This window comes from Coenobita brevimanus, chromosome 43 (assembly GCF_032717465.1).
Source record: "Coenobita brevimanus isolate Jiangsu-jjx chromosome 43, ASM3271746v2, whole genome shotgun sequence".
In the NCBI taxonomy this organism is placed as follows: Eukaryota; Metazoa; Arthropoda; class Malacostraca; order Decapoda; family Coenobitidae; genus Coenobita; species Coenobita brevimanus.
In genome coordinates, this window is record NC_136996.1 from 13,139,150 (window position 1) to 13,211,238 (window position 72,089).

Below are 72,089 nucleotides of genomic sequence, written 5' to 3' on the forward strand. Positions count from 1 at the left end.
TTCGGTGTACTGTCTCTTTTTATGCCCTGTTCCTTTGTTAGTGCATTACATCCGGACTAGCCAAAGGACCCCGTCCCAGTGCTCGTGTTTTTACGACGAGAAGTCGCCTTAAAAACACAGCATTACACTGGTGGCAAGCGGTGGTCCTAGATCCGAGTAACGCACGGAGGAACGCGAAAGGGAACTTACAATGGCAGCTAAACCGCACATCCAATTGCCGAGGTTCAACCCGGACCAGTGTGACATAGACGTGTATTTGGACATGGTCAAACCCCTCCTAGACATAGGGTTTGACTCTGACAGAGAAAAGATCGCTGTCACTCTACCTAACTTGGGAAAAATAATCACTAGTGTCGCACCAAAAGTCGTCCCAGAACTGTCATGGGACCAATTCTCACAAGTAGTGAGACAGGCTTTCACGCCATCCATAGGCTGAGTTGTCGCTCTTTCTCAACTCGACGCCCTCACCTACAACGGGAACCTGGATGACACATTCACCCAGGCTAGGCGCCTCGTCAGCGCTGCCTATCCCGAGGCACCACCCAATGCCCGGGATATCCATACATTCAACGCACTGTTGAGAATCCTCCCCAGCATAGTCAGGGAGCATTTCTCAATCTACGACCCCTCAGGGGACATGGAAAATGACCTACAACTCGTCCGACGTCTGCTCGCCGCCCGCCCCACACCACAGCCACTCCACGCGGTGACACGTTTTCCTACAAGGCAACAACCCCCTTCCAAACCTAAACTGCCGCCACATCAGCCAGCTACTGAGCCGCCCACAGTCCCTAGAGCTTACCCCCAAAAGAAGCGCTCAAACCCGAGGGAACAAGGAAACCTCATCACCATTAACCCCTGGGAATTCACGGCTTGCAGCCGCACCTGCCCTCTACACGACATTAGGGAACAGCTCAAAGCTAACAGGAGCAGAGGTTTTCAACAAGGGCGCAAGAAAGTATCCTCCTTAGACGACGATGCCCAGGAAGACGACACACCGACGCACACCCTCTTGGGAACAGACGACGACGACCAAGAGGACACCACTCCACAGCAAATGGATTTTTAGGCCCGCCCCCGCACCTCCCCACGGTGGCGGGGGCCACCTCACACAACTACAGACCCCATGTTTACGACAAAATCTGGCTAAACGGGGTCAAGGCACGTCTACTAGTGGATACGGGAGCAGCCAGATCGTGCCTCTACTCCCACTTCTACTCCCGCCACATGGGTGCATTCGGCCCCCTCTTCCCCACCTCAGCCAACCTTGTCGACGCAGGGGACGGCCCCCTGCCTATCCGTGGGGAAACTCGGGCCCTCCAAACCCACACTCATCAGCAAATATCCACTAGCCACCCATTTATCATATTCGACCAACATGCAGTCAATACGATGGATATTTAGGGCTGGACCTCCTACAGAAATTACATGCCACCATTGACTGCCACCAACGCCGCCTCCACTTCAATCCAGCCCACCACAACCAACCAGCAGTGAGGACTAAGGAAGAAAAAAAAAGAAAAAAACAACAACGAAAGCTCACCAAAAACTCACACCCCCACACACTACCATCAGACACTCACCTGTCCCATACCACAGACACACCTACACCCTACCCAGCCCCTCACACCACTAGACTCCCATCCCCACCACCAACCACTCATCATCTACATCCCTCCCCATCTTTTCCAGCCACTGTCGCCTCCTCTATCACCATTCCACCACATCATGAAGCTTGGGTAAAACTTAACAAACCTTCCCATACCTCCGTCCTCTTCTCACCATCCATCCCCACCGGACCACTCTCCTCCTGTCTAGTAAGCCCTACCTTCCTTCCCCCACATGCCCAAGAAATCCGTGTCGCCAACCTCGCTACCACACCACTAACCTTACCAAGAGGACTCATCATCGGCGACACTGAAGAAGCCGAACCATGCCAAACACCGCCCCCAGACCCACCCACCCTACCCACCCTACCATCACACCTATCCCCAGCCCAAACCAACAGCCTCCGACAACTCCTGGATTTCCAAGATCTATTCTCCTCAGGCCCGACCGACCTTGGCCATACCACCTATCTCAGCCATGAGATACACACAACAGGACCTCCAATTCGCCAACCATCACGACGGAAAAATCCTAAGCAACGAGAGGAAGAAGACCAGCAGGTCCAGGACATGCTAGATGCCGGTGTGATCTCCAACTCTGCTAGCCCATGGTCCTCTCCGGTGGTACTCGTTAGAAAAAAAGACAGGACAATGCGCTTTTGCGTTGATTACCGCCCAGTAAATGATGTCACAGTCAAAGACGCCACTCCCCTGCCATGTATCGACGACTCCCTAGACTCCTTACATGGCTCAACATGGTTCTCCACCTTGGATCTACAGTCGGGGTACTGGCAAGTCCCTGTGCATCCCGACGACAAACACAAAACCGCCTTCTCCACATCCAACGGCAAACATTACGAGTTCAATGTCCTCCCTTTCGGACTCTGCAATGCTCCTGCCACATTCTCCCGTTTAATGGAGTCAGTCCTTAGCGGTCTAACCTGGGAGACTTGCTTAGCATATCTCGACGACGTCATTGTTTTCAGTCGTACTTGGGCCGACCACCTTCACCGCCTCAAGCAAGTGTTTCACCGCATACGCCAAGCAGGACTTAAACTGAAACCTACGAAATGTGTGTTAGCAGAGAGATCAGTTTCCTTCTTAGGGCATCTAATTAATGCAGAGGGCATCTCACCAGACCCAGAGAAACTTCGAGCCATCGCAGACATCCCACTCCCCCGCGACGTGCACGAAGTCAGAGCATTTCTGGGGTTGACATCATATTACAGGCGATTCGTCAAAGGATTCGCTGACATCGCAAAACCCCTCCACGAACTAACAAAAAAGGGCGAACCCTTTTTATGGACGGAGACAAGACAAACAGCCTTCACCACCCTCAAAGCAAAACTAACCACCTCGCCAGTAGTCGCGTTCCCAGACTACAATCTTCCCTTCCGCCTCTACACCGATGTGTCCCTCACCGCCATAGGAGCTGTCCTTGCCCAGGTACAAAATGGCAAGGAACACATCATCGCCTGTGCCAGTCGCACCCTTAACACGGCAGAGCGGAACTACGCGGCCACAAAACGTGAGTGCCTAGGGATCATCTGGTCCCTCGAGTACTTCAAATCCTACATCTCGGGCACCCACGTAGTAGTCATCACCGATCATCAATCCCTACAATGGCTACAACAGTCAAATACAAATAACGCCCAACTGATACGCTGGCGGGAAACCCTCGAAGAATACGACTTCGAAATTGCATACCGACCAGGCAAGCTGCACACCAACGCTGATGCCCTATCCTGTCTCCCAATCAACACCATCAAAGAAGAACCCGACCTGGTTAAAATGTGGTTTGACAAACAACGCCCCACTTGGATTCCACAGACCACATTTAACAAACTCCACCCGCATGGCGAACATCTTTTTGACCCAAACGGACACATTGTCCTCAGCCCAGCCACGGCCCACGACACCATGCTCCACCTCCATGCCCACAACGGCATCCACCTAGGGACTAAAAAGCTACTACAAATATTTAATGACATGTACTGGACCCCCAACCCATCCACCATCACAAAGAAGATCATACAATCATGCCGAGCATGCGCACTTGGCAAAGATATCACCCGAACACCAGGCCCTACAGGAAAAGTCACAGCACAAAAACTGTGGCAACTTCTCTCCCTAGACGTCGTCGGCCCCCTCCCACCAAAATCCGGCTATAAGTACATAATTACCTTCGTGGATGTGTACTCTAAATTCATCATCGCCTGCCCAGCCAAGGACCACACTGCACCGTCAATCACCGACGCCCTCACCCGACATGTTTTCCCTTATTTCGGGATTCCCCAGGCCATCCATTCGAACAATGCCCCTGAATTTACGGGGAAAATATGGGAAGAACTTGCCAACATCTTTGGATACAGCATCTCCCACTCATCTCCCTACTGGCCCCAAGGCAACAGCGTATGCGAAAGAAGCCATCGCTCCCTGATGAACCAAGTCCGCACGCGCATTACGCAAACAGGAAATGAAGACTGGCCTGCACACGTTAAGATCGTGCAATGGGGGTTAAACACGTGCCCAAGGGAAGATGGAATAACCCCGCACGAGAGAGTGTTCGGGGAACCACCCCTACTCCTACCCCTCCACCACCACCTACAACCGCCCACTCCACCCTCCAGCACCGACCCTCTCCACCACCTCAAACGCCACCTCCACCACCTACACTCAAAGCAGGACCTAGCACCTGACACAACCCACTCCAACCCATACACACCTGGCCAATCTGTCGTGGTTGCAAATCTCCCTACCCCACCTAAGACCGCCCCCCGATTCAATGGACCTCACAAAATTGTGCGGGTGCCTAATCCTTATCAAGTCATCGTGGATCAACAAGGGCAACACCGCACATACAGAAACTGCCACGCGCGTCCCTTCAACCCACCCGACACCGCCCACCCCTGCACTAAGCCTACCTCCACCCAGGCCCGCACACCTGGCCACCCTGACCTTCTTCAACTTCACCCCCCAAACTCCTACTACTACTCCTTTTCCCCCCCCTCCTCACACTCTCCGCCTACCAGCTCTCCACCAAGCACACCATCACTGCAACCACCTCCCACCACCCCTACTTCGCAACCAGACACTCACCCACTAAACACCCATCCACCCACCACCCACCAATCCACCCGACCCAGGCCACCCTCGCCACCACAACCGCCCACCTCCCCCGAAAATCACGCCAACCCAACACCCACCACCGACCTCCCCCATGACCACTCCCATTATACACGTCACACCGCACCACCAACCATCCACCCACCTCACCACCGTACACCCTCACCGCCACCACGCAATCAACCAGCCTCACCACCCACACCCACCATAACCACGACCACCACCAGATCGGGACGACTCTCACGCCCACCCACGAGATACACCCCGACACCCCCACCCAACACCCACTTATCCCAAAATCCACCATCACCACCCACCCCCAATACCTCCCCCATAACCCTACCCCTCCAACAAGCATGTTGGAACTTTCCTAACTCCCAATTCCCCAAAGTACAACGCTCCTCCCACCACATTAGCCCAAGTAAAAGCACCAACCTCCCATCACTCTCCAGCATTCAAATCTCATCTCCCCACCAGGCACCATTCCCCGAGATGAAGATAACCAGGGTCCGATGGCAACCTCACAACCACCCACCAACCAGAATCAGAGGCACCCACCACCTGCTACGCCTCCTACGCCAGACCAACCAGCCGTCCTCCCTCCACTTCACGCTCTGCCCCCAACAGGAGCCAAATCAATTCACCACGCACTGGGTCAGCTTCACCCAACACCTGACCCCGGCCTACCAGACAGCCACCTCCACCACCTACCACCTCCAGTCACGGGGCCGTGACTTCAACGACGCAGAGGGTGGTAAAATGCCCGCCGAGACCGCCACAGGACCTCCCACTTCACCACCCCCCACACCACCGCCGAGCCGCCACCCCACCACCACCCCAGGAGGACACACAGGTGAGGTTAGTGACCTCGGGCAAGAGGGTCATCGGGGCATCCCGACCCTGAGCCCCTATTCCCCGCAAGTGCCCCAACCCCAGGCGTTCAGACAACCTGAACTACTGTGCGGGCGGGGTAGTGACCGTCAGACCAGGGGTGGGACTGAAAAGAGGTCAGTCCCAAGTAACACCGTCTTGACGGTCTTGCTACACCCTCTAGGGCAGGAAGAGGCCCAAGGGCAGGAAGAGGCCCAAGGCTACGGCCTTAAAAGAGAAATAGACACAGGCTACGGCCTGACAAAGTGTGTAAAGGGGAAGGTGACCCCAGGCTCCGGCCTTAACACGCTGAGGAGAGAGAGTTGCCTGTGTGCATCCCTCTCCAGTTGTACTTTGGCTACGGCCAGAATACGGTCCAGGGTAGAGAGACCCTGCTACCGTACGTGTAGCGCTACCCAATTACGGAAGCGACGACTCAGGGCCGGCCTCTCGCCGGAGCAGACGGGTGATCCCGTTTCTCCGTTAGTCGTTTCCCGTACAGGCAGACACTCAGCTATGGCTGGGGCATGTACCAGGGTGGAGAATACCCTGACGGTAGGATCTGTCCGTATTGGAGAGACTGCGGCCCTTGGGCCCCTCACTCCGGCTTGTCCCCTACTGCGGGAGGAACACCACGTTGACGGCCTCTTGCCTCGGCGAAAGGGCGACCCCGATCACCCTACTGGTGTCCCTCGCACGCCGGACAAGTTCACGGCACCAGCCAAAGTCCACACTAGGGGAAGTAGAGCCCTACCTCAGCCCAATGAACACACTCAGGGAACCACAAAGAGCGTGAGTCTCCCTCAAGCCTTTTTCCCTCCGGGGAGCCCTTCGTCGCCATCCAGGCTTCTTGGCCAAGCGGAGGTGTTAGAGTGGTGGCAAGGCCCGATTGCGGAGTTACCGCCCACACCCGGACGCTTCTTAGCACTGTTGGAGCCCTACAGGAGACGCTGCCAGCCCAGCCCTGACGGCGCCTCTCCCCCTGAGCACCTGCAGCCCCCAGACGCCCAGGCCTTCCACCACGTTCCCCGACAACAGCGACCTAGGCTCTCTCACGCCCCGGCAGCAGAGGAATCCTCCGCCTGTTCGGTCCTAGTCCCGAGGGCCCCCGATCAGGTCGAGGCCCCCAGACTACAGGGCCTCCCTGCACCCCACCAGCGTGGCCCTAGGAAGGAGCCGCCCCTCAGGTCGAGGCCCTAAACAAGGGAGCCTCCCTGACAGTAAGTACCAGTGACTCAACTACCCAAGAAACAAGGGTAGAACAGTGACAGTGACCCCTAATACAGTGACAGTGATCCAATGCACAGTGGCAGTGTCTGATAAAAGTTATATTAAACAGTGGTATCATAGTAAGTCGTGCGTAAACGTTAAACAGTTCAGTTCCCCCTCTCAGGAAGGAAGCGAGGAGTTTTCTGTGGAATTGAAGGTAGGTGCGTGAGTGAGCCGAAAGTCAAGTGAAGTGCTCCCCTGCGACTAGGTGACAGTGGCGGATGTCGCCATACGCACCCTACCTCTATTATAGTAACATCTCCCCCACAGACTCCCGATCACAGTGAATACAAGTGAAACTCCCCCGTTTATTATTATCCACCAGTGACACGACAATTGTTCTCAATTGACAATCGCAGTGAAGTGATACCTCTTCTAAGTAACAGTAACGCATATCCCTGACTGCCCTGTGCCCTGTGTAAAAGTATATTGGATCCAGTTATAAGTGTATTATTGTATCTCTGTTTTATTATGTGTCAAATATTGTGTATGTAGCGCTGTAAGGGGTAGAATTTAAGCAATAGATGTGATTCGGTGTACTGTCTCTTTTTATGCCCTGTTCCTTTGTTAGTGCATTACATCCGGTCTAGCCAAAGGACCCCGTTCCAGTGCTCGTGTTTTTACGACGAGAAGTCGCCTTAAAAACACAGCATTACACTCCCAATTGTATGTAAATTTTAGAAAACATTTCTGAGGGTGAAAAAATTCCACCTCTGAAAAAAAAAAAAAAAAAAAAAAGTATCAGGGCTAGATGATGTATCATGGAGTATGACATCGATTCATAGGTAAAGAAGATTGGAATTTGAGGAGTTTAAGCCCAAAGAGTTTCAGTGGATTAGAGATGTGTAAACAGCTTGAGTAAACATTATTTGGTCCTGATATATGCGGTTTTAGTGTTCATGAGGGGGCTAGAAAAAATCAGGTTGCATGAGCGTCGACCTGAACTGTTGTGTCTGTCGTGTTGAGATTAAATGGATTTTAAATTTCCGATGAGTTTATTGGCTTTTCTTTATTCGTCTTAAGGCGCGATTCCACCGAGGCAACATTTCGGGAACATGTGGCATGCTACATTGTCGCATAGGCCAAGTGTGTTCCAACCAGTTCAACACAAGGCAACATGTGGCATGCGACTGTGTGGCATGCAACAGGTGGCAACAAGTTGCCCGTAGAACGTGACGCATGTGACAAGATTTAGCCTGCCTATACCTCATACCAATTAATCTGGCCAGGCATGTATGGCAACACTTTCTGCCGAGATTCTGATTGGCTGGAGGTGTTTGTTCGATTTCGTTGTTGCTAAAACTGATACTCTTTTTATTATCAGATGTGATACTGAGTTTGTCGACAGTACAATCGTCAAAAGCAATAAGAAATCCGTTATATACTTATCAGCAATGAAATTCTCGTAGGAAGATAGAGATATGAGTCAACAAAGTATTATAACAGTCCAAGTCAAGGTCAGCATTCGACCAATTCCTTTAACTCTCTGACACTCCATAATATAACAGAAAATTAAGGAAACCTGCTTAGTCTAAGCGTTGGTATAACACATTTAAATTTTAAGATCAGTCCCCACCCTTAAATCGTGCCACAACTCTGAATAATTAAAAATTCTAATGAAAAAACGAGTTTGCGGGGAGGGAGGTTTGAAAAAATCGCGAAAAATCAAAGTAGGCTAAAGGAAAACTATTTCATTATATATCCTCTATCATCACAGTACGGACTGCTCTTAAAATTTAAATGTTATACCAACGCTTAGACTAAGCAATTTTCCTTAATTTTCTGTTATATTACGGGGTGTCGGAGATTTTAAGGAATTGTTCGAATGCTGACCTTGACTTGAACTGTTACAATACTTTATTGATTTTAGGATCCCTCAAGTATAACAGTTTTGAATTACACCTAAGCGGATGACGTTACCGTAACAGAACTTATATCATTTTCTTATCCTCAGGTTGGCACTATAAACGAAAAAAAGTCATAAATGACAATCTTTCAAACGTAAAAATCAAAATCTCCAAACGACAGTTCAGTGTTTCTTCAACCTGCATTTTTTTGTAGCTGTAGTACAGTATATATCTACGGATGAGGAATAAAGATATAAACGGTAATTAATTATATATCTCGGTATTGCGATAGTGTTCATACTTTCTCGTATTAATTCTTGCGTGAGAGTTAAAATGTGATCAATATTCCTTTTGACCAGTTATCACAGTTTTGAGATTTTACCTAATGAAATGTGGTCAGTAGTGTTGCACAAACCATCATAATGTACAAAGATTTTTTTTTTTTTTTACATTCAATGAGGAGTCTCGATGTAATAATACAGTGTTTCTGCTACGGGTAAAAAAGAAATTCTTTCCCAATCAAAATTTCTTGCTTGTGTCTATGACCCCAACATGAAACATATTGCTCTTAAACCCGTCAGATGCAAGCTCTCTTTACTTGTCAATAGATTTCTTATTATGTAGATCCTAAATGTGATTTTCTCACCCTAAAGAAAGTCTGCTGTTATAAATAAATGGCAGTTTTAGAAATTCAACTTTCAGTACAATTCTGAGAGTTTGATATTATGCGATTTCGCCCAAATATAAGTATATACTGCCATCACCCCAGTGAAATAGTCTTGACCTACCACAAAAAAGGATCTTATCAGCCGTAACAAGCTCGCAATTGGCACTACTTTTTATCCATAAATGCTTTCTGAATTTTAGGTTCCACTGGGAGTGTTTCCAGCGAATTTAGAATGCGTTGGTGGAAGTTATGTATTTAATGGTTTTGCCCTCACTTATCAGGTTTTTAGCATCCCCATGTATGATTGGGAAGCGAATGCTTTTACCATAAAATACCTCTTACCATTTGTTTTTCCTGAAGTTACAAAAAAATGGAAAATGTCACAAATGACCCTCTTCCTGACGTAAAAATCCAATCTCCAGACGACATTCATACAGTTTAGTCAGTGTTCCTTCCACTTGCATTTTTTTTTGTAGCTGCCATGCACTACATCTCTACGGAGATGAGGAATAAAATTATAAATGGTTATTGATTATATATCTCAGTATTACGGTAGAGTTTCTACTTTCTCCTATCGATTTTTATGTAGGAGTGAAAAGCTCCTTAATATAGACGTTGTACCAAATGAAATGTGGCTTATGGTGTTAGACGAACCTTCATAATGGGCAAATATATTATTTTTTCCGTTCAGTCATGAGGCTCGACGTAATTTGAACGTGCATCTACTGCAGATATAAAAGAATATTAAATATCTCGCCTGTTTCAAAGTCCCACACATCAGTTGAAACTTAATATTCTTTATCACCTCATTACGTGTCAATTAAGATCTTGTTATATTTTTCCTGAATGTGTCTATATCATTCTCAGAAATATCTTCTGAGTTTTGGAAATAACTGGGTGTGACTCCCAACCAATCACATATTTAGCTATTCCGCCCAAAAATAAGTTTCTACAGCCATCACTGCGGTAAAATCGACTCAATTACCCCCAAAGCGGTTGATATCAGATGCAACAAGTTCACAGCTGGCTCTACTTTTAGTCCTGGCGTCACGGCTAAGATGAAATAAAGAAAACAAAAGGTAATAGACTGATTGGAAATTAAAACTCAAGGTAATCTCAACACTACTCAACACACAACAGTTCAGGTCGACGCTCTTGTAACCTGATTTTTTTTTTTTTCACCCATCATGAACTATAAACCTGCGTATAAGTGGAAGCAAGTAATGTTTATAAACTGTACTGCATATTTCAGTCTATTTACTTTTCAACAGTAATATATATCTGATAATAAACACCTTAGCAGTTTCCTTTTAATCGTTGCATTACCTTCCATATTGATATTACCTAGGAAAAAAAGGATACTAATATCAAACGAAGTTTCATAATGGGAAAGTATTCCATTTCTTAAATTTGATCAGGAGGCTCAAGATGCCTCTTGAAAGCCCTACTTTTATAAATAAAAATAATAGCCTACCCATTTAATCTCTTAATTATCAAGCTCTCTGCTCCACCGAAACTCTTTGGGCTTAAACTCCACAAATGCCAATCTTCTTTACCTATGAATCGATTTCATCCTCCATGATACATCATCTAGCCCTGATATTATTACTATTTTTTTCTTTTTTTTCCCGAGATGGAATTTTTTCACTCTGAGAAATGTTTTCTAAATTTTACATAGAATTGGGGGTGATTTTTTACTATTTTAGTGTTCTCTTTTTGAAGTAGCATAGCTAGTGTTTTCACCCTTAATTATGCGGATTTTAGGATCCCTCAAGTATAATAGTTTTTAATTACTCCTAAAGCGGATGATGTTACCGAAACAGACCTTACACCATTTGCTTATCCTCAAATAACCACTATAAAAGAAAAAAGTCATAAGTGACAATCTTTCAAACGAGAAAATCAAAATCTCCCGACGACAGGTCATTCAGTGTTTCTTCAACCTGCATTTTTTGTTGCTGTCATTCAGTATATATCTATGGATGAGGAATAAAATTATTAATGGTAATTAATTATATATCCCTGTATTGCGACAGTATTTATACTTTCTCGAACTAATTTTTATGTGAGAGTGAAAAGCTCACTAACATGCCTTCTCACGAGTTATGACAGTTTTGAGAGATTTTACCTAACGAAATGTGGTCATTGGTGTAGCACAAACCTTCATAATGTACTATTACGGTCAGGAGTTCTTAACCACCCTCGTCCAGCCAACCCGTGTATGTGGCAGAGTCGCATTCACGAGCACAGAAGTTGCCTTCGATGCATTTCTGTCGAAAAATATCCCTTCAGCTTTGGGCTTATACTAATGGATAAAGCAATAGTAATATTTACTGTAATGCTGGGTAGAATTAGACTCGACTTCTCGTTCCTTTTTCACCCAACGTGGAGCGGGGTCCTCTTTCGAGACCGGAGCTAGTGCAATAAAGAGAGGCAGGACATAAAAACTTTCGACAACACCATACACATATCAGAGAAATTACCAGTATGTCGGAAATCGAACCCGGGACTCTCAGGTGAAAGCCAGGCAGCATACCACTACACCACGACCAGGTAAGAGTTAACTGACGTTGTCACAATCTTGTAACCAACGTCCCTCCGCCCCCACTGTGGGCATGAAGAGGATGAGTTAACCCCCTGGCACTCGGGCAAGTAGATGCTTTTAATCTATCCCAAACACTTACGGCAAGTCAGAATGAAGAGAGAACCTGTATTTTTCACACAGGAAAAATCATCAGAGAAATTACCAATATGCCGGAAATCGAACCCGGGACTCTCAGGTGAAAGCCAAGCAGCATAGCACTACACCACGACCAGGTAAAAGTTAACTCATGTTGTCACAATCTTGTAACCAACGTCCCTCCGCCCCCACTGTGGGCATGAAGAGGATGAGTTAACCCCCTGGCACTCGGGCAAGTAGATGCTTTTAATCTATCCGAGTGCCAAGGGGTTAATTCATCCTCTTCATGCCCACAGTGGGGGCGGAGGGACGTTGGTTACAAGATTGTGACAACATGAAATAAATTTTGTGGTTGTGGTGTAGTGGTATGCTCCCTAGCTTTCACTTCAGAGTCCCGGGTTCGATCCCCGGCATATTGGTAATTTCTCTGATGATTTTTCCTGCGTAAAAAATACAGGTTCTCTCTTCATTCTGACTTGCCGTAAGTGTTTGGGATAGATTAAAAGCATCTACTTGCCCGAGTGCCAGGGGGTTAACTCATCCTCTTCATGCCCACAGTGGGGGCGGAGGAACGTTGGTTACAAGATTGTGACAACGTGAGTTAACTTTTACGTGATCGTGGTGTAGTGGTATGCTGCCTGGCTTTCACCTGAGAGTCCCGGGTTCGATTTCCGGCATATTGGTAATTTCTCTGATGATTTTTCCTGTGTAAAAAATACAGGTTCTCTCTTCACCATACACATATATTACCGCAGTCAGACACAGGACATTTCGGCAGATATTACAACACAATATAGAGCAATATAAAACCTTATCTAAGATATGTGTATCTCGCAGGATACTTGCTTTCTAGATACTAATGACGACACAACAACTCTAGAGTATTAGGAGTGCAGTAAATACAGGTGCGCGCAGAGCGCAGAAAAGGGGGGAGGGGGTTGGAACTCACTAGGGGGAGATAGGGGAGGCGCGGAGAGTGACTTAAAACGGCGAGGAGAAAGTTATAGTAATATTGGAAGATGACAGATATTAGCAGGGGAGTTTATACGGTGTCTGCTAGTGAAAGTACTTTGGCAAATAACTGATTCTTGATTGACACTTACTTGAGTTTTAAGAGCGTGAGCGAGTAATAAAGGGGGCTTTTAGGGGTAGCGTGGGGAGGGAGGGAATATGATTAATACTTCCTTTCTTGATATTTTCTTGTTAGGATGGGGGGATGTTAGGCACAGGCTTACTAATTACACTTCTGTCAGAGAGGTCCTCCAGGTATAGTATATAGAATCTCGCTTCACAACGCGTAACAAGGTCGAAATACTCGTAATACTACTTTCACAATATTACTTCGCGGCTAGCCAATAGAACATTAATGATATTTCTTCCTCACAGTCTTTCTTCCAGCAATGGGGATATGTCTTTATAAATATCCGGGGTGGCACTCGCACATATTTTCACTCAGATCTTAGTCCACATTCTCGACCTCTAACTTCTCATTGTGATCTGATTTATCCCGATATACATCACATAAATTCACTGCACAATACTTGTTCTAGAGAGAGAGAGAGAGTCACAACCTAATTCATTATTGTTACATTATCACCCGTATTTTCTCAGGGAAGAAACAGGGGCATGACATCGGTGATCCGGCTGAACTGGGGGCACCGTCAAGACGGGGCGAGCCGAGAGGGCACGGGGCGGCTCGCAAGGGCGTCCTCTCGTGTCCGGGTCTCCCGGTGGCTTCCGGACTGGGCTCCGGCGTAAGGCCTTCGGGACTGGGGCCGAATAGGTCCCGGAACCTCTGTGTCAGGTCCCGGCGTCGTGGGGGCGTGGAGAGGTCTCGCCCGGGTGTCCTGGGGAGGGCCGAGAGAGGCGACGGGCTGCGGTCTCCAATGTCTAGAGGCGCCGTCAGGGGAGGACTGCGGCAGCGACTGTCACTGGGGCCCGACAGGTGTGTCTGCTCTAGGGCCTGTAAAGAACAGAGACCGGGGGAGGCAGGGAGGTCTGTCCGGGATGTTCTGGGACAGGATACCTGGAGTTCGATCTCCGGTCGTGGAGACGTCCCTCTCCTAGACACGCCCTGGGAGCGACCATAGATCGTCTCTACCTGGACACTGGGGGAGCGACCATTGATCGTCTCTACCCGAACACTGTGGGAGCGACCATTGATCGTCTCTACCTGGACACTGTGGGAGCGACCATTGATCGTCTCTACCGGAGCACTAAGGGAGCGACCATTGATCGTCTCTACCTGGACACTGTGGGAGCGACCATTGATCGTCTCTACCGGAACCCTAAGGGAGCGACCATTGATCGTCTCAACCTGGACACTGTGGGAGCGACCATTGATCGTCTCAACCGGAGCACTAAGGGAGCGACCATTGATCGTCTCTACCTGGACACTGTGGGAGCGACCATTGATCGTCTCAACCGGAACCCTAAGGGAGCAACCATTGATCGTCTCTACCTGGACACTGTGGGAGCGACCATTGATCGTCTCAACCGGAACCCTAAGGGAGCGACCATTGATCGTCTCTACCTGGACACTGTGGGAGTGACCATTGATTGTCTCAACCGGAACCCTAAGGGAGCGACCATTGATCATCTCTACCTGAACACTGCGGGAGCGACCATTGATCATCTCTACCGAAACACTTTGGGAGCAACCATAGATCGTCTCTACCAGAGGGGCGCTGTCTGGAGTATTAGTTCCAACTCCACCCCTAGCTAACTCAGTGATTCCGCCACGCGAAGGTAGTGTCCTTCGCCTACGGTGGCGGCGGCGTGGTGGCTGCATGTCACAGGGGCGCACGGCCCGGGCTGACATGCGTTGCTGTTGCCCGGAGTGTTGGTGGCTGGTGGCGACTACCCCGTGGGGTCCGTGTGGGGGTGCCGGCATGTTTGTGGGCAAACTCTGTTTTTCCTGGTTCGCCCTGTCGTCAGGGATACTATGGTATTCTTCGGGAGCACTGTTAAAGCCACGCATTTCATTTACACTGAAGGTTTGACTCTGATATCACTAATATATCATACTGATTATTTAATAACTTGTTTCTCGTATAGAGCCAAGCAAGTGATAAATATGTATATTTGGTTCCACTCCATGACGTCCTGTAGGTTTGAACCAGCGAACACAGAGTGAACAAGTTCGAAACATTTATTTGTTAACAGGAGAGAGAGAGAGAGAGAGAGAGAGAGAGAGAGAGAGTAGCGGGTGCCTGTGAATTTTAAAGGAATGAGGTGGAGAAATGAGGTGCTCAGCACAGTTAAACAGTGATTTTTACTTTCGTTTCGGTTGGCTTTATATGCCTAAATGACTAAATGAAGGTAAATTATGAAATATAATAACTGGATGACGAAGTGATAATAGGGTCTGGCTAATGGTTGTTTGGTCCAAGGTGTGCAGTGGTAAGCCTAATTCCAGGAAACGGTCGCTGTTAAAAGTTGGATATTTTAGGTCCCACTTATTTTAAATATTCCATGTATGTTTACAGTACGTGTATGCCCCTATGGACCTATTTTCACCCCATGAATATTTTTAGCAATGGACATTTTCACCACTCGGAGCACAATCCTCCATGGATCTATTTTCCTTAATGGCTTTTTTTTTTTTTTTCAAAGACGCCTACTTTTCTACGTAACCTATTTTCCCACGAACTAATTTTCCCCATTGATGTATTTTCTCCCCACGGACCAATTTTTCCGTCGACCTTGAATCTCTCCATGGATACGGTTTCCTACATGGTCGTATACCCATGGATGTATTTTTCATAAATGAACCTATTTTCCCCATAAACCTGTTATCCGACGTGGTTATATCACCCACTGATGCGTGCAGTTGAAACAGACCTCTTAACCAACAGACGTATTGCACGATGGACCTGTTGCAACCCACTGGATATATATATACCTGCTTCAGCTTAATTCCAGAATAATATCCCCTGTGGACCGATTTTCCGGACACTGAACTCTTCCCAACTCGGACATTAACTCATATCACCTAGTCCAAGTGGCCTGTTTTCCCACAATCCGTCCATCCACCTACACACCCACCCATCAAAACAATGCACGAACCCCACTCCACCCCACTTAACCAGCCCAACAACCCTTTCCCCTCCCTCTCGTCCACCCACTCCACCTAATCCGCCTGTGAAACAACCAGCCTACACTAACCAATCCACCCACCCAGTCACCAACCGACCAACCCGCATACCATGCTCCACAAGTCAGATGACTCTCAGTTCAACACACACACACACACACACACGGCATCGTCGGATGTAGACGTCCGTTACCGGCGCTCCATACCAGCTCAACACGGCCAGAGGCATTACCTAAATAAGTATCCTTGAATGAGTCAAGCTCTGTACCAGGTTAGACTAAATGATTTTTCATTATTAAAAGGAAAAGAAATAATAAGTTTAAATAAGACTGGTTCAAACAACAAAGAACCACGATGCGTTGAGTCAGCTGGGTTTGTTTATACTACAGCAACACGGGGGAAGCGTGCATACTTTGTAAGTAAATACTGTTCATTTAGTATTACAAAATGGATCCATACTTCAGTAAAACAAATTTGGAAAAGAAAAGGGATAAAAGTAAAAAGCAAAATGATGATTTCTACCAAGAACTGGTTGAAGTGGAGACTCACAATAGACTGGTTGAACGTGTACACAAACTAGAAATGGCTTTCAAAAATGAAATTGATGAAATAAAGAAGCAAATGCACTTGCAAAAGGAAGAGATAGAAAAACTGGGAAGGGAGGCCAATAAGAAAGACACAACCATCAGTGAACTAACAGTGGAATTGAATACGCTTAGGAAGAAAGTGAGTGAAATGGAAAGTACAGTAGTTAATCACGAGAGTGTTATGGAAGAGTTAAAAAATGACACAGAGACAATTAGACAAGCAAGCAGTCTTATGGACCAGAGCAGTGATATTGAGGAGAAGATAACACAGGTGAATGAAGCTGTGCAAAGCTACAAAAATGATGTAGAAACCACGTATGCTGAAATGGTGAAAGTAAAGAAAGACTTAGAAACAAGGGTGGAGGAAAAAAACATTAAAAAGGAAGTGAAAAGAATAATCTAAAACAATCCAAAGTTAGTCAGAGATTCAGTAGTAATAAATAAATCAATAGTAATCACTGGTATAGAAGAGGAAGAAATTAAAAACAAGATCACTAGAGACAAAAAGGAGATGGCAAATGTAATGAGCTTACCGAAAGAAGTATCAGAGGAAATCTGTAGTAAAGACATAGAGGAACACAAAAGGTTAGGGAAATACGAGAAAAGCAAGACAAGACCTCTAAAGGTGACTTTCCAGAGTGTAAACACTGTGGAAGAGATACTAAAAAATGCAAAGATCTTATGGAAAAAGAGGAGTTCAAAAATGTATGGATAAAAAGATGCTTAACACAAGAGGAACTGAAATTACTGAAAGAGAAAAGGAAGGAGGTAAAAACAAAAAATGAGGGAAGATCAGAAGAGGACAAGAAGAAATTTTTTTTACAAAGTAATAGGATTGCAGGTACGAAAGTGGTACACAAACAGGATGGAAGAAAAAGGAGGAAGTTAGTAGAATCATGTCATGACAAGTTTATAAACAAGATGATAAAGTTGATGTACTCAAATGTGGATGGAATGGTATCTAAATTACTAGAGATGAATGATTATGTCAGAGAAAATGAACCACAAATAATATGCCTGACTGAGACAAAATTAACACCAAGGATATCCAATGACATACTAAACTTAGAGGAATACAATATATGGAGAAGAGACAGAAATTTAAAAAAAGGAGGAGGAATTATAATATTAACTAAGAAAAATCTAAAAGTCAAGGAAATAAACCTAGATATACCATCACAAGTAGAACTGATTGCAGTAGAGATCGACACATCTGAAGGTAAAGTAATTGTAGCCAATTAGTATATGCCACCCAGATCAAACACATGGGAAAGAGACGAATATGAGGACCTGGCAGAGAGTACAATTCAGAGTATAAGATCCTTGCTACATAAAATGGAAGAGAAATCGGAAAGAATTATACTACCTGGGGACTTCAATACAAATATAAATTGGAATACTCTAGATATAAATACCCAAGAAAGCTGTTGGGACCAAAAGCTCCTGGATCTCGTACAAGAGTTTTTCTTAATGCAACATGTGAGGGAAACCACTAGAAAAAGAGGATTTGATGTACCTTCAGGTCTAGATCTAATATTTACTAGGCAAGAAAATGACATTGACAGTTTAACCCTTTAACCGCGGGTGTCATTCCAGAATGACAGTGACAAAACTGGACCAAACCGCGGGTGTCATTCTGGAATGATCATGAATATTTTGAACACCGCGCGTTTTCCTGGCGCGCAAATAGTCTCACGCAAGAGTAGCTGTCGAGTTCTTTCACGCCAGCCATCCCACACCTCCCTCCTCCAACCCCGAGGGGGCCCCCCCCACCCCTGCCCTGACCCGCGTCAGTCAGTATCTGTCCAGCTCTGTGCGTGATAATGGCGCTCCGTCCCGACTCATCGTCGCTCGCTTCCTCCTCTACAATGATTAGTGCTAGTGTTCCCTCTACCTCTACACCGGTAAAGGAACTGCTGACGGCGAGGCAGAAGGGGTTGAGCACTCCTGAAATTAGAACTGAGCTGGACAAAACTGTAAGTACTACTCTTGATTGTGGCAGTGAAAGTGACACACTCACAGCAAGCAGTGATGATTTGGCAGTGATTGGTGGTGAACCATTTTCCATTCATAGTGACAGTGATGAAAGTGATCGTGTTGATTCCCCCCCACCACCCACAACTTACTCTGGGAAAGGAAAGGCTCCTATGGGCAAATCTGGTATTGCACGTGGGAAGGGAGTGAAGCGCAGGCTCACGTCTCCCACACCAGGCCCTAGTACGCATTTCCCATCAATTTCCCGTTCCCCTAGCCCTATTGCCCTCACATCATCATCATCATCCGTCGTGCCCTCTCCTCAGTCTACATCATCTGAGGAGTACGAATTACCAAAGCCTGCTAAGCGAGGGAAGGCAGGCCATGCAGGCCGTGCAGGCAGGCCTAGAACAAAGGGGATGCGTGGCAGTTGGAGGGCAAAGCTGGGCGATAAGCGAGGTGATAAGCGGGGTAGAAAGGGTCAAGTTTCACCACGCACCAGGTCAGAAACCCCCCCGCCTGCCCCCCGCTCAGTTCCCTCACCCGCGCCACCCCCCCACTCACCGCCCCCGCACTCACCCCCCTCCCCGTTGCCTCCTGCCTCACCCACCTCCCGCTTGCTTCCTGCCTCACCTCCTGCCTCACCCATTGCCTCCACATCAGCTCCTTCTCACGGGGAAACGAGTGGAATGCAACCTGCCCCTGCCACTGAACCACGCACAGGGCAAGTGGATGCATTTGTTTGGTCTGACGGTGGAGATTTCCAGCCACACAATCCACCGTTTGATATGACAAATGCTGGAATACAGCCTGCCTTCCCATGCAACGCAGGTGATGAGTTTGTTGATTACTTCCTGGCCTTCCTTGATGATGAAATTGTGCAGCATGTCAGCGATGAGACCAATAGGTATGCAGCTCAGTGTGCAGCAGAAAGGCTGGGACCTATTGGCTCACCAAAGCAAGTGTCGTGGTTGCCTGTCGGGATCAGAGAGCTGTATGTGTTTTTTGCACTCATGTTTTTGATGCCCCATATAAAGAGACATGAGTTGGAGGAGTACTGGCTCGTGGATGACATAACTACTATCCCAATATTCGGGAAGTATATGTCACGGGATCGATTCCGACAGCTGCTTGGATACCTGCACTTCGCTGACAATGACAACCCGTCCCAAACTGACCCTTTGTGGAAAGTGAGGGATTTTCTCAACAGGATTAGGGATCGATTTATGCGATTTTTCAGGCCTATGCAGAAAGTCGTCATAGACAAATCCCTGGTATTGTTCAGAGGACGTCTCAAATTCATGCAGTACATCCCCAGCAAACGCCACCGCTTTGGGATAAAGTTCTTTGTGCTGTGTGACTGTGAGGCGGGGTATATACTGGATTTTGTCATTTACTCGGCTAGCACAATGGATATGAACAGGAAAGACCCCCTTGGCTTCTCTGGCTCCGTTGTAAAAGTGCTGATGGAGAGGTATTTTGGTGGTAATCATGTGCTGTACACAGACAATTATTACACAGCACCGAAACTCTCGAAATACCTTGCTGAACACGGCATTGGCACTGTTGGCACTGTACGGAGCTATAGGAACGAGTGGCCTAGTTTCCCCGAAGCATCATCATCATCCAGGGGAGATGTTCACCTGAAGAAGTCAGACAAGCTTCTTGCGATCAGGTGGCATGACAAGAAGGTCGCGAATATGATCAGCACCATCCACAAGGGGGAATTGAAGAGAACTGGGAAGGTCAGCTACAGGACGGGAGAGCCAATCATGAAGCCTGATGCCGTCACTGATTATAATGTAAATATGAGACTTGTTGATAAGTCTGATATGATGATTGGCGAAATCGACTGTCTCAGGAGAAACACCCGATGGTACAGGAAGGCTTGCCTGCACATGCTCGATATGTGCATGCTCAACGCCTTCATTCTCTACAAGACACAAGTCGGGGGCATAAGGCAACCATCACTGAGACAGTTTTCCAAGACTGTCGTGCAGCAGCTACTTGCACGATTTGGTCAGGAGACGGCATTGATCCCGAGGCGACACTCTGACACACAACCTGACCGTCTTGAGTGCCACAATTACATGAGCCGGCACCAGCTTGTGAAATTGCCTCCTACAGCAGGCGGCAGGTTGTCACAGGGCCGCTGCAGAGTATGTTCTACCACCACACGGAGGCCTAGGACGAGAAAAATGAGCACACACCAGTGCCTTGAATGCCAAGTCGCTTTATGTGTAACTCCGTGCTTTGCCGAGTACCACTCTCTGAGTAAATACTGAAAGTGACAATGATATATAGTGATGCGACAGTGACGTGCTTTGCCAATAATTGTATAATGGATAATGTAGTAATAAGGGATATTTTGCCTTGAAAATAAAGGAAATATTGGCCAGTATAATAAGTGATATTGTAATAAGAGAATCTGCGGCACTTCTGGAATTCTGCGGCACTTATGTAATTCTGTGATGCGCCAGTGACGCAATATAGTAATAAGTGCATTGCAAATATAATGTATATTGCCCATATTATATGTAAAATAATATTAGAAGTTAGAAAGAATGAAAAGATCGCATGAAACGTCAGTGAGCGGGTGCCGCCGCAGTGAAGTGAGGCGAGCCGCAGTGAAGAGCGGGTGCAGCCGCAGGGAAGTGCCTTTTACCTACCTCAGTGAACACAGAGTGGGTGTTTATCGTATGTACAGTGTTCATATATGTTTATATTACTATTATGAGAGAGTGGTTGGCATTTGGTACTGGTGTGTGGGGCGTAAAATAGTTATTTCACACCCCTCACTTCTAACGGCTCTCCCCGTCCTGTGAAAGTCAACAAAGTCATGAAGCCTACATCAATGGAAAGCTGAAGGTTAGTACTTTCTAATGGTACCTTATTTTTTTCTCTAGCTTTATTCTGTGCAGAGTTATTAAGGTTTAAAGGTTTGTTTACATTTGGCTGAAACCCCCGCGGGAGAGGACAGTCAGACCAAAACAATACCCGCGGTTAAAGGGTTGATATATCACCCTCCACTCGGCAAAAGCGATCATGCAGTACTAAATTATAACTTCAGGATAGCATATGACATAGTAAACAGCAATGACAGTTACAAAAAGAGACTAAACTATAAAAAGGGAAATTATCAAGACCTAAAGAAGTATTTCTTAGAAGTTGATTGGGAAAATGAGCTTAGAGGACAAGATTTAAATGCTGTATATAAAATTTTTTGTTAATTTTATGAAATAGGAGTCCAGAAGTACATCCCACAGCACAAAGAAGCAGATAAGAAAATACAGAAATGGTTCAATACAGAATGTAAAAAATCAAAAGAAAGAAGAGATTTGTTGTGGAATAGATACAGAAGACACAATAGTGAAAGGGCGTATAATAATTACAAACAGGCAAGAAACGACTATACAAGAATAAGGAGGGAAGCCCAAAAACAGTTTGAGGAGGATATAATAAATAAAAGTAGTGATCAACCAAAGCTGTTTTACAGCTATATCAGAAGCAAAACCAAAGTAAAAGATAAAATACAATCCATCACGGACGAGGGAATCACTTATACACAAGAGAAAGATATTTGTGAAGCACTAAATAAGAATTTCCAATTAGTTTTTACAGAAGAAAATATTTTTGAGAGGGAATATGTGGAACACGCATGTCCACACATACTACCAGATATACAAATAGCAGAAAAAGTAATACAGGAGGAGTTAAGTAGATTAGACAGAGGAAAAGCAAGTGGTCCTGATGAAATTTCATGTTGGGTGTTACGAGAATGTGCAAAGGAGTTAAGTAAACCATTATTTTTAATTTTCAAGAAATCCTTGAGTCAAGGGAAACTACCTGATATTTGGAAAAAAGCAAATATAGTCCCCTTATTCAAGAAAGGAAATAGACAAAATCCTCTCAACTACCGACCAGTATCACTGACCAGTGTTGTAAGCAAGGTATTAGAAAAACTTATAAGAAAAGCTTGGGTAAATCATCTAGAAGAACACAGTATGATAACAGAAAGACAGTTTGGTTCAGAAAAGGAAAATCATGTGTTACTAATTTGTTGAGCTACTATGACAGAGTAACAAACACAATACAGGAAAGGGAAGGATGGGTGGACAGTATCTATTTAGATTTCAAGAAAGCTTTTGACACAGTACCACACCAAAGACTTTTATGGAAGCTGTACCATCAAGGAGGAATTCGAGGCAAACTGTTTTGTTGGATGCAAGACTTTCTCATAAAAAGAGAAATGAGGACAGTACTAAGAGGAAACTACTCATCATGGAAAGAAGTGACTAGTGGAGTACCACAGGGTTCGGTGCTGGCACCAATCATGTTTCTAGTGTACATAAATGATATAAACAGTAACACTGGAAATGAGAGCTATCTGAATATGTTTGCAGATGATGCAAAAATACAAAGGAGAATTACTAGCACAGACTCTTGTAGGGAGCTACAAGAAGAATTAAATAAACTTCATGAATGGAGTAGTACATGGCAAATGGAATTCAATGTGGACAAGTGTCATGTAATCAAGTTTGGTAAAAGTGGAAAAAGACCTGATTGGGATTATAAGTTAGGAAATAAAACCCTATACACATCAGAAAGAGAGAAAGACCTAGGTGTGATTATCAATAATAGACTATCTCCGGCTGACCACATCAGCGAGAAGGTACGGAACATGTATAGCCTACACTGCTTGCAAATATGAGAATAGCATTCACATACATAAATGAAGACATGCTAAGAAGGATAATAACATCATTCATTAGACCAACCCTGGAATATGCATCAATAGTCTGGAGTCCTCATCTCAAAAAGCATATAGACAAGATTGAAAAAGTTCAAAGCCGCTACAAGATGGATACCAAGCTTAAGGGACCTAAGCTACGAAGAAAGACTAAATAAACTGAATCTACCAACACTACAGGAGAGAAGGAAAAGAGGTGACATGATAATGCTATATAAGTGCATATCAGGAAAGGAGAAAATAGACATAAATGATTACTTAACATATGGAGAAGCATCAGCAAGAGGACACTGCAAAAAACTGCATAAGAAGAGAGGTGATAAAGACGTAAGGAAATTCAGTTTCCCAAACAGAGCAATTGATCAGTGGAATGCACTACCGAATGAAATAGTGTGTGCCAAAACAATTCACAAATTTAAGGATATGTACGATAAATATGGTCTAAGACACGGGACAATACGAGCTTGACTCATTCCTGTAAAGATACAATTAGGTAAGAACAATTAGGTAAGAACACACACAGACACACACCGCTCGCTGGTGCAGTGGTAACGTTCCCGCTTGCCAACTGGTGGACGGGAGTTCGCGCCTCGCTCAGGTTGCGAAAAGTTTCTCTGACGAAGTGGGTGGTTACTGTCCTCCTTGAGCAAGGGGACGGGTGTGTGCTTGTGTGAAGGTCACAGCCTTGCCCTTAGATCAGACTATATGAGCTCTCAGCTCCCTTCCGGGAGGGTAAAAGCTGACCATCACGACCATCAAGTGATCCTGACCGACCCGGTGAATTGCAGGCGGGGTGGATTTCCTTACAAGAAAGATGAGTCTCACCGCTTAACTCAGTCTGTCGGTAGAAAATAGTACCGGGTACTCTTTACAGAGAGTTTGCCAGGCCGTAGAAAAGGGGCTTCATTCCGGCTACATACACATGATTTTATGCGATACGAGTAAATAAGGTGCTCGAGCTAAACAGGGAATTTTTCCTTTGGGTGATGGAAGGAGTTAAATGCCAGGATAACGTCTCGTCGGTCATAATGAAAGATGGGTTTTATTCTGGGTAACGCCAGTTGACTTTGTCAAATAATTTGGCAGGCCGCGTAACTTCTGTTAAATACCTTATGTTCGCATTTTTTTTTCTTTCTCTCTTGTGGTTGGCACCTGGAGATTTTTGGCAAACTCATGAGTATTTTTCTCATTTACTGGATCTCTCTCTCTGGACAGAGAGGCAAATTACTTTCTTAAGCACAGTTTTTTTGTTAAACCAACAGCATTTATCTCCTAATTCATTACTTCAACGAAAGCAATCCTAAAAAAAATTATCACAAAGCAATGCAAGTTCTAGTGCCTGATGGAAGAAATAATCACACTGTGGCCTGTTTTCAATGGATCTCAGAAATCCAGGGTTTCTCATCCCCTGCATTTCCCTGTGGCAGTCCGCCTCCACCTCATTATTCCAAAATTCACAGGCGCCCACCATACACGCTCTCTCTCTCTCTCTCTCTCTCTCTCTCTCTCTCTCTTCTGTTAACAAATGAATGTTTCGAACTTGTTCACTCTGTGTTCGCTGGTTCAAACCTATAGGAAGTCTTGTGGTGGAACCAAATATATATATTTGTCACTTGCTTGGCTCTATACGAGAAACAAGTTATTAAATAATCATGATATATTCGTATTATCAGAGTCAAACCTTCAAAGTAAATAGTACTATTGCTTTATCCATTAGTACAAGCCCAAAGCTGAAGGGATATATTTCGACAGAAATGCATCGAAGGCAACTTCTGTGCTCGTGAATGCGACGCTGCCACATTCACGGGTTGGCTGGACGAGGGTGGCTAAGAACTCCTGGCCGCAATAGTACATTTTTTTTTTTTTTTTTATGCAATCATTACTTTCAATGTAATTTTAAAGTGCTTCTACTACGGATAAAAAAGGAAATATTTTCATTAAATATTACTTGATTGTGTGTATTGAAACATATTGTTCTTAAACACACCAGATGCAAGCTCTCGTTAGTTGTCAATCGATTTCTTATATGTTTCCTAAATGTGATTTTTTTTTTTCTGTCTTAGAGAAGTCTTCTAAGTTTTGTAAATAATTAGAAATTTTACAAAATCAAGTTTGAGTACATTTGTATAAGTTGCATGTTTAGCGATTTAACAAAAAAATATGTTTATGAAGTCATCACCCCAGTAAAACAGTTTTGACCTACCCCCAAAGCGGATTGTATCAGACATAACTAGTTCACATTTGACGGTACTTTTCCCCTTGAAGTCACGGCTATGATGAATTAAAAAACAAGCCAATCAACTCATCGGAAAATAAAACTTAATTCAACACGACAGACAATAGTTCAGGTGGACACTCCTGGAACCTGATTTTTTTTGACTCATCATGAACAATAGAACTGCGTATATGAGGAGCCAAGCAACGTTTGTAACTTGTATATCTCAGTCCTGCTGTATATTTATTTTCCTCATTACCTAAACAGTTTTCGTTTAAATGTTTTATTGCCTTCCGGAGTTATTTTACCTTGGTAAACATGGATAATACTATCACCAGAACCGTCATATTAGGAAAATATTCCATTTTTTAAATTTGATCACAAGGCTGTAAATGCCACTTTAAAGCCCTATTTATACAGACGACAACAAAATCCATTATAGCTCTAAATTTTCAATCTGTTTACACGTCTCAAATCCACCGACAATTTTAGGGTTTAAGCTCAAATGAAAGCCTTCTTTACCCATGAGTATATTTCACCCTACGTGATACCTCATTTAGATTGCTACTTATTGTTTTTCCGAGGTCGAATTCTTTCACGCTCAGAAATGCTTTCTGAATTTTAGATACAAATGGGAGTTTCCCAGCGAATATCGAGTACATTGGTAGAAGTTGCACATTTATTTTTTTTACCCACATTTATGCGATTTTTAGGATTCCCCTGTATAATAGTTCTGAATTACTTCGAAAGCGAATGTTTTTACCATAAAAAAAAAAAAACTTGTACCATTTGTTTTTCCTGAAGTTACAACTAAAATGAAAAAAGTCACAAATGATCCATTTGCTAACGTAAAAATCCAAACAATCTTCAGACGACATTCCTACAGTTTATTCAGTGTTCCACCTGTATTTTTTTTTTTTTTGTACCAGTGATGCACTTATATACTACGGAGATGAGGAAAACAATTGTAAATGGTAAATGATTATATGTCTCGGTATAGCGATATTGTTTATATTTTCTCTTATTAATCTTTATGTGAGAGTCAAAATCTCATTAATATTCCTTCTGAAGAGTTTTAACACCTTTGAGGAAATTTACGTAAGGAAATGTGACATGGTCTAAGACGAACTTTCATTATGTGCATTTTTTTTTTTTTTTTTTTTTTGCATTCAATCAGGGGGTTCGAAGTAATTTGAAACTGCTTCTGCTGCAGATAAAAAAGAATACTAAATTTCTCTCCTGTTTCGGCGACCCCCACATCAGTTGAAACTTATTTTTCTTGATCACCTCATATACCAGCTATCTTTACGTGTCAATCAGCATCTTGTTATACGTTACCTAAATGTTATTTTATCACCCAGAAATATCTTCTGAGTTTTGGAAATAAATGGGTGTGTTTCCCAGTGAATTTTGAGTAGATCTGAGGAAGTTGCATATTAAGTGATTTCACCCAAAAATGAGTTATTGCAGCCATCACTGTAGTAAAATCGACTTAACTACCCCCAAAGCTGATGCTATCAAATGCAACAAGTTCATAATTGGCTCTGCTTTTTATCCTTTACGTCACTGGTAGGACGAATTAAAGAAAACAAAAAGTAAAAGACTAATAGGAAATTAAAAATCAAGTTAATCTCAACACGACAGACACACCAGCTTAGGTCGACACTCATGCAACCTGATTTTCTTTAGACCCAACATGAACAATAAACCCTGCGTATATGAAGAAGCAAGTAATGTTTATAAATTGTATGTCTCAGTAGGGCTGTGTATTTACTTTTAAATTATAATATGAAAATACCTGAACGATTTCCTTTAATACGTTTTACTGCCTTCCGGAGTGATTTTACCTTGGAAAAAATGGGTAATAATATCACACGAACCGTCGCACTGGAAAAGTGTTCTATTTTCAAAATTTGATCAGGAGGCTATAGATGCAACTATCAAGCCCTAGTTATACAGATAAAAATAATATCCGTTTAATTTCTTAATTATCAAGCTGTTTACACGTCTCTAATCCACTGAAACTCTTTGGGCTTAAACTCCTCATATGCCTGCTTTCATTACCTATGAATCCATGTCATCCTACGTGATACATCATCTTGCCTTGTTACTGATTTTTTTCCGGGGCGGAATATTCTCACCCTCAGAAATGTTTTCTGATTTTTAAATACAATTAGGAGAGTTTTCTGTTACATTAAAGAACCTTTGCGGAAGTTGCATCTTTAGTGTTCTAGCTCTCAATTATTCGGTTTTCAGGATCCCTCAAGTATAACAGTTTTGAATTACTCCCTAAGCGGATGATTTTACCGTAACTGTACTAGTACCATTTGGTTATCCGGAAGGTACCACTACAAACGAAAATAGACACAAATGATCCTCTTCCTAACGTAAAAAATCAAAATCTCCAGACGACATTAATACAGTTTATTCAATTTCTTCAACCTGCATTTTTTTGTAGGTGACATGAAGTATATATCCACGGAGATGAGGAATAAAGTTATAAATTGCAGATTGACCCTTTTGTTAACATAAAAATCCAAACAATCTCCAGACAACATTCATACACTTTATTCAGTATTCCTTCCAGCTGCATTTTTTTTTCTTTTGGAGCAGTGATGCACTATATTAATTTTCTACGGAGATGAGGAATAAAGTTATAAATGGCAAATGATTATATATCTGTATTGCGATAGTATTTATACTTTCTCGTATAAATTTTTGCGTGAGTCAAAAGCCCACCAGTTATCACAGTTTCGAGGAGATTTTACCTAATAAAGTTTGGTCAATGGTGTAGCACAAACCTTCATAATGTTCAGTTTTTTTTTTTCCACAGTGCTTCTACTGCGGATAAAAAAGAAAATCTTTCTCATTCAAAATTACTTGCTTGTGTCTATGACCCAAACATGAAACATATTGGTCTTAAACACTGCAGACGCAAGCTTATTATATATATCCTAAATGTGATTTTTTCACCCTCAGGAATGTCCTCTGAGTGTTATAAATAATTGACAGTTTTACGAAATCAAATTTGATTAGATTTCTGAGAGTTTCATATTAAGCTCTTTCGCCCGAAAGTAAGTTTATACAACCATCACCCCAGTGAAACAGATCTGACCTACCAAAGAAAGGGATCTTATCAGCCGTAACAAGCTCACAATTGGCACTACATTTTATCCATAAAGTCACGGCCACTTTAAAGCCAATAAACTCATGTGAAATTTAAAATCCAGTTAATCTGAACACGACAGACACAACAGTTAAGGCCGACGTTCCTGCAACCTGATTATTATAGATCCATCATGAACAATAAAACTGCGTATATGAGGAACAAAGTAATGTATATAACTTGTATATCTCAGTACGGCTGTGTATTTACTTTTTCCTGATACTACATATCTGATACTCAGTACCTAAATAGTTTTTGTTAAAACTTTTTTGTCGCTCCCGGAGTCATTTTACCTTGATGAATATGGATAATAATATCACCCAATCCGTCATATTGGGAAAATATTCCATCTGTTAAAAATGTTGACCAGGCTCAAGATGCCACTTTAAAGCCCTATTTAAACAGATGAAATCATTATCCGTCATATCTCTTAATTTTCAAGCTGTTTCCACGCCTGTGATCCACCGACACTCAGGGCTGAAGCCGAAATGATAGCTTTCTTTACGTATGAAAAGATTTTGTCACACTTTATACCTCATTTAGATTGTTACCTTTTTTTTCGAGAAGGATTTTTTTTTTTTTTTTCACACCGAGAAATGCTTACTGAATTTTAGGTTCATTTGGAAGTGTTCCCACCGAATTTAGAGTGCGTCGGTGGAAGTTGCATATTTAATGTTTTTGCCCTCATTTAGAGGTTTTAAGGTTCCCCATGTATAATAGTTCTAAATTACTTCTGACGCGAATGCTTGTACCATAAAACAACTTGTACCATTTGTTTATCCTGGTTACCAGTAAAATGAAAGTCACAAAAGACCCTTTTGCTAATGTAAAAATCGAAATAATCTCCAGACGACATTCATACACTGTATACAGTGTTCCTTCCACCTGCATTTATTTGTAGCAGTGATGCATTATATTTCTACGGATATGAGGAATGAAGTTATAAATGGTCTATCTATCTATCTATAGCCCGACGTCCTAATCCCGGAAAGGGTGGTCGCAGGCAAAACTCCTCCAAGTCGCTCTGTCACGCACCATCTGACTACCCTCCCCCCAACTCACTCCCCCCTCCCTCATATTCCTTTCAACTCCAATAATCACATTCAGGAAATATATAATAAGCAATCGATTGACAAGTAAAGAGATCTTACATCTGAGGTGTTTAAGAACATTCATGTGCTGGTCATAGACACAATCAAGTAATTTTGAATGATTTTTTTTTTTTATCCGTAGTAGGAGCACTTTAAGATAACATCGAGACTAATGATTAAATTAAGAAAAAAAGAATATTTGTACATTATGAAGGTTTATGCTACACGATTGGAAACATTTCATCAGGTAAAATATCTGAAAACTGTCATAACTCGTGAGAAGGAATATTTTTGAGCTTTTGACTCTCACGCAAAAATTAGTTCGAGGTAGTATAAACACTATCGCAATACCGAGATATATAATTAATTACCATTTATAACTTTATTCCTCATCCGTAGATATATATACCGTACGACAGCAACAAAAAATGCAGGTTGAAACACTGACTGATCTGGCGTTTGGAATTTTGATTTTTTTCGTTTGAAAGATTGTCATTTGTGACTTTTTCGTCTGCAGTGGTAACTTGAGGATAAGCAAATGGTATAATTTCTGTTACGGTAACATCATCCTCTTGAGGAGTAATTCAAAACTGTTATACTTGAGGGATCCTATAATCCGCGTAATTTAGGACGAAAACACTAGATATGCAACTTCAACAAGTGTACTCTAAAACAGTAAAAAACACTTCCAATTTTTTTGAAATTTAGAAAAAATTTCTGAGGGTGAAAAAATTCCACCGTGAAAAAAGAAGAAGAAACAATTGGTATCATGGCTAGATGATGTATCATGGAGGATGACATCGATGCATAGGTAAAGAAGATGGGAATTTGTGGAGGTTAAGCCCAAAGAGTTTCGGTGGATTAGAGACATGTAAACAGCTTGATAATTAAGAGATTAAACGGACATAATTATTATTTGTATAACTCGGGCTTTATAGTGGCATCTTGGGCCTCCTGATCAAATTTAAAAAATGGAATACTTTCCCAGTATGAAACTTCGTTTGATATTATTATCTACTTTTCCTAAGTAAAATCACTCTGGAAGGCAATGAAACGTTTAAAAAGGAAATTGCTTAAGTATTTATTATCAGATATATGTTATTATTTAAAAGTAAATAGACTGAGATATACAATTAACAAACATTACTTAGTTCCCCATATACGCAGGTTTTTTGTTCATGATGGGTTTTAAAATATCAGGGTACTGTACAGGAGCGTCGACCTGAATTGTTGTGTGTGTCTTGTTGAGATGAAGTGGATTTTTAATATCCACTTAATTACTTTCTGTTTTCTTTAATTCATCTTAGCCGTGACGTCAGGACTAAAAAGTAGAGCCAAATGAGAACTCGTTGCATCTGATATCATCCGCTTTTGGGTTAGTTAAATCGATTTTACTGGAGTGATGGCTGTATAAACTTATTTTTGGGCGGTATCGCTAAATATGTGACTTCCTCAAATCTACTCAAAATTGATTGGAAAACACACTCATTTATTTCCATAACTCAGAAGATATTTCTGAGTGATAAAATCACATTTAAGAAACATATAACAAGATGTTGATTGACACTTAAAGATAGCTGGTATCTGAGGTGATTAAGAGCAACAAGTTTCAACTGATGTGGGGCTCATCGATACAGGCGAGAAATTTAGTGTTCTTTTTTACCTGCAGTAGAAGGAGTTTGAAATTACTTCGGCCCTCGTGATTGAATGCAGAAAAAAAAAAAAAAAAATGGCACATTATGACAGTTCGTCTTGTACCATAAGCCAAATTTCCTTAGGTAAAACGTCTCAAAGCTGTTATAACTCGTGAGAAGGAATATTAATGAGCTTTTGACTCTCACATAAAGATCAATAAGAGAAAGTATAAACACTATCACAATACCGAAACATATAATCACTTACCATTTATCAGAAATGTCTTCTGAGTTTTGTAAATAATTGGCAGTTTTACAAAATCAAATTTGAGTACATTTGTGTAAGTTGCTTATTAAACGATTTAACAAAACGTAAGTTTATTGAGCCATCACCCCAGTAAAACAGTTTTGACCTACCCCTCATGCGGATTTTATGAGACTTAACAAGTTCACATTTGGCACTGCTTTTTATCCTTGAATTAAAAAATAAGCCAATCAACTTATCGGAAAATAAAAATCCAGTTAATCTCAACATGACAGACACAATAGTTCAGGTCGACATTTCTGCAAACTGATTTTTTTAGACCCATCATGAAAAATAAAACTGCGTATGTGAGGAACGAAGTAACGTTTGTAACTTGTATATCTCAGTACGGTTCTGTATTTATTTTTCCTAATAATATATATCTAATACTCATTACCTAAACAGTTTTAGTTTAAACGTTGTATTGCCTTCCGGAGTTATTTTACTTTGGTAAATATGGTTAATTATATCACCCGAACCGTCATAGTGGGAAAATATTCTATTTTTTAATTGGATCACGAGGCTGAAAATGTCACTTTAAATTCCTATTATACAGATGACAATAATATCCTTTATCTCTCTAAATTTTCAAGCTGTTTACACGTCTCTAATCCACCGACACTCTTAGCGCTTAAGCTCAAATGAAAGCATTCGATACCTGTGAATAGATTTCATCCTACGTGACACCTCATTTTGATTGCTAGTTATTTTTTTTCCGAGGTCGAATTTTTTCACGATCAGAAATGCTTTCTGAATGTTAGATTCAACTAGGAGTGTTTCCCAGCGAATTTCGAGTACATTGGTGGAAGTTGCATATTTAATTTTTTCCCCCTCATTTTTGAGATTTTTAGGATTGTAAGGGGGAAAACTCCACTGTATTCATGTACTGCTTCACTTGAGACACCTGCCGCCCTCGAGATCAGTTCGACACCTTCTTCATTTGGTGTTTCATCGCCCATTCCACATCTTCGAACCTGTCTCAACGTTTCAACAGAGAGTACCTGTTCCCTGATCCGGGACAAGACGTTGTGAAGAGGGTGGACGTGTGCTGAACTCTTCTCTAGCTGCAGGGTTGCCTCACCGGCATTAGTTTTGTTTTTTCGCCACTAGGGCATTTTTAAAATAAAGTTAGGATCAGCTAGTGCTCATTTTCCTCCCCTCCCTCTAGTTAGGTACAGTAGGTGTCTGTACCGTTATTCTGAGTTTACCTTTGCTTATTGCCCACGGAGGATCTCCCCCACTGATCGCTCTGGGGCGTGAAGCAACACGGTCGGGCCTCCCTGGAGTGGTTTGAGAGGGCAACCTCAGATTTAGGTGTTTTCCCCCAGGTTGTTTGTCCCTTGTTTGTTTTCTCGTCTTCTTCCCACTTCCCCCTCTAGGGGAGAGTGGTACTATGACGGACACCCCTACTGCCTCCCCCACCTTCAGGGGGGGAGGTAGTCCTGTCCGACCCCCGACTAACCAACGGACGGACTGTCCCCTGACTGAACGGCCCCGGACCAGAGCTTTAGATATAAGTGTAAATAACGCTGAGTTTGTCTTGATTCACGTGGTTGGTTCTACTCCCCTGTCCAGCCTCAATCCCTTCATCATCAAGGTGATTGATGGGTGTGCAGGTGAGGTGGAACAAGTTAAAAAACTTGCAAGTGGAGATCTCTTGGTAAAGACAATCAATTCTGCCCAGGTAAAGGACTTGCTGAAACTGAGGAAGTTCCACAGTTACGATGTCCAGACGACGATCCCCCACTCCATGAATTCCTGCAAGGGTGTTATCACCTGCAGGGATCTGGTGCCTATGGAAGAGGAAGAAATCGTACAGGGACTTGCTCAGCAAGATGTAATAGAGGCCAGATTTATTAAAAGATTTTCGGAAGGTATAAGGACAAAGACCGCAACAGTTGTTTTGACTTTTGGAAAAGTATCTCTTCCAGCCAATGTGAAAGTTGGATACGAAATTTTCGATGTCAGACCATACATCCCGAACCCCCTTCGTTGTGCAAAATGTCAGATATATGGACACCATGAAAAGGCTTGTCGGTCTTCTAACCTAGTATGTGGCAAGTGTTCGGCTGTAGGCCATTCTGCTGACCACTGTACATCAGAGAATGAAAGTTGCTTTCACTGCCAGGGCGCTCACCCCACTTCCTCTCGGGTTTGTCCCAAGTGGAAGGAGGAGAAAGAGGTCTGCACAGTGAAGGCAACTGAGGGTATATCCTTTTACGATGCTAGGAAGAAGGTGAAGGAGTTGCATGCAACTCCCAAACCTAATGTCTCCTATGCATCGGCAGTTGTGTCCCGTCCTGTGATGTGCACGGTGGAGACACAGACTGGCCTTACATTCGCTCCTCATGCCCCACGCCATACCTCTCAGCCTAAGCCTCCTGTACGTTCCAACTCTCTGACAGACATCCCTATTGCCACTTCATACTCTCAGGCTGCCGCTGTTCCTTCGCAGTCAGTGCGGCCAAAACAGAAGCCTGACAAGTCAGATAAAATTAACTTGACCACCCTCACCAAACAGTCACGTTCTCATGCCCTTCCCGCTCCTGGTCCAGCGAGGGAGAGAAAGAATAGTTCTTCCTCGGTGGATTCTGGGAGCCTTGTTATTGATGAGAATATGGAGATCTCCACGAGTAAGCACTGGGAAAGGTCCCCCGGTAGCCACTCGCCTGGTGGCGGGCGGCATAAAAAAACTAAACACACTGGCCCCCCTCGTAAATCTTAAACCGCCGCATTCACTATACTACAGTGGAATTGTAGAGGTATTGGGAATAAGTTACACAATATAGCAATCTTGCTTTCTATACACAGGCCAGACGTTGTTTGTTTACAGGAGACGCGCCTGGAGGATCACCCTGATCCTCCACAGTTCAAACACTACCACTCGTATAGAAGACATGAAGGTCACGGAGTAGCCATATACACACACAAATCACACCCACAAACGGAAGTGATTCTAAATTCTACTCTGGAAGCTGTCGCGTGCAGAGTAAAATTTAATAACACGTATCTGTCTATTTGCTCTCTCTATTGTCCTCCACATGGCCCCATTGATAGTGATGCTTTAAATTCACTAGTTGAACATCTACCTGGGAATAAGTTAGTGTTGGGCGACTTTAACGCCCACCGCTATCAATGGGGTAGCTTGAGGATCGATGGTCGTGGGGAGCAAGTAGCCGACCTAATACTACAGTCCAACCTCTGTCTTCTGAACGATGGTAGAGCGACTCGTGTAGATGATCGTACTGGTAACTTTTCGGCCATTGACTTATCTTTGGCCTCCCCTGGTATACATCAAGATCTCTCATGGGACCCTTACAACGACTCCTTGGGAAGTGATCATTTACCCATCTGTCTTTCTTATACACGCGACATCATTTCGGACCCTCCACCTCCAAAATTCAACTATAAGAAAGCAGATTGGGGATCCTTCTCAAGGATCGCCAATTTAGATATATCTGGGGAGACCATAGATGTTAAGGTCGAAAATATAACTACTTCCATATTACACGCAGCTGAGGCTGTTATTCCCAAGACTTCTACAGTTCATGCGAAGCATAGAGCACATTGGTGGACGCCGGATTGCCGACAAGCATTAAGAAAACGCAATAGGAGATACAGGATTTTTGATAGTCAGCCCACTGAGGAAAATTTTATTGCATACAAACAGGCACGGGCTGAGGCAAGGAGAATAATAAGAAGGGCTAAACGTGACTCCTGGCGGTCCTTTGTGTCCACGGTGACTCGTACAACACCATTACATAAAGTCTGGTCCACTATAAGATTATTAAATAATAAACGCCCATACTTCCCTGTCACAACCTTGCAGGTGAATAACACCACCTATGACGAGCCCGTGGATGTTGCTAACATCCTCGCCAGGAGTTTTTCTCATGTAAGTAGCTCAGCCAATTATGACCCGCGTTTCCAACATCATAAACGCACGGCTGAGCTACAGATTTTAGACTTTGCCACAGAAGACGTAGACTCCCCGTACAACCAAGAGTTTACGCTAGATGAACTGCTCCTTGCCCTTAAATCCTGTAAAGACACCAGCCCTAGACCAGACATCATCACGTACGGTATGATCCAGCATCTTAATCAGGACAACCTGATTAAGATGTTAGCGTTGTACAATGAGATTTGGGCGTCTCGAACGTTCCCAAACTCATGGCACTTTGCGCACGTCATACCGATACCCAAAGAGGCTGGTCGTCTTATGAATCCCACTTCATTTCGTCCTATTGTGTTGACTTCTTGTCTATGTAAGGTCATGGAACGTATGGTTAACAATAGGCTTCTTTTTGTTTTAGAGTCGAAGAATTTGTTAAATGATCAACAATGTGGCTTCCGTAAATACAGAAGTTCACTAGATCATTTAATGAATTTGGAGCATTGTATTGCAGAGGCATTTGCCAATAAAGAATTCATGATAGGGGTGTTCTTGGACATCCATAAAGCCTATGACATGACACAGCGACTTGGTATACTAATGAAGCTCTATGCTTATGGTTTAAGAGGAAATTTGCTTGTTTTTATTTCAAATTTCTTAAAGGACAGAACTTTCTCTGTCAAATTGCCCCGTAACGTAACATCGTATATATATATCCAGGAAAACGGGGTGCCACAGGGAAGTGTGCTTAGTCCTACTTTATTTAGTATTATGATCAATGATATTCTGTCATCAGCTCCCATCCCGAGGAATCTTAAATACTCGCTCTTCGCTGACGATTGTGCAATATGGCACTCTTCCTGTAATGCACAATTTTCGGCTGGGCGGATTCAAGCAGCCCTTGACTCCGTCCACCAATGGGCCTTGCAGTGGGGATTTAAGTTTTCCGTCCGTAAGTGTGCCGCTATAGTCTTCACTAATCGTAACGTACCTAATTTGTGCTTAACTTTGGATAATCAGGCGGTACCTTTTCAAAATTCTGTAAAATTTTTAGGAATACATTTTGATCGAAGAATGAATTTTAAACTTCACGTTAATACTTTGCTTGCTTGTTGTGATAAACCGTTAAATGTCCTCAAGTACCTAGCGGGTACTACCTGGGGTGCCGACAGAAAATCTTTATTAATGGTGTATAAGTCCCTTATTCGATCAAAGCTAGACTATGGCGCACAGGTGTATGGCTCGGCATCCGATGCCACGCTGAAAGGATTGGATGTGCTACAGAATAAATGTTTGCGAATGTGTCTTGGAGCCGTCCGGTGTACCCGTGTGGCTCGTATGGAAGTGGAGGCGAATGTGCCTCCCCTCCGTATTCGCCGTGACCACCTGGCATTGTCCTATAGTGTAAGGACATTTAGGAAAAGTAATATCGGCAATGTGGCCTGTACCCCCCTGCGTCAATACCACCACCTTCTGCGGGGGGTGCGTCGGCCACTTGCCGTTCGCCTCCACTTACTGACTCAGGAGCTTGGTGTGGACCCCAGTGACTGTGACAAGTTGGTGTTAAAAAATATAGCGCCTTGGGAGCCACCTGCCTTTACTGTTGATGTTACATGGCTCCCAGCACCAAAGGCCAAGGCGCCGGAGGCGGAGGTCCACCACTTGTTTCGTAACATCATCATTCGTCACTTGGGGTCCCACCACTTGTACACCGACGGCTCCAAGTCGAATGAATGTGTGGGTGCAAGTGTATGGTCGACTGAATGTGCCCTCAGGTATCGGTTGCCGACTCATACATCTGTGTTTACCTCAGAACTTTTTGCTATTGACAAAGCCATAGACTATGCTCTCAATTCTAGGCATGATTCATTTGTCATATTTTCAGATTCAAAATCAGCCCTTCAGGCAATTGCATCTTGTACTACGGACTCTCACGAGATCCAGGGCCTCATCGTTAATAAGTTGCATTCATGCAACAAGTCATTCACGCTGATCTGGGTGCCTGGTCATTGTCGTATCTACGGTAATGAGCAGGCTGACTTACTTGCAAAGTCGGCTGTAGAGCTCGAGGAGACTTGGGACGTTCCTCGTGATCTACGGTCGAGTCTCTCTCTCGGAAAGAAATCAATAAATCTTCTGTGGCAAGGTCAGTGGACCAGACTAAATATTCCAACCTGTAAGCCGTACCTGGGCCACTGGGACACCGCCAACCGCCCCAGTCGCCTGGAAGAAAAAGTGTTGGCACGATTACGGCTTAATGCCACCGTTTTAACACATATGAAACCTTATATGGAAAGACGCTTCCCACCGCACTGTGACATCTGTGATGCGGTGTTATCTATCAGTCATATCATCCTGCGCTGTCGGCGATTTATTCGTGAACGTGCTTCACTTATAAATTGCTGCGGCGCAGCAGACGTCCCCTTCACCCTTTCCACCATCCTGGGTGATGGGGACATTGTTATGACTGATAAATTGATGGCTTTCTTGAGAGAGACCGGACTGATCAGAGTGATGTGACTTTTTTACTGTGTGGTTATGGTTTTTATCAACGGTAAATATGTATATATTGTAATAATAATTAGGGTTGACAGTTGACATATTTGAAATAGTTCCTCCTCCCACTGATCTATTTCTAATATAGATGTCCCTTACATTAAACCCCGTTCCTCGACTAACAGTCAGCAGCTGATGAGTGCAAGTGTGCAATATAGAAAGGTATTGGGCACTTGCAGTCGATGGTGGTCTGCTGGGCGAGGTTCTTCACTTTTTGTACAAATTATGTAATTACATTATACCATCTTGCTTAAGTTATTCTAATTAAGGCCGACAGCTGACGTATATGGAAATGTTCCTGACTCATCTGGTTCCCTTTCATATATTGATGTCTCCTATATTAGGTTGTGCCTCGACTGACAGTCACCAGGTGATGAGTGCAGGTATGTCATGTAGAAAGGCATTACATATCTGCAGTCGATGGTGTTCTGTTAGTCGAGGTATTTTTACCATTAGTGTAGGTCTAGCTATTTGTCTCCGTAGGATTTAGTATAGGTTAGCGATTTGTCTGTTAGGTGATTAGTTTTAGGGTCTTTACATTAGGCATTTTAGTTTATAAGTAATATAGGGTTAAAAAAAAAAAAAAATAAAATAAAATTACAAAAAAATAATAAAATAAAAATTATTATATATATATGTACGTGTGCATGAAATTGTGTATGTTCATATGCATGGATGTGTGTATGTATGTATGTATGTATATATATGTTCATATATATATGTGTATATGTGTAAATGTATATTCATGTATATATTTTGCCTTAATGACCAGGGGCTCCGGCCTCAATGGTCGATAGAAAAAAAAAAAAAAAGGGACAAGACGGCAGAGAGCTCCCACGACTTGAAGCAAGCACTGCTTCCACTCTCTCCACTCTGGCTGGCTGTTGTTATTGCGTGTGCTTTTGTGTTTTGTAAATACTGGGTTTTTGTCCATATTATTGGTGAGAGAAGTTCATTAAATCTCTTTACCATTTTTCTGTTGTTTTACCTGTCACCTGCTCATGGTTCTCATCCTATATTATTTAGCTTGGGCGTTCCTGGATCTGTGGAGTCGTCTCCTCACAAGTGGCGTACCTCGCCAGGATTCCCAGCAGTGTAGTGTGCCGTGAGTTTGATGGTGGACAGGTAAGGTGCCGTGAGCGCACAAGTTGTTCAAAATTGTTTTGTGCTGTTACCACAGTCACTAGTGTGAGATGCGGGAGTGCTCATGACAGTGTTAAGTGTGGTTTGAGTATAGATTAGGTGCAGGTTAAGAACCTTCTAATCTTCTTTCGTGGTTAAGTGCAGGTTAATCCTTTAACCACCCTTGTTCTGGTTGAGCAAGTAGCCGCGAAGGTAATCTTCCAGCTAGTGACCGTGTCTGTTACCACTTTAGCCAGCCAAGTGTGTTGGGACAAGTCAAGTCCCTCCGTTGTCAGGACGGGTACTGTTTAGGTGTTCTTTGGTTTGTTGCACTTGTTTTTTTTTAAGGTATCATTTCTTTCTGTGTGTGTGTCTTTTGTGTGGGTTTTTGTATTTAATGGGTAGTACTTTGTATTGTCACAATGTATAAGTTTTCTACTATCCAAGAACTCAGGGTTCAGGTTGAAAGTCTTGGGTTAGAAGGGAGTGATGTGTATCAATTTGTCCTGACACAGCAAGCATTTGAGAGAGATGAAAGACCCAAAGAGCGTGAAGAGAAAGAGAAGGAGCGAGAGCGTGAAGAGAAAGAGAAGGAGCGAGAGCGTGAAGAGAAAGAGAAAGAGTGAGAGCGTGAAGAGAAGGAGAAGGAGGGAGAGCGTGAAGAGAAGGAGAAGGAGCGAGAGCGTGAAGAGAAGAAGGAGCGAGACCGTGAAGAGAGGGAGAAGGAGCGGCAGTTTGATCTGGCAAAACTCGGGTTGACCAAACAGTCAACAGACTCTCAACAACAGCAGCCGGACCAATTTGTGAAACTACCTAACCTCCCTGTCTACAATGAAGGTGAGGACATTGCCTCCTATCTGACTAGGTTTGAGAGAATAGCTCGACTTTTGAAAGTGGATGAAGATTCTCTCGCTATTAGGTTGGGGAGCTCATTAACTGGGGATGCTGCTGCATTATATTCCACTTTTGACACTAACACCATTAGTGACTTTTCACTCCTTAAGAAGGCACTACTGACTGGCTTTGATAAAACGCCTGAAAGTTACCGACTGGACTTCAGAAACAACAATATCAAATTCGGAGAGAATTACCGGCAGTTCACGACCCGCCTACAACAGCTTTTCGATCCCTGGCTGGAAGACTGCAAGGTTCCCCCAACATTCAAAGACCTTCGTGAGTTTATGGTTCTAGATCAATTTCTGGCCTCCCTCCTCCCAGACCCCTGCCTTTTCATCAAAGAACAACAGGTCTCGGACCTCAAGACAGCAGTGGAGAAGGCCGATGCTTGGGCATCTGCACACAATGCTTCCCCGAAGCACACCTCCACTAGTTCCTCAGGAAAGTCTTCTGCCTCACACAAGAAGCTCATGGGTACTAGTCCCAAACCTTCACAAGCCACAACCACCTCCTTCCTTTCCACCGCAAAGAACACATCTCGGTTGAAGTGTTACACCTGTGGGGAAGAAGGCCATCTTAAGGCTCGCTGTCCACGGAACCCTCGTGCTTTTAAGGATGAAGCAGTAGATCAATCAAAACACAAGGTAGGATTTTGCATGAATGACTGTACCCCTATGGATTTTTCTGTTACAAGCACTATTAACGACCCTTGGATCTCGACCATCATCAGGGATGCTGGCTGCAACACAGTCATAGTGTCTGAAGAGGCAGTTCCCGACGCCGACGTTTAATCGTGTCCCAAGGTGCAAGGGGCGGGTTAGCGAATTCCCTGTTGTTCGCTGTTACATCCGCTGCCCGTACTACGAGGGATGGGTCAACGCAGTAAGAGCTCCAATGAAGTGCTCTAGCATACTTATAGGTAACATTCCTGGGGCACGGGATCCTAACAATCCATTATCTGATGATCCTCCTGTTCTTTCAAACTCCACCTCTGGTAGAATCTCAAGCTAAGACGAACACACCCATCTGCCACCGTGTGAAGGCATAGCCAATCCACCCCCTGCACAGGAACCCTGTTCTGTCCAGAACCAAGTGAACGTGGTCCAGAAGTGGTAGTGTGAAGTGAGTCCATACACTGATACTGCCAGAAATTCAGCCTCTAACTCAAACTCCAGAAGAATTTGGTAGTCTGCATGAATCTTGCCCCACTCTAGCAGGACTTTGGAACAAGGCCAACTCCAGCGAAGTGGAGAGATCCAAGGATGGGTCATCATTTTAGTATTTTCGGTTCGATGGCCTACTATACCGTAAATGTGTCTCGTTCAAGCACCCTGAGAAGGTAGGTAAACTCTCCCTTGTTGTCCCTAAAGATTGCCGGCCTGTTATTTTGTCTGTTGGACACGAAAATCCTTTGGCTGGTCATTTTTCGCACAGAAAGACCAGCATGAAAATAGCCGATAAATTCTTCTGGCCATGTATGGGACATGCGGGATTTTTGCAGGTCTTGTGATGTTTGTCAAATAATGTCATCAAAGGGCAGAGTTAGAACTGTGCCTCTACAGCCTCCCACTATAATAACCGAACCATTTTCCAGGGTAGCCATCGAACTGGTCGGACCTCTATCGCCTCTCTCGTCAGAAGGGCACTGATACATTCTCACCCTCATCGACTATGCCACCGGATTTCCGGAACCTGTCTCCCTTAAATATGTTGATTCCATCTCCGTGGCAGAAGCTCTACTCTCCATCTTCTCCCTGGTTGGAATTCCTATTGAGATATTATGAGACCAAGGTACGCAATTTACTTCCCAACTTATGGCACAATTGGATAAGCTCCTGGGTGTCGAGCCATCTTTTACTACTCCTTTCTACCTCAGTGCGAACGGCCGTGTTGAGAGGCTACATGGCCCCCTAAAAGCGTCCCTACGCAAGTTATGCACCGAAAAGCCTCGTGAGTGGCACCGCTATCTAATTCCCACCATATTTGCCCTCGGGGAGATCCCCAGTGACAGGACTGGATTCTCTGCCTTCGAACTGCTGTATGGAAGATCAGTCGGAGGACCACTGTCAGGACTTCGTGACCTATGGGAAGATCGCAGTCTCCAGGACGACGATCGGTCCTCTTTTAGATACTTAATAGAGTTTCAGGATAAGTTGGCTGAGACGGCGAAGATTGCTGCTCAGAACGCAGAGGTAAGCACTTCTCGATATAGGGCATACTTTGATGTGAAGTCCCAAGACCGTCAGTTCCAGCCTGGCGATGAGGTGCTTGTTTTACTGCCCAGTGACACTAGCAAACTCCTAGTTGCCTGGAAAGGTCCTTACAAGGTATTAGAAAAGAGAGGTAAGGTCGATTATCTCATTGAATGTCCCAGAGGTCCAAAGTTGTATCATGCTAATTTACTTAAACACTACTTTCGTCGTTCCCAGGTCAATTTCGCTGAACTGCTTGATGAAGTCTCTCCTGAGGATGAGGAAATGCCAAACGGGGATGAACTTGCTTGCACAGAGGATGAAGAGGACGAGTATTAAAGTCTCCCAGTGACACCCGATGGCAAGGTCGACGTAGAAGATTTGAAGCCGCATATCAATCCCAACATAGATGAAGAACAACGATCTTCCATACTTAAGCTTATCCATGAATATGATGACATTTTTTTCAGAAGTTCCTGGATGTACATCAACCATTGAGCATGACATCATCCTCACTACTACCAGTAGAATTGAAGCATAAGTCTACCCGGTCCCTGTCCATCTCAAGCCTTTCTTTGAAGAGGAAGTCGATAGACTTTTTGAACAAGGCATCATCAGACGGTCATCATCGCAACACTGCTCCCCAGTTGTAATGGTACATAAGCCTGACAGCTCTTACCGCATGGCCATCGACTATCATTGCCTAAATGCAGTCATTGTTTTCCACGCAGAGCCCTGTTGTAATATTGAAGAAGACTTGTACGAATTCTCTGGGGCCAAATTCTTCTCTGAACTAGACTTGTGCAAGGCATATTATCAAGTCCCCTTATCTGACAGGGCCAAACCTTTAACAGCCTTCCCCACACACTTTGGTCTCGTGAAGTTCAGCCGCCTCCCTTTTCGGCTTGTCCCCGCATGCGCTACCTACATCCGGCTTATGCGCATTGTCCTCGCAGGCTTCCCCAATGTTTCTTTTTACTTCGATTATGTCTTTATTCCTCAGAATGGACCCAGCACTGTTCCACCCTTAAAGCTGTGTTCGACAAGATTAGGACCCAAGGACTTACCCTCAAGAGCTCAAAGTGCCACTACGGGTTCCCGACCATCCAGTACCTAGGTTTCATTCTCGGTGGAGACCATCTACAACCTCAGCCCAGCAAGGTGGAGGCTTTGTGCCACATACCTCCTCCACCAACAAAGCAGCTTTTACGTGGATTCCTTGGTATGGTGAATTTTTACAAAGTGTTTATTCCACAGGCTGCGAATTTCACTGCACTCCTGACGGACTTGCTAAAGAAGACGGTTAGAGAGCCTCTGCCCTGGACAGGTGAGTTGGAAAACTGCTTTAATCACCTAAAGTTTGTGTTGTCCTCCAGCCCGGTACTGCGTCTCCCAGACGCCAGCCTCACCTTTGTTCTCCGGACTGATGCATCCAGCTGAGGTCTAGGGGCCGTCCTGCTTCAATATCATCTTGGCTGTCCTCATCCCGTTGCGTATGCAAGTCGAAATCTTCTTCCACGAGAGATCAGATATTCTACCATAGAACGTGAGTGCCTTGCAGTGGTTTTTGGTATCCTGAGATTTGATTAGTACCTTCGAGGACGAGAATTCATCCTCGAGGTAGATCATAAGCCCCTCATCTACCTCCAGACATTCAAAGGAAAAAATGACAGGCTCCTGCGTTGAGCTCTTAGTCTGCAGGCATACAAGTTCCGCTTAGTCCATGTAGCTGGGGCAGACAACATTGGTGCCGATCTCCTTAGTAGAGTCTAGTTTGCTGTAATACCAATCTCGGGTGACTTGCGTATCTCGCTTAGTCAGTTTGATGTTTGTGTGTTCAATATTCACTCTAATTTTGTACAGTAGATTTGACAAGAATTTTGCCGATTTTAATGCTTAATTCTTGACGGTCTGAAAATAATGGACATATAAGGAAACTGATGAATGTTAACTTCCTTAGTTGTAAAGAAGACTGTTTTTATAACTGAGTAGGGACTTTTATCCAAGGTAGATGTTTGTAAACATTGAACTCATTATTTGGAACGTTTCCATTTCATCCTGGTTCAAAGCGGAGTTTCCCGTCTCAGTCTACCGGGAGTAGACTCTTGGTGGGGGGAAGTCGTGTAAGGGGGAAAACCCCATTGTATTCATATACTGCTTCACATGAGACACCTGCCGCCCTCGAGTTCAGTTCGACACCTTCTTCAGTTGGCGTTTCATCGCCCATTCCACATCTTCGAGCCTGTTTCAACAGAGAGTACCTGATCCCTGATCCGGGACAAGATGGCAGAGAGCTCCCACGACTTGAAGCAAGCACTGCTTCCACTCTCTCCACCCCCGCTGAGGGGGGTCACCTTGACGTGGTGGCGGGGCTTGAAGCGTGGCTGGCAATGCCACCTACTTTGGAGGCATGCCTTCCTTTGTAGGGTTTGGCATTTGTCGGTCTCGTGGACCAAGCACCCCCTATATCATTGGTGGAGGAGGCCCGCTGGTGATGTTAGTCCCTGCCCTTTTGCTATCTAGGGCAGGACTGTTGCCTCCCCACGTGTTTGCCGTGCGTGGCGTCCCACAATGCTGGGAGACGGGAGTCCTGGAGGTTGAGCGATGCTGCACGATGCGCCCTGCAGCTAGCAATACACCTCTTTGGTCCCTTGTTCTGGCTAGACGGGCGGCCTGGTTGGGCCCGACCAGGTCAATCGGCTGGTCATGCGTTGGCTAGGGTCAAGTGGGCACTGGGGGGCCTGGTGGCTCCTATCGTCCTGGAGTCACCCTTGTCCGGGTCCCCCACTGGTTGCCTGCGTATACTCCTCTGCTACCCCTGGGGTCGTCAGTGGCTCTGTCCCTGACATATGGCCTCCCCTTGTTGGACTCCATGGTGGGTGGGGGGGTGGGGGAATGAAGATTATAGCAGACTATATGGCGAGTATTGAAAAAAATGTTGTTGACGACACGGCCTCTGTCCCAGGACATACTTCAGGTTGCACCACCCTCATAGCCACTCTGGAGCCTTTTCAGGCCTGTGGTGGCTTTCCTCCTATGCCCCAGCATTCAACTGGGACTGGGAGGAAGCCACGTCGGGTTGGTTCGGCTCTTGGGTTCAGCTCAGATGACACAGAGCCTAAGTCATTTGTCAAGTATCTAGTGCTCAGATCCTCCAGAGGTGGATCTGTGTTGGATACTGACATATTTGAATTGCACCGTTCAATTATTACAGTTTGTGGCAGAGAACCCCGAGTATCATCCCAGGGCGATGGAAGCATCCTCATTGAAGTATCGTCGCCTGAAGAGAGCATGCAATTGTTGAATTTGACCTCTGTTTCTGGATTAGATGTTTCATGCACTCCACACGGTACTTTCAACCAGTGTAAAGGAGTGATCTTTTCTCGTGACCTTCTTCGATACTCAGAGGCCAGGTTGTTGGAGGAAATGCAGTCGTCAGGCGTGGTGAAGGTCGAACGTGTACAGAAGAAAATCGAAGGAATTTTGACCCCAACACCGACATTGTTCATGACATTTGATAGGTTAATGCTACCTAAATCTGTGAAGCTGGCTTGGCTGTCACTTCCTGTGAAGTCATATGTGCCCACCCCAAGGCGGTGTTTCCACTGTCAGGGATATGGCCATGTCGACAAATATTGCCGTCGTGCACAAGCTGGACTTCCTGGTGTTTGTGTCTCTTGTGGTGGATCAAGCCATACCAGCGACTGTACAGGACCCATTAAATGCTATCACTGTGGAGGTCCTCATGCTGTCTTTTCAAAAAGCTGTCCAAGATACTGCCTTGAAAAGGAGATCTTATCCATTCGTGCACGTGAGAAGGTTCCCTTTCCAGAAGCAAAGAGGAGGGCCCAGACTCTTTTCTTTCGGCCTGGAGTTACTTATGCTTCTGTCCTTTCTGGGGCACCTGTACGTGTTCTGTGTCCCAGAAGTTGCCACGACCCTTTACAGTGACCACTTCCCCAACTACTGATTTGACGGATGTTGTTAACCCTGGAATTACTGATAAGTGTGTGACTAATGCTCATCCACCCACTGCTCCAACTTTCTCTGCCTCCACTTCAGTGGCTGATGGTTCGCGTACTTCTGTGGTGGTGGCAGATGTACACGCTGACGAGACTCATCCCCCCTTGTCCAGTATGAATGAGGCTCCTTCTGTATCCGGCAAACGTCATCGTAATTCGTCAGGGTCCTCAGGGCCTGAAAGCCGGCCACCTAAGGTTTCTGTTGTTGAACCTTGTATCAACCTCTCGACTGTTCCCTCTGCCTCAGAGGCTGAGAGGTCTAGCCAAATGGAAGCTGCTGCTGGTGGTTCACCTGTAGTCAGGTCCCCACCTGGGGATGGTGTTGGACAGACCGCTGATGCGTCCGTTCTGAAAAGCACAATGTCAACCTTGCAGGGTTCTAATCCTGTCGACTCTGTTTCCACTTCTGGAGCTTCTAATGGTAGCACTGGCCGTCCCACATTACCCAAGGCGGCCTCCAAGCATCTATCCAAACTGAATGTTAATCCACCTCAAAGGAAGTGTGTTGTAAAACTTTCCTCTTCCACGTCCTCACGTTTGCCCACGGATGTTCGACATAAAGCGCGGGTTCCTGGTGCTGGACAGTCTCTTACCAAGGGCCTTCCTAAGCATCATTCCAAACCCGCTCGCATGTCAGGAGGGGTACAGTCCCGCACTTAATCATTTTCCCCTCCACTATGGGTTCTATCATCCAGTGGAATTGTCGGGGTTTACGTGCTAACTATGAGGAACTGTGTCATCTAGTTTCTCAATTTACTCCGCTATGCATGTGTATCCAGGAGACCATGGTTGGTAATACTGCTCCTGCTGGTCCTTCTGGCTACAATGCTTTTTATTCTGATCCTGTGCTGGGTCAAGGTCGTCATGGAGGTGCTGCTATCTTCCTTCGCCAGGATATTCCATATAGTCATCTGGATATTTCCAGTCCCTTGCAGGCAGTTGCTGTCCGAATGTTTTTACGTCGGCAGTATACAGTTTGCAGTCTTTATCTACCTCCTAGTGCAACTGTTGAAAGGGCGGATCTGGAACGCCTTATTCATTGCCTTCCTTCTCCCTTTCTGTTACTAGGCGATATGAATGGTCACCATCCACTATGGGGAAACAGTGAGGCCAACCCTCGGGGTGTTATGCTGGCCTCTTTAGTGGAAGATGAGTTAGGCATTTTAAACTCCAATATAATGACTTATTTCCATAGCCAGACAGGAACTTTTACTGCCATTGATTTGTCCTTATGTTCAGCTGATGCTCTTTTAGATTTTAACTGGGATGTGTTGCCAGACCTGTATGGCAGCGACCATTTTCCGTTACTCTTAACTGCTAGTGCAGGTGGACCCCAGCCACGTCTTCCTCGTTGGCTTCTGGATAAGGCTGACTGGCCATATTTTAGGGAATTAAGTTCCGTTTCCCTTTCTGTCAATGAGTTTGGCTGTCTTACGGAGGCTGTGTCATATTTCAATACCGTGCTGCACTCAGCAGCCCTATTATCTATTCCAAAAACAAAGGGTCAGTTTCCTAAACGTCCGGTTCCTTGGTGGAACTCGGAGTGTAGTTCCGCAGTGAGAGCCAAACGAGTCGCCTTCTCACGACTTCGTCGTCACCGTGGTGATCCTCAGTATTTGGTGGCGTATCAGAGGACACTAGCCCATATGAGGCGGATCTTAAAGGAGGCCAGGCGTTCGTCCTGGAAGGGTTATGTTTCCTCCATCAATTCAAGGACTTCCATCACCCAGGTGTGGAACCGGGTAAAGAAAATTTCAGGTAAATTTACTGTATCATCCCCTCCTGTTTTATCTGCACCAGGTGGAGCTATGGCTGATCCATTTGCTGTTGCAGAATTGCTTGCCGACCATTTTGCCAGTGTGTCCAAGAAGGATGCAGATACGCCTTCGGCTTGCCACCGTCGGTGCCTAGAATCTCGTGGTCTCAGTTTTGCCTCTGCTGGGGGAGAGCCTTACAATGTTCCATTTTCAATTTTTGAACTCCAGTCAGCTCTGTCGCAGTGCCATGATTCCTCTCCTGGTTTTGATGATATTCCTTATGCCTTTTTACGCCACCTGTCTGATGAGTCCCTGTTGTTTTTGCTTTCACTGTTTAATAAGATCTGGTGTTCTGGGGAGTTTCCGGCTTGTTGGGGTGTTGCTGTAGTTATCCCCATCCCCAAACCAGGTAAGGACCACCTACAGGCGACGAATTATCGGCCTATTTCTTCGACGTCTTGTATATGTAAAGTTTTGGAAAAGATGGTCAATGTTAGGCTTGTGTGGCTTTTAGAGAGAGGTGACTTCTTATCCCCTGCCCAGTATGGTTTTCGAAAAATGCGATCTACCTCTGATGCATTACTGTCCTTGGAATCTTCTGTCTGTGAGGCTTTTTCCACTAACCAACACCAGGTCACGGTCTTCTTTGATCTCGAAAAGGCATATGACACTGCATGGCGTCATGGTATTTTACTCTCTTCATTAGTTTGGTCTTCGTGGGCACTTACCTGTTTTTATTCAACAGTTTTTATCTAACCGAATTTTAAGGGTGCGAGTGGGAGGAGTGCTTTCTAATGCCTGAGCACTAGAAGATGGAGTACCACTGTTCGCTGTAGCCATTAACAGCGTCATCAGTGTACTTCCTGATGGTGTACGAGGATCACTGTATGTCGATGACATCTCGATTTCCTTCAATGCGTATAGAATGTCTCTGATAGAGAGGAAGTTGCAGCTGGCTCTCAATAGAATTTCTGACTGGGCAGAAACACGCGGTTTCCATTTTTCTTCAGCAAAGACAGTGGCTGTACATTTTTGTCGTCTTCGAGGAGTCCACCCAGACCCTGACTTGTATCTCTATGGTAGAAGAATATCCTGTGTGGAAGAGACGCGGTTTCTGGGTCTTCTGTTTGATAGAAGATTAACCTGGGTTCCTCATATTCGTTCTGTTAAGGTGGCTTGTCTTAACGCTTTGAGTCTTTTGAGGGTTCTAGCTCATACCTCCTGGGGTGCTGACCGTCAGACCCTCCTCCTCTTGCATAGGTCTCTTATTCTTCCTAAAGTTGAATATGGGTGTGAGGTCTACTCCTCTGCAACAGATGCCCGCCTCAGGTTGTTAAATTCTGTGCATCATGCTGGTGTTTGTCTAGCAACCAGGGCATTCAGATCATCCCCAATTCCAAGTTTGTTGGTAGATGCTGGTGTACTCCCCTTGGACTTGCGACGCCAGTTGCTAATGATGAGGTGTTGGTATCGTCTTCACCGCATTCCAGACTCAATTTCTTGTGCCATTGTCTCCCAGGATTGCCGATCTTCTGTTTTTGAGACCCGTCCTAATTTCCCAAAGCCATTTGGTTACAGGGTCCGGTCTGTTATGTTAGCCCTCTCTCTCCCGAGACTGGCAATTTGTCCACATTGGATCCCAAGGGTGGGTTCTTGGCTAATCCCTCGCGTGACATTCTGTAGGTCCGTTGTTGGAAAAAAGGGCTCACTTCCCTCTCAGGTGTCCCTCTCTCTCTTTTTAGAACATGCCTCCATTCATGAGGGTTCTGTTCCCGTCTATACTGACGGGTCTAAGACTGATACTGGAGTAGCATTTGGTGTTGTCTTCCCTTCCTTTACTAAGGGCGGTAGCCTTCCTGGCATTACTTCAGTGTATACAGCAGAACTGACTGCAATTTTGTATGCTCTTAAAATCATTTTTACTCTCCCCCAATCCGTTTTTGTGATTTATAGCGACACGCGTAGTGCTTTGTCTGCACTGGAGTCTTTTAATGCATCCCATCCATTGGTTTTATCAATTTTAGAGTGGCTTTTTCTTCTTGGCCGCCGTGGCCGCCGTGTAGACTTCTGTTGGGTTCCTGCACATGTTGGTGTGGTGGGGAATGAGAGGGCAGATACTTTAGCTAAAGCTGCGTCTTCTCAACAGCCCCCAGCTGACTACCCACTTCCTGTTTCTGATGTAACACCTTACTTGCGGTATGCAATTCGTACGTGTTGGCAGAGACACTGGGATGGTGTTTCTCATAATAAACTAAAAGAAACCTTTCAGAGAGTGGTTGTGCCAAGGGTTCTTCCTTCTATGTCTCGGCGACTGGAGGTGGCTCTTGCTAGGCTTCGCATTGGGCATTCTCGGCTTACACATGGGTTCCTCATGTGTGGTGAAACTCAACCGTACTGTGATGACTGCCTTGTTCCCCTTACTGTCCGTCACTTGCTGGTCGAGTGTCCGAGTCTGGGGGGCCTGCGTCAGAGGTTCCTTCATAGGCATAGGGGAGCAGATGGTGCCTACTGTTTGTGTTCGATGCTTGGTGAGGCCTCTAACGATTTTACTGATGTTTTTAGTTTTCTTCAGGAGGCGGGCCTCCTTCCACTTTTATAAGTAATTGTTATTTTATAAATTATTCTTTTATTATTTTTAGTGTTTTATTCCTACTAACAGATAGTAACTTTATTTTGAATAGGCACTTTTTATTTTGCCGTGTCTTCTACTTTGCCATCCGGCGGCATATGACCTTGGCAGTTGCGCCGCCAGATTGTAATTATTTTCAATCAATCAATCAACCACTCTCTCCACTCAGGCTGCCTGTTGTTATTGCGTGTGCTTTTGTGTTTTGTAAATACTGGGTTTTTGCCCATATTATTGGTGAGAGAAGTTCATTAAATCTCTTTACTATTTTTCTGTTGTTTTACCTGTCACCTGCTCATGGTTCTCACCCTACATTATTTAGCTTGGGCGTTCCTGGATCTGTGGAGTCGTCTCCTCACAAGTGGCGTATCTCGCCAGGATTCCCAGCAGTGTAGTGTGCCGTGGGTTTGGTGGTGGACAGGTAAGGTGCCGTGAGCGCACAAGTTCAAAATTGTTTTATGCTGCTACCACACTCACTATAGTCGGATTCCCGCCTGTTTGCGGCGGGGGTGTGGCCAGCACCTGTGGGCAATGGTGCCACGTTTCCCCAACTTGCGATGTGAAACGGAAGCTATTTATGTACAAGGCATCACAAATTCGATAAATTCAGATGAATAAAACTTACACTTGTGTATTTTGATGGATGAATCAACAGTAATCTTATTATGCATAAAATATTTATACAGTAACACAGAAACATGGCACACATATTGTACAGTGTTGCTAAAAGATATTGTAGTCACTTTTAATGGTTTTTAGCGTAGTTTTAGGGTGGGTAATAATATCACAGTTATGGATATAAGATAATGAGCCTGAAAAAAAGAAGAAATATGCCAATATCCAAAGTAAAAGAAATAATTCATGTAATTCTTGTGAGTGGCAATACTTACACATCCATCTGGCCTAAAATAAATGTCCCAAGGGAGAATGAGGAGATTCAATGTCCCAAGAGAGAGAGAGAGAGAGAGAGAGAGAGGGAGAGAGAGAGAGGCATGCATTGAATGCATTGTCGGCATCACTTAATATAACAAAACCAAATTAACAAATGAAAGCACAATTATAAATAACTTATAAAAGAATCAAAAAGTACTCTGGGGGGCTCACATTTCCCGCCAGGAGAGAGAGAGAGAGAGAGAGAGAGAGAGAGAGAGAGAGGTCTGTCACTGCCTTCTTTGTATTCATTTGTTCCTTTGTACATAATGCACACACTGATATACATTGTTCCTATTGATGCACATATATCTATACACGTAATTTCTCTCTCTCTCTCTCTCTCTCTCTCTCTCTCTCTCTCTTCTAATACTGACCACGTGGTAGGTGAATCCAGCCCCTCCTTCCCCTCTCCTCCCTTCTTAATCCCTCCTGGGTGTCTCAGGTCAAATCCCCCTTCACACTTCCCCTCCCCCCTGGACCACCACCCCAACAAACCCACATCTCAGCAGACAGTAACTTTGACACTCCATCTACTACTAAATATAACAAAACCAAATTAACAAATGAAAGCACAATTATAAATAACTTATAAAAGAATCAAAAGTACTCAGGGTGGCTCACATTTCCCGCCAGGAGAGAGAGAGAGAGAGAGAGAGAGAGAGAGAGAGAGAGAGATAACGGTATAGAAAACGTGGCAACACTGTACACAGGTGCGGGCCGCGCCACGGCCGCGAGCGTGCGCGAGTCCTACTATAGTGTGAGATGCGGGAGTGCTCATGACAGTGTTAACTGTGGTTTGAGTATAGATTAGGTGAAGGTTGAGAACCTTCTAATCTTCTTTCGTGGTTAAGTGCAGGTTAATCCTTTTAATCACCCTTGTTCTGGTTGAGCAAGTAGCCGCGAAGGTAATCTTCCAGCTAGTGACCGTGTCTGTTACCAATTTAGCCAGCCAAGTGTGTTGGGACAAGTCAAGTCCCTCCGTTGTCAGGACGGGTACTGTTTAGGTGTTCTTTGGTTTGTTGCACTTGTTTTTCTTAAGGTATCATTTCTTTCTGTGTGTGTGTCTTTTGTGTGGGTTTTTGTATTTAATGGGTAGTACTTTGTATTGTCACAATGTATAAGTTTTCTACTATCGAAGAACTCAGGGTTCAGGTTGAAAGTCTTGGGTTAGAAGGGAGTGATGTGTATCAATTTGTCCTGACACAGCAAGCATTTGAGAGAGATGAAAAAGCCAAAGAGCGTGAAGAGAAAGAGAAGGAGCGAGAGCGTGAAGAGAAGGAGAAGGAGCGAGAGCGTGAAGAGGAGGAGAAGGAGCGAGAGCGTGAAGAGGAGGAGAAGGAGCGAGAGCGTGAAGAGGAGGAGAAGGAGCGAGAGCGTGAAGAGAAGGAGAAGGAGCGAGAGCGTGAAGATATTGAGAAGGAGCGGCAGTTTGACCTGACAAAACTCTGGTTGACCAGTCAACAGACTCTCAACAACTGCAGTCGGGCCAATTTGTGAGACTACCTAACTTCCCTGTCTACAATGAAGGTGAGGACATTGCCTCCTATCTGACTAGGTTTGAGAGAATAGCTCGACTATTGAAAGTGGATGAAGATTCTCTCGCTATTAGGTTGTGGAGCTCATTAACTGGGGATGCTGCTGCATTATATTCCACTTTTGACACTAACACCATAAGTGACTTTTCTCTCCTCAAGAAGGCACTACTGACTGGCTTTGATAAAACGCCTGAACGTTACCGACTGGACTTCAGAAACAATAAGATCAAAGTCGGAGAGAATTACCGGCAGTTCGCGACCCGCCTACAACAGCTTTTCAATCCCTGGCTGGAAGCCTGCAAGGTTCCCCCCACATTCAAAGACCTTCGTGAGTTTATGGTTCTAGATTAATTTCTGGCCTCCCTCCTCCCAGACATCCGCCTTTTCATCAAAGAACAACAGGTCTCGGACCTCAAGACAGCAGTGGAGAAGGCCGATGCTTGGGCATCTGCACACGATGCTTACCCGAAGCACACCTCCACCAGTTCCTCAGGAAAGTCTTCTGCCTCACACAAGAAGCTCATGGGTACTAGTCCCAAACCTTCACAAGCCACAACCACCTCCTTCCTTTCCACCGCAAAGAACACATCTCGGTTGAAGTGTTACACCTGTGGGGAAGAAGGCCATCTTAAGGCTCGCTGTCCACGGAACCCTCGTGCTTTTAAGGATGAAGCAGTAGATCAATCAAAACACAAGGTAGGATTTTGCATGAATGACCGTACCCCTTTGGATTTTTCTGTTACAAGCACTATTAACGACCCTTGGACCTCGACCATCATCAGGGATGCTGGCTCCAAAACAGTCATAGTGTCTGAAGAGGCAGTTCCCGACGCCGACGTTTAATCGTGTCCCAAGGTGCAAGGGGCGGGTTAGCGAGTTCCCTGTTGTTCGCTGTTACATCCGCTGCCCGTACTACAAGGGATGGGTCAACGCAGTAAGAGCTCCAATGAAGCGCTCTAGCATACTTATAGGTAACATTCCTGGGGCACGGGATCCTAACAATCCATTATCTGATGATCCTCCTGTTCTTTCAAACTCCACCTCTGGTAGAATCCCAAGCCAAGACGAACACACCCATCTGCCACCGTGTGAAGGCATAGCCAATCCACCCCCTGCACAGGAACCCTGTTCTGTCCAGAACCAAGTGAACGTGGTCCAGACTCGAAGTGGTAGTGTGAAGCGAGTCCATCCACTGATACTGCCAGAAATTCAGCCTCTAACTCTAACTCCAGAAGAATCTCGCCCCACTCTAGCAGGACTTTGGGACAAGGCCAACTCCAGCGAAGTGGAGAGATCCAAGGATGGGTCATCATTTTAGTATTTTCGGTCCGATGGCCTACTATACGGTAAATGTGTCTCGTTCAAGCACCCTGAGAAGGTAGGTAAACTCTCCCTTGTTGTCCCTAAAGATTGCCGGCCTGTTATTTTGTCTGTTGGACACGAAAATCCTTTGGCTGGCCATTTTTCGCACAGAAAGACCAGCATGAAAATAGCCGATAAATTCTTCTGGCCATGTATGGGCTTGGACATTCGGGATTTTTGCAGGCCTTGTGATTTATGTCGAAGAATGTCATCAAAGGGCAGAGTTAGACCTGTGCCTCTACAGCCTCCCCCTATAATAACCGAACCATTTTCCAGGGTAGCCATCGAACTGGTCGGACCTCTATCGCCTCCCTCGTCAGAAGGGCACCGATACATCCTCACCCTCATCGACTATGCCACTGGATTTCTGGAACCTGTCCTCCTTAAATATGTTGACTCAATCTCCGTCGCAGAAGCTCTACTCTCCATCTTCTCCCGGGTTGGAATTCCAAGGGAGATATTATCAGACCAAGGTACGCAATTTACTTCCCAACTTATGGCACAATTGCATAAGCTCCTGGGTGTCAAGCCATCTTTTACTACTCCTTTCCACCCCAGTGCGAACGGCCATGTTGAGAGGCTACATGGCCCTCTGAAAGCGTCCCTACGCAAGTTATGCACCGAAAAGCCTCGTGAGTGGCACCGGTATCTAATTCCCACCATATTTGCCCTCGGGGAGATCCCCAGTGACAGGACTGGATTCTCTGCCTTTGAACTGCTGTATGGAAGATCAGTTGGAGGACCACTGTCAGGACTTCGTGACCTATGGGAAGATCGCAGTCTCCTGGACGACGATCGATCCTCTTTTAGATACTTAATAGAGTTTCAGGATAAGTTGGCTGAGACGGCGAAGATTGCTGCTCAGAACGCAGAGGTAAGCACTTCTCGATATAGGGCATACTTTGATGTGAAGTCCCAAGACCGTCAGTTCCAGCCTGGCGATGAGGTGCTTGTTTTACTGCCCAGTGACACTAGCAAACTCCTAGTTGCCTGGAAAGGTCCTTACAAGGTATTAGTAAAGAGAGGTAAGGTCGATTATCTCACTGAATCTCCCAGAAGTCCAAAGTTGTATCATGCTAATTTACTTAAACATTACTTTCGTCTTTCCCAGGTCAATTTCGCTGAACTGCTTGATGAAGTCTCTCCTGAGGATGAGGAAATGCCAAACGGGGATGAACTTGCTTGCACAAAGGATCAAGAGGACGAGTATTAAAGTCTCCCAGTGACACCCGATGGCAAGGTCGACGGAGAAGATTTGAAGCCGCATATCAATCCCAACCTAGATGAAGAACAACGGGCTACCTTACTTAAGCTTATCCATGAATATGATGACATTTTTTTCAGAAGTTCCTGGATGTACAGACGTCGGAATAAGTTCGTTTCCTTTTCCGTGGACTAAGGTGTTTGTAACACTGCCCGATGGAGAGGTATCCCCTCCTCCTCCCTTCCTCATAGTCCCACACTCCCAGCCCCCCCACTTTCTCTCCGACCCCATAACCCCACCCGGTACCCTCCATACTTTCGCTCACAGACAGCTAGGGGTTTTTGTACTTCAAGCACCTCTCTAATTACTTGTAGTCCGACAGCTAATAAAGAAATAGTTCAGTATATACATAAACTAAGTTAGGAAAAGGTTTACTACACTGTGTGAGAGAGAGAGAGAGAGAGAGAGAGAGAGAGAGAGAGAGTGTTAAAAGACAGGGAGCCACAGGCGGAGAGGGAGAGCGATTGGAAAAATTATAAATGAGAGGGCAGTTATGGAGAAAATAAAAAGGGGAAAGGCAAGGAGAGAACAACGAGAGTTAAGAAAAGAGACAGAGAGTGAGAAGAAGAGACAGTGAGAGGTGAAATGAGATACAAGCAGTGTGAAAGGGAAAGAGAAAAGGGAGATGTGAATTGGAAGGCTGGGAGACAGGGAAGTAGAGAAAAAGGGGAGACAGCTGGGAGAAAATGGGAATGGAGCAAACATAGAAATAGGGATAACAAAAGGGAAAGACAGCTACGGAACGGAATACTGAGAATGATAATGAGAAAACTTAGAAAAGGAGGCAAGGTAACGGGGAGGAGGAAGAAAGTGTGTTATTATGGCAAGGACGCAGGGAAAGAACTAAGCCAGATAAGAGGAAAGCACTGAGGCTGAGTAGAACGAAAGACATTCAAGTAAAAAGGGAGGGAGAGAAATAGAGAAGTTAGAGAAATTTGCAGAGAGAAAGTAGAGATTAAGGGTGGGAAGAAAGTTGGTTAATTTTTAGGGCAAGAAAGAGGAGAGGCATGTTAAGAAGGGAAGACAAGGGGAGGGAGAGGGAGGGAGGAAGGGAGGGAAAGACAGCATGAAGAACGGAATGAAAGAGGAGATTTTGGGTGACAGGGAGAGACGGAGAGAGGAGAGAGAAAAAGGAGCGTGCAGTTATTACTGGGGAAAGAAAGCAGTGAAGGAAATGGGTTTAGTACAAGTAAAGAAATACGGAGAGAGTGAAAATGGAGAAAAAAAGGTAAGACATGTGACAGATTAAAAAAGTATGATAAAGTTGTGACACAGGGAGGGAGAAAAAAGAGTGAGGTAAGGAGGGAGTGACAGAGGGGGAGACAGACGAAGAAAGGAAAGAGGGAGGAAGGTAGGGCCTGAGCAGATAGCTATAAAGAAAGAGGAAGGAGGGAAAAGGAAACTGGGGATGAGACAAAGGATCCAAAGAGAGAGATGAGAAGGGGGAAGGAGCAGTACACAGACAGGCACAGACAGATAGGTCGACAAATATTCAGAAAGTGTGTGTGTGTGTGTGTGTGTGTGTGCGTGTGCGTGTGCGTGTGCGTGTGTGCGTGCGCGTGCTTCCGTCCCTGTGTCACTTCTATAACTTTGTTCCATTTTTTCACCTGCATGTTTACCTCTTCTCTGCTTCAGTTTCTCCTCTCACTTTTCTTATCAGTATTTCTCCTGATTGTTCTTACCATTCCAAGTCTCTCTCTCTCTCTCTCTCTCTCTCTCTCTCTGGAAATAAAGAGATTGTTCTCACAGTCTATATCTCCTTAATACGGCCACTTCCTGAGATGCTGTGGAATTTTGGTCTATCGAAAAAGACATACGTCGACTTAAAAAGAGTTCAGAAGACTAAGGTATCAGGTTCGCCTGAGGGCTGTGGGACTTTTTTAGTAGAAACTCGTAGACTACGAGGTCAGCTCATTAAAGTGTTTAAAATCTGATTGGGTTTCACAATCATTACATAGAAAGTTGCTAACAAGAATCTTAGCACGGACTCGGCACACAGCCATGGTTGGAAGCTGTAAATGAAAAAGTTTACCAGCAGAATTACATGAAAACTTTTTCCCGTGCAAGATCTGCTCCACATGGAACTGACTCAACATGGATGTTGTTAACACCACACTAGAGAAGTTTAAGGGATTCATCAGCAGGATCTTACACTAGAATGAATGTGAACTGGATATGCATTCCCAGGCAAACAAGAAGTATCTCCACGATATGGGCTGCATAGTCATTAAGATACTAATTTTTCCTTGTAACTTCTCTCTCTCACGCTGTGTGTGTGTGTGTGTGTGTGTGTGTGTGTGTGTGTGTGTGTGTGTGTGTGTGTGTGTGTAAAAGTGGTGTCTACTATCGGAATATTTAATCACAGCAGATTTTTTCTGTGTGTGTGTGTGTGTGTGTGTGTGTGTGTGTGTGTGTGTGTGTGTGTAAAAGGGTGTCAACTACTGCAACATTTAATCACAGCAGATTTGTTTCTCTCCCTCTCTCTCTCTCTCTCTGTAAAAGAGGTGTCAACTACTGCAACATTTAATCACAGCAGATTTGTCTCTCTCTCTCTCTCTCTCTCTCTCTCTCTCTCTCTCACACACACACACACACACACACACACACACACACACACACACACACACACACACACACACACACATTGTAGTAAACCTTTTCCTAAATTGGTTTATGTGCGTGACAGAAATAAATGGAGAGAAATTGTGAATGAATAAGTGATGACGCAGCCCTGAGGGGATATTCTCCCGCATTTGGTCTGATCAGCTAGTCAGGTCAGGTGCGGGTAAGGGGATGGATCTGTTATGATGTGGCAGGGGTAAACCAGTTCTGCTGTCGGGCCCTGCTGCGGATGTCACTGATTGCATTGTGCAGTTGACCCTTGTGCGGTGTGATGCGGTGAGGATCTGTCCGTTCTCCCCTTTGGAGCTAAGATGCGAATGAATGTGTTTGAATGGATGAGTAAATGGAGAGTGAGTCGTCCTGTCTCGGCTACCTCCCTTTTCTTGGGGGAAGCAGCCTAGGTATATAGATAGATAGATAGGTTTATGATATATACTGTACTATTTCTTTATTAGTTGTTCGGACTACACTTAATGGGGTGCTTCTGAAAAACCTAGTATTCCGGCAGATGTCACTACCATTGGGACAAACAGTCCCCGCGCTGTTTAAAAAGCATATTTTTCTTTGTTAAATATCTTAACTGTTTAATGTCATATACCGTAATATAAATAATACAAATAGAACACGTATATATAACGTAGCGTGAATTGTTTATATTCATCATAAACGGAAATTTAAATATCATTAATGGAATATGATGGTCCTATATTATTTAATTTCTGCTACATTTAGTGTAAGTTCGGTTCTTAATATATACTTTGTTCAGACTGTAAATTACACTTAGTGGGTATCTTGACTCAGTCTCTATGTGGGCAGAAATTTAATGTTGAGTAAATACTGGGACTCAACATTTTGCTCACTCCCTTCACACATGTGTACAAGACAGTCCAGTATTTAATTTTTTTCACGAGAGATTGGTTTTCAAAACACGCACTAGGGCTAATGCTTAAAATAATACAATTTAGACTACTTGTGGTTTAGTTAGGTTAGGTAAAGTAAGGTACTGTAATTGCTTTGGAGGGTCTGAGGAGGCAACACCGCGACATTCTCAAACCGTTGTAACACGGGTCTTGTGGTGTGCATGGGTGAAGGGAGTGAGCAAAATGTTGAGTCCTAGTATTTACTCAACATTAAATTTCTGCCCACATACAGTAGAGACTGAATGAGTCAATATACCCACTAGGCGTAACTTACAGTCTGAACAAACTATGTATTAAGAACCTAACGTACACTAAATGTAGCGAAATGAAATAATATAAGACCACTGAAATTGAGGGTTGCCATCATATTCCATCAGTGATATTTTAATTTCCGTTTATGATATATAAAAACAATTCGCGCTACGTTATATATACGTGTTCTATTTGTATTATTTATATTATGGTATATGACATTACTATGATTCACAGTTTCACACAACAGTGTAGATATTTAACAAAGAAAAACATACGTTTTAAACAGCACGGGGAATGTGTTTGTCCCAATGGTGGTGACATCTACCGGATTACTAGCTTTGAAACACCCCATTAGGGAGGTGCTTGAAGTACAGAAACCCCTAGCTGGCTGTGAGCGAGAGTATGGAGGGTACTGGGTGGGGTTATGGGGTAAGAGAGAAAAGTAGGGGGGTTGGGTAGGAATGTGGGACAATGAGGAAGGGAGGAGGGGATACCTGTCCATCGAGCAGTGTTACAAACGCGGAAAAGGAAACGAACTTATTCCGACGTCTGTACATCTACCATTGAGCATGACATCATCCTCACTACTACCAGTAGAATTGAAGCATAAGTCTACCCGGTCCCCGTCCATCTCAAGCCTTTCTTTGAAGAGGAAGTCTATAGACTTTTTGAACAAGGCATCATCAGACGGTCATCATCGCAACACTGCTCCCCAGTTGTAATGGTACGTAAGCCTGACAGCTCTTACCGCATGGCCATCGAATATCGTCGCCTAAATGCAGTCACTGTTTTCCACGCAGAGCTCTGTTGTAATATTGAAGAAGACTTGTACGAATTCTCTGGGGCCAAATTCTTCTCGGAACTAGACTTGTGCAAGGCATATTATCAAGTCCCCTTATCTGACAGGGCCAAACCTTTAACAGCCTTCCCCACACACCTTGGTCTCGTGAAGTTCAGCCGCCTCCCTTTTCGGCTCGTCCCCGCATGCGCTACCTACATCCGGCTTATGCGCATTGTCCTCGCAGGCTTCCCCAATGTTTCTTTTTACTTCGATAATGTCTTTATTCCTCAGAATGGACCCAGCACTGTTCCACCCTTAAAGCTGTGTTCGACAAGATTAGGACCCAAGGACTTACCCTCAAGAGCTCAAAGTGCCACTACGGGTTCCCGACCATCCAGTACCTAGGTTTCATTCTCGGTGGAGACCATCTACAACCTCAGCCCAGCAAGGTGGAGGCTTTGTGCCGCATACCTCCTCCACCAACAAAGCAGCTTTTACGTGGATTCCTTGGTATAGTGAATTTTTACAGTGTTTATTTCACAGGCTGCTAAATTCACTGCACTCCTGACGGACTTGCTAAAGAAGACGGTTAGAGAGCCTCTGCCCTGGACAGGTGAGTTGGAAAACTGCTTTAATCACCTAAAGTTTGTGTTGTCCTCCAGCCCGGTACTGCGGCTCCCAGACGCCAGCCTCACCTTTGTTCTCCGGAATGACGCATCCAACCGAGGTCTAGGGGCCATCCTGCTTCAATATCATCTTGGCTGTCCTCATCCCGTTGCGTATGCAAGTCGAAAACTTCTTCCACGAGAGATCAGATATTCCACCATACAACGTGAGTGCCTTGCAGTGGTTTTTGGTATCCTGAGATTTGATTAGTACCTTCGAGGACGAGAATTCATCTTCGAGGTAGATCATAAGCCCCTCATCTACCTCCAGACATTCAAAGGAAAAAATGACAGGCTCCTGCGTTGGGCTCTTAGTCTGCAGGCATACAAGTTCCGCTTAGTCCATGTAGCTGGGGCAGACAACATTGGTGCCGATCTCCTTAGAGTCTAGTTTGCTGTAATACCAATCTCGGGTGACTTGTGTATCTCGCTTAGTCAGTTTGATGTTTGTGTGTTCAATATTCACTTTAATTTTGTACAGTAGATTTGACAAGAATTTTGCAGATTTTAATGCTTAATTCTTGACGGTCTGAAAATAATGAACATGGAAGGAAACTGATGAATGTTAACTTGCTTAGTTGTAAAGAAGACTGTTTTTATAACTGAGTAGGGACTCTTATCCAAGGTAGATGTTTGTAAACATTGAACTCATTATTTGGAACGTTTCCATTTCATCCTGGTTGAAAGCGGAGTTTCCCGTCTCAGTCTACCGGGAGTTGACTCTTGGTGGGGGGAAGTCGTGTAAGGGGGAAAACTCCATTGTATTCATATACTGCTTCACATGAGACACCTGCCGCCCTCGAGATCAGTTCGACACCTTCTTCAGTTGGCGATTCATCGCCCATTCCACATCTTCGAGCCTGTTTCAACAGAGAGTACCTGATCCCTGATCCGGAACAAGACAGCAGTGAGCTCCCACGACTTGATGCAAGCACTGCTTCCACTCTCTCCACTCTGGCTGGCTGTTGTTATTGCGTGTGCTTTTGTGTTTTGTAAATACTGGGTTTTTGCCCATATTATTGGTGAGAGAAGTTCATTAAATCTCTTTACTATTTTTCTGTTGTTTTACCTGTCACCTGCTCATGGTTCTCACCCTACATTATTTAGCTTGGGCGTTCCTGGATCTGTGGAGTCGTCTCCTCACAAGTGGCGTACCTCGCCAGGATTCCCAGCAGTGTAGTGTGCCGTGGGTTTGGTGGTGGACAGGTAAGGTGCCGTGAGCGCACAAGTTGTTCAAAATTGTTTTGTGCTGCTACTACACTCACTAGTGTGAGATGCGGGAGTGCTCATGACAGTGTTAACTGTGGTTTGAGTATAGATTAGGTGCAGGTTGAGAACCTTCTAATCTTCTTTCATGGTTAAGTGCAGGTTAATCCTTTTAACCACCCTTGTTCTGGTTGAGCAAGTAGCCGCGAAGGTAATCTTCCAGCTCGTGACCGTGTCTGTTACCAATTTAGCCAGCCAAGTGTGTTGGGACAAGTCAAGTCCCTCCGTTGTCAGGACGGGTACTGTTTAGGTGTTCTTTGGTTTGTTGCACTTGTTTTTTTTTAAGGTATCATTTCTAATTTAAAGGTGAATGTAGGGAAGAGTAAAGTGATGGTCTTTGAGAGAGGTGAAGTCAGTGAATGTACAGCGAGGTTGGATGGTGAGGAATTGTAAAATGTGAGTACGTTTAAGTACTTGGGTAGTGTGATAAGTAAGGATGGAGGTTTGGAGGGTGAAGTGCTTGAAAGGGTACAGCAGGGAAGAAAGGTTGCTGGTTCTTTGAAAGCAGTGATAAGAAACAGGGAAGTGAGCATGGAAGTGAAAAAGTTACTACATGACAATATTGTGATACCAACTCTAACGTACGGAAGTGTAGCTTGGACGTTGTTGGAAGGACACAAGTCAAGAGTGAGAGCCGTGGAAATGAGTTATTTAAGAGGAGCCTGTGGAGTCACATGGAGAGACAGGCTGACGAATGAGGATATAAAGGAGCGTTGTGGTGTTGATGTGGATGTGATAGGAAGCGTTATGAGGAACACACTGTGGTGGTTTGGCCATGTGGAGAGGATGGAGGGTCAAAGACTGACGAAGAGAGTGTATGTGAGTGAGGTGGAGGGGGAAAGAGGGAGGGGGAGGCCGAGGATGAGATGGAGAGATGGGGTGGAGAGGTATATGAGAGAGGGGGGTGTGAGTTGGGAGCAGGGGAGTGAAATGGCGGGGGACAGGGCGACTTGGAGGCGATTTGTTTGTGGCCACCCCAAAGGGGATTGAGGCGTCTGGCAATAGATAGATAGATAGATCATTTCTCTGTGTGTGTGTGTCTTTTGTGTGGGTTTTTGTATTTAATGGGTAGTACTTTGTATTGTCACAATGTATAAGTTTTCTACTATCGAAGAACTCAGGGTTCAGGTTGAAAGTCCTGGGTTAAAAGGGAGTGATGTGTATCAATTTGTCCTGACACAGCAAGCATTTGAGAGAGATGAAAGACCCAAAGAGCGTGAAGAGAAAGAGAAGGAGCGAGAGCGTGAAGGGAAAGAGAAGGAGCGAGAGCGTGAAGAGAAGGTGAAGGAGCGAGAGCGTGAAGAGAAGGAAAAGGAGCGAGAGTGTGAAGAGAAGAGGGAGCGAGAGCGTGAAGAGAGGGAGAAGGAGCGGCAGTTTGATCTGGCAAAACTCGGGTTGACCAAACAGTCAACAGACTCTCAACAACAGCAGCCGGGCCAATTTGTGACACTACCTAACCTCCCTGTCTACAATGAAGGTGAGGACATTGCCTCCTATCTGACTAAGCTTGAGAGAATAGCTCGACTATTGAGAGTGGATGAAGATTCTCTCGCTATTAGGTTGGGGAGCTCATTAACCGGGGATGCTGCTGCATTATATTCCACTTTTGACACTAACACCATTAGTGACTTTTCACTCCTTAAGAAGGCACTACTGACTGGCTTTGATAAAACGCCTGAACGTTACCGACTGGACTTCAGAAACAACAATATCAAATTCTGAGAGAATTACCGGCAGTTCACGACCCGCCTACAACAGCTTTTCGATCCCTGGCTGGAAGACTGCAAGGTTCCCCCAACATTCAAAGACCTTCGTGAGTTTATGGTTCTAGATCAATTTCTGGCCTCCCTCCTCCCAGACATCCGCCTTTTCATCAAAAAACAACAGGTCTCGGACCTCAAGACAGCAGTGGAGAAGGCCAATGCTTGGGCATCTGCACACAATGCTTACCCGAAGCACACCTCCACCAGTTCCTCAGGAAAGTCTTCTGCCTCACACAAGAAGCTCATGGGTACTAGTCCCAAACCTTCACAAGCCACAACCACCTCCTTCCTTTCCACCCCAAAGAACACATCTCGGTTGAAGTGTTACAACTGTGGGGAAGAAGGCCATCTTAAGGCTCGCTGTCCACGGAACCCTCGTGCTTTTAAGGATGAAGCAGTAGATCAATCAAAACACAAGGTAGGATTTTGCATGAATGACCGTACCGTGCTTTTAAGGATGAAGCAGTAGTTCAATAAAAACACAAGGTAGGATTTTGCATGAATGACCGTACCCCTTTGGATTTTTCTGTTACAAGCACTATTAACGGCTCTTGGACCTCGACCATCATCAGGGACACTGGCTGCAACACAGTCATAGTGTCTGAAGAGGCAGTTCCCGACGCCGACGTTTCCTCGTGTCCCAAGGTACAAGGGGCGGGTTAGCGAGTTCCCTGTTGTTCGCTGTTACATCCGCTGCCCGTACTACGAGGGATGGGTCAACGCAGTAAGAGCTCCAATGAAGCGCTCTAGCATACTTGTAGGTAACATTCCTGGGGCACGGGATCCTAACAATCCATTACCTGATGATCCTCCTGTTCTTTCAAACTCCACCTCTGGTAGAATCTCAAGCCAAGACGAACACACCCATCTGCCACCGTGTGAAGGCATAGCCAATCCACCCCCTGCACAGGAACCCTGTTCTGTCCAGAACCAAGTGAACGTGGTCCAGACTCGAAGTGGTAGTGTGAAGCGAGTCCATCCACTGATACTGCCAGAAATGCAGCCTCTAACTCTGACTCCAGAAGAATTTGGTAGTCTGCAAGAATCTTGCCCCACTCTAGCAGGACTTTGGGACAAGGCCAACTCCAGCGAAGTGGAGAGATCCAAGGATGGGTCATCATTTCAGTATCTCCGGTCCGATGGCCTACTATACCGTAAATGTATCTCGTCCAAGCACCCTGAGAAGGTAGGTAAACTCTCCCTTGTTGTCCCTAAAGATTGCTGGCCTGTTATTTTGTCTGTTGGACACGAAAATCCTTTGGCTGGTCATTTTTCGCACAGAAAGACCATCATGAAAATAGCCGATAAATTCTTCTGGCCAGGTATGGGCGTGGACATTCGGGATTTTTGCAGTTCTTGTGATGTATGTCAAAGAATGTCATCAAAGGGCAGAGTTAGACCTGTCCCTCTACAGCCTCCCCCTATAATAACCGAACCATTTTCCAGGGTAGCCATCGACCTGGTCGGACCTCTATCGCCTCCCTCGTCAGAAGGGCACCGATACATTCTCACCCTCATCGACTATGCCACCGGATTTCCGGAACCTGTCCCCCTTAAATATGTTGACTCAATCTCCGTGGCTCCCGGGTTGGAATTCCAAGGGAGATATTATCAGACCAAGGTACGCAGTTTACTTCCCAACTTATGGCACAATTGCATAAGCTCCTGGGTGTCGAGCCATCTTTTACTACTCCTTTCCACCCCAGTGCGAACGGCCGTGTTGAGAGGCTACATGGCCCCCTGAAAGCGTCCCTACGCAAGTTATGCACCGAAAAGCCTCGTGAGTGGCACCGCTATCTAATTCCCACCATATTTGCCCTCGGGGAGATCCCCAGTGACAGGACTGGATTCTCTGCCTTCGAACTGCTGTATGGAAGATCAGTCGGAGGACCACTGTCAGGACTTCGTGACCTATGGGAAGATCGCAGTCTCCTGGACGACGATCGGTCCTCTTTTAGATAATAGAGTTTCAGGATAAGTTGGCTGAGACGGCGAAGATTGCTGCTCAGAACGCAGAGGTAAGCACTTCTCGATATAGGGCATACTTTGATGTGAAGTCCCAAGACCGTCAGTTCCAGCCTGGCGATGAGGTGCTTGTTTTACTGCCCAGTGACACTAGCAAAATCCTAGGTGCCTGGAAAGTTCTTTACAAGGTATTAGAAAAGAGAGGTAAGGTCGATTATCTCTTTGAATGACCCAGAGGTCCAAAGTTGTATCATGCTAATTTACTTAAACACTACTTTCGTCGTTCCCAGGTCAATTTCGCTGAACTGCTTGATGAAGTCGCTCCTAAGGATGAGGAAATGCCAAACGAGGATGAACTTGCTTGCAGAGAGGATCAAGAGGACGAGTATTAAAGACTCCCAGTGACACCCGATGGCAAGGTCGACGGAGAATATTTGAAGCCGCAGATCAATCCCAACCTAGATGAAGAACAACGGGCTACCTTACTTAAGCTTATCCATGAATATGATGACATTTTTTCAGAAGTTCCTGGATGTACATCTACCATTGAGCATGACATCATCCTCACTAATACCAGTAGAATTCAAGCAAAGGCCTATCCAGTCCCCGTCCGTCTCAAGCCTTACTTTGAAGAGGAAGTCAATAGACTTTTTGTAAAAGGCATCATCAGACGGTCATCATCGCAACACTGCTCCCCAGTTGTAATGGTACGTAAGCCTGACAGCTCTTACCGCATGGCCATCGACTATCGTCGCCTAAATGCAGTCACTGTTTTCCACGCAGAGCCCTGTTGTAGTATTGAAGAAGACTTGTACGAATTCTCTGGGGCCAAATTCTTCTCTGAACTAGACTTGTGCAAGGCATATTATCAAGTCCCCTTATCTGACAGGGCCAAACCTTTAACAGCCTTCCCCACACACCTTGGTCTCGTGGAGTTCTGCCGCCTCCCTTTTGGGCTCGTCACCGCATGCGCTACCTACATCCGTCTTATGCGCATTGTCCTCGCAGGCCTCCCCAATGTTTCTTTTTACATCGATAATGTCTTTATTCCTCAGAATGGATCCAGCACTGTTCCACCCTTAAAGCTGTGTTCGACAAGATTAGGACCCATGGCCTTACCCTCGAGAGCATAAAGTGCCACTACGGGTTCCCAACCATCCAGTACCTAGGTTTCATTCTCGGTGAAGACCATCTACAACCTTAGCCCAGCAAGGTGGAGGCTTTGTGCCACATACCTCCTCCACCAACAAAGCAGCTTTTACGTGGATTCCTTGGTATGGTGAATTTTTACAAAGTGTTTATTCCACAGGCTGCTAATTTCACTGCACTCCTGACGGACTTGCTAAAGAAGACGGTTAGAGAGCCTCTGCCCTGGACAGGTGAGTTGGAAAACTGCTTTAATCACCTAAAGTTTGTGTTGTCCTCCAGCCCGGTACTGCGGCTCCCAGACGCCAGCCTCACCTTTGTTCTCCGGACTGACGCATCCAACCGAGGTCTAGGGGCCGTTCTGCTTCAATATCATCTTGGCTGTCCTCATTCCGTTGCGTATGCAAGTCGAAAGCTTCTTCCACGAGAGATCAGATATTCCACCATACAACGTGAGTGCCTTGCAGTGGTTTTTGGTATCCTGAGATTTGATTACTACCTTCGAGGACGAGAGTTCATCCTCGAGGTAGATCATAAGCCCCTCATCTACCTCCAGACATTCAAAGGAAAAAATGACAGGCTCCTGCGTTGGGCTCTTAGTCTGCAGGCATACAAGTTCCGCTTAGTCCATGTAGCTGGGGCAGACAACATTGGTGCCGATCTCCTTAGTAGAGTCTAGTTTGCTGTAATACCAATCTCGGGTGACTTGTGTATCTCGCTTAGTCAGTTTGACGTTTGTGTTCAATATTCATTCTAATTTTGTACAGTAGATTTAACAAGAATTTTGCCGATTTTAATGTTTAATTCTTGACGGTCTGAAAATAATGGACATGGAAGGAAACTGATGAATGTTAACTTGCTTAGTTGTAAAGAAGACTGTTATTTGGAACGTTTCCATTTCATCCTGGTTCAAAGCGGAGTTTCCCGTCTCAGTCTACCGGGAGTAGACTCTTGGTGGGGGGAAGTCGTGTAAGGGGGAAAACTCCACTGTATTCATATACTGCTTCACATGAGACACCTGCCGCCCTCGAGATCAGTTCGACACCTTCTTCAGTTGGCGTTTCATCGCCCATTCCACATCTTCGGGCCTGTCTCAACGTTTCAACAGAGAGTACCTGATCCCTGATCCGGGACAAGACGGCAGAGAGCTCCCACGACTTGAAGCAAGCACTGCTTCCACTCTCTCCACTCTGGCTGGCTGTTGTTATTGCGTGTGCTTTTGTGTTTTGTAAATACTGGGTTTTTGCCCATATTATTGGTGAGAGTTCATTAAATCTCTTTACCATTTTTCTGTTGTTTTACCTGTCACGTGCTCATGGTTCTTACCCTACATTATTTAGCTTGGGCGTTCCTGGATCTGTGGAGAAGGGAAGTGAGAGGTATTCGCTCTCGTGTTCTAACAAGGATCCCCATGTATAATAGTTCTGAATTACTTCTAAAGCGTATGCTTTTACCATAATAGAACTTGTACCATTTGTTTTTCGTTATCATTAAAATGAAAACAAAGTCACAAATGACCTTTTTGCTAGCCTAAAAATCCAAAAATCTCCAGGCGACATTCATACACTTTATTCAGGGTTCCTTCCACCTGCATTTTTTTTTTTTTTTTTTGTACAGCTGATGGACTATATTTCTATAGAGATGAAGAAAAAAGTTATAAATCGTAAATGATTATATATCTCTGAAATGCGATAGTGTTTATGGTTTCTCGTATTAATTATTGCGTGAGGGTCAAAAGCTCGTGAATATTCCTCTTCACCAGTTATCACTGTTTCATGATTTTACCTAATGAAATGTGGTCAGTGGTGTAACACAGACCTTCATAATATACAAATATTTTTTTTTTTTTTAATTATTCAATCGGGAGTCGATGTAATTTTTAAGTGCTTCTAATGAGGATGAAAAAGATGAACTTTCTCATTCAAAATTACTTGCTTGTGTTTATGACCCTCATATGAATCATACTGCTCTTAAACACCTCAGATGCACGCTCTTTTTACTTGTCGATCGATATCTTATTATACAGTATAGTTCTTAAATGTGATTTTTTTCACCTCAAGAATGTCTTTTGAGTGTTATTAATAATTAGCAGCTTTACAAAATCAACTGAGTACATTTCTGAGAGTTTCATATTAACCGATTTCGCCCAAAAAAAAGTTTATACAGCCATCATCCCTGTGTTTTGACCTACCAAAAAAAAAAAAAAAAAAGGAATGTTATCAGCAGTAACAGCCTCACAATTGGGATTGCTTTTTATAAACAAGTGAAATTTAAAATCTAGATAATCTCAACACGACGGACACAGTTCAGGCCGACGCTCCTGCAACCTGATCATTTTAAATCCATCATGAACAATAAAACTGCGTATATGAAGAACAAAGTAATGTATATAACTTATATCTCAGTACGGCTGTGTATTTACATTTTCGTAATAATATGTGTCTGACACTCACTACCTATATAGTTTTCGTTTAAACGTGTTATTAGCTTCCGGAGTTATTTTACCTTGGTGAATATGGATAACAATATCACCCAATCCGTCATATTTGGAAAATACTCTAATTTTTTAAAATATGATCACGAGACTCAAGATGCCACTTTAAAGCCCTATTTAAACAGATGAAATCAATATCCGTCATATCTCTAAATTTTCAAGCTGTTAAACGCCTGTAATCTACCGACTACTCTTAGGGCTTAAGCTCGAATGATAGCTTTCTTTACGTATGAAAAGATTTCATCCCACGTTATACATCATTTAGATTATAAACATATTTTTTTTCCAAGACGGAATTTTTTCACCTTCAGTAATGCTTTCTGAATTTTAGGTTCAGTTGGGAGTGTTTCCACCGAATTTACAGTGCGTTGGTGAAAGTTGCATATTTAATGTTTTTGCCTTCATTTATGAGGTTTTTAGGTTCCTCATATATAATAGTTCTAAATTACAAGTAAAACGAAATGTTTTTACCATAAAAGAACTTGTATCATTTGTTTATCCTGAAGTTACCATTAAAATGAAAAAAGTCACAAGAGACCCTTTTGCTAACGTAAAAATCCAAACAATCGCCAGACGACATTCATACACTTTATTTAGTGTTCCTTCCACCTGCATTTATTTGTAGCAGTGATGGATTATATTTTTACGGATATGAGGAATTAAGTTATAAATGATAAATGATTATACAGTTTGTCTCGATATTCTGATAGCGTTTATACTTTCTCATTGATCTTCATGTGAGAGTCAAAAGGTCATTAATATTCGTTTTCACGAGTTATAACAGCTTTAAGACGTTTTACCTAAGGAAATGTGGCTAATGGTGTAAGACGAACCTTCATAATGTGCAAATATATATATATATATATATATATATATATATATATATATATATATATATATATATATATATATATATATATATATATATATATATATATATATATATATGTATTTTTTTTTTTTACATTTAATCATGAGGTTCGACGTGATCTGAACGTGCTTCTGCTGCAGATAAAAAAGAATACTAAATTTGTCGCCCGTTTTGGTGACCCCCACATCAGTTAAAACTTATTATTCGTGTTACCTCGTATATCAGCTATCTTTACATGCCAAACAGCATCTTGTTATATTTTTCCTGAAAGTGATTTTATCACCCTCAGAAATATATTTTGGGTTTTGGAAATAATTGGGTGTGTTTCCCAATCAAGCTGTTCACATGTCTCTAAGCCACCGAAACTATTTGGGCTAAAACTCCTCAATTACCCATCGTCTTTACCTATGAATCGATGTCATCCTCGATGATATATCGTCTAGCCCTGATACCATTTTTTTTTTTTTTTTTTTTCAGGTGTAATTTTTTTACCCTTAGAAATGTTTTTTTTTTTTTTTAATTTTACATAGAAATGGGAGTGTTTTTTTACTGTTTTAGAGTACACTTGTTGAAGTTGCATATCTAGCAATCTCGTCCTAAATTATGCGGATTTTAGGATCCCTCAAGTATAACAGTTTTGAATTACACCTAAGCGGCTGACGTTACCGTAACAGAACTTATAACATTTTCTTATCCTCAGGTTGGCAGTAAAAACGAAGAAGTCATAAATGACAATCTTTCAAACGTAAAAATCAAAATCTCCAAACAACAGTTCAGTCAGTGTTTCTTCAACCTGCATTTTTTGTAGCTGTCGTACAGTATATATCTGCTGATGAGGAATAAAGATATAAACGGTAATTAATTATATATCTCGGTATTGCGATAGTGTTCATACTTTCTCGTATTAATTCTTGCGTGAGAGTTAAAATGTGATCAATATTCCTTTTGACCAGTTATCACAGTTTTGAGATTTTACCTAATGAAATGTGGTCAGTAGTGTTGCACAAACCTTCATAATGTACAGATTTTTTTTTTACATTCAATGAGGAGTCTCGATGTAATAATACAGTGTTTCTGCTACGGGTAAAAAAGAAATTCTTTCCCATTCAGAATTTCTTGCTTGTGTCTATGACCCCAACAATAAACATATTGCCCTTTAACCCGTCAGATGCAAGCTTTCTTTACTTGTCAAAAGATTTCTTATGTAGATCCTAAATGTGATTTTCTCACCCTAAAGAAAGTCTGCTGTTATAAATAAATGGCAGTTTTAGAAATTCAACTTTCAGTACATTTCTGAGAG

The 72,089-nt window shown here is 44.2% G+C and overlaps 1 protein-coding gene across 1 annotated transcript; it reads left to right on the plus strand.

Annotated features, from left to right (window-relative positions):
- Nucleotides 1–33,276: 33,276 nt before the first annotated feature.
- On the plus strand, nucleotides 33,277–41,141 carry LOC145397831 (uncharacterized). Its single transcript, XM_080270865.1, has 3 exons — nucleotides 33,277–33,402; nucleotides 39,358–39,456; nucleotides 40,221–41,141. Exons 1-3 carry the CDS (start codon nucleotides 33,277–33,279, stop codon nucleotides 41,139–41,141), a joined length of 1,146 nt encoding a protein of 381 aa, XP_080126991.1.
- Nucleotides 41,142–72,089: the final 30,948 nt, after the last annotated feature.

Bases quoted from the DNA above. Each gene is read 5' to 3' on its own strand.
- LOC145397831 (XM_080270865.1), top strand. From the start codon at position 33,277: ATGACGGACACCCCTACTGCCTCCCCCACCTTCAGGGGGGGAGGTAGT. The intron at 33,403-39,357 runs GTAAATAACGCT...TATATTATTTAG, and splicing joins CCAGAGCTTTAGATATAAGT to CTTGGGCGTTCCTGGATCTG. The intron at 39,457-40,220 runs GTAAGGTGCCGT...TTGACCAAACAG, and splicing joins GTGAGTTTGATGGTGGACAG to TCAACAGACTCTCAACAACA.